The sequence below is a fragment of the Nicotiana tomentosiformis genome, chromosome 3, assembly GCF_000390325.3.
Source record: "Nicotiana tomentosiformis chromosome 3, ASM39032v3, whole genome shotgun sequence".
NCBI lineage: Eukaryota > Viridiplantae > Streptophyta > Magnoliopsida > Solanales > Solanaceae > Nicotiana > Nicotiana tomentosiformis.
Window position 1 is genome coordinate 182,421 of NC_090814.1, and position 72,089 is coordinate 254,509.

At 38.0% G+C, this 72,089-nt stretch overlaps 2 protein-coding genes across 4 annotated transcripts; one reads left to right on the forward strand and one right to left on the reverse strand.

Moving 5' to 3' along the window:
* The first annotated feature begins 19,014 nt into the window (after positions 1–19,014).
* Positions 19,015–20,423, forward strand: LOC104111835 (peroxidase 40-like). Its single transcript, XM_009621624.4, has 4 exons — positions 19,015–19,374; positions 19,462–19,653; positions 19,744–19,909; positions 19,989–20,423. The coding sequence occupies exons 1-4, from the start codon at positions 19,114–19,116 to the stop codon at positions 20,393–20,395; spliced, it is 1,026 nt and encodes a 341-aa protein (XP_009619919.1). The 5' UTR covers positions 19,015–19,113; the 3' UTR covers positions 20,396–20,423.
* A 2,795-nt stretch (positions 20,424–23,218) lies between these two features.
* Positions 23,219–28,468, reverse strand: LOC138891362 (peptidyl-prolyl cis-trans isomerase FKBP43-like). Of its 3 annotated transcripts, XM_070196620.1 has the most exons (11): positions 28,298–28,468; positions 27,925–27,998; positions 27,581–27,831; positions 27,093–27,235; positions 25,817–25,970; positions 24,985–25,209; positions 24,171–24,447; positions 23,997–24,084; positions 23,795–23,836; positions 23,654–23,702; positions 23,491–23,574 (listed from the first exon to the last, which is right to left on the reverse strand). In XM_070196620.1, the coding sequence occupies exons 1-11, from the start codon at positions 28,317–28,319 to the stop codon at positions 23,493–23,495; spliced, it is 1,407 nt and encodes a 468-aa protein (XP_070052721.1). In that variant the 5' UTR covers positions 28,320–28,468; the 3' UTR covers positions 23,491–23,492. The 3 variants fall into 3 exon arrangements, with proteins under 3 accessions (XP_070052719.1, XP_070052721.1, XP_070052720.1); XM_070196618.1 differs by lacking the exon at positions 23,654–23,702 and having other exon boundaries at positions 23,219–23,574; XM_070196619.1 differs by having other exon boundaries at positions 23,491–23,702.
* Positions 28,469–72,089: the final 43,621 nt, after the last annotated feature.

Below are 72,089 nucleotides of genomic sequence, written 5' to 3' on the forward strand. Positions count from 1 at the left end.
AATCTTTTGAGAACGCTATCCACATATGAAGCTACACTTTACTAGCATTACTTTTGGTATATTTAAAAGCAACACCGTCCAAGCGTGGTCTAAAATATTTACGAAATTCATACAAAACTTTCCCACTTAAACTATTCCCTCTAAAATTTCTAACTTAAACTATTCCCTCTAAAATTTTCCATAGCTTCCCCCTCACTCTAGGTCTAGGGCTTGAAACCCACGAAGAAAACTTTTTCTTCACTCGATTTTTCAAAAGATGGGATTGTCGATGGCACCCAGTCGGCGACGATCTTCAGAAGAAGATCTGTGTATGGATATATTTGTTGTGGGTTTCACATAAGAGGTTTGAAATCGTTCTATATACTGCTTTATTGTCTAACATATTCACCTACATTTTAATATATTTATATTTTTGACAATGCATTTGTTTATATTTCTTTAATTTTCTTTTGCTTGATCTAGATAATGAAGGAAGAGTTGGTGATTGCCGAGGATATTTGAAATGTCCACTTAAATGATAAAATGTTGTGAAACTCACGAATTTAGCTAAACCACATTTCTTTAGTGGAACTCAACTTGATTGACTTGAGTAGAACTAAAAGCTTCTGTTTTTCATTGAAGAACTCGAATATTTCAAGACTACACAAGTCCGTTTAGAATTTATGTTAGAGATGAGTTTACAAATCTAATGGAGAAACAATTCTGGTGGCATGAACCTGAAGCTTTAAACCAGTTTTGATTGTTTTATTTTTTTATAACAGGTATACATCATTGGCCGTGGTCTGACCAAGGAGTACAGAGATCTTCAGACACATAAACATACCATCCAGGTATAAAAATTAAACATACTTTTTGGGTTGATTTGATAACTGATCAATTAACTACTTTGTGTTTTTACAATTCTCAAAAAAAGAAAGAGAAACTACATTATGTTAGTATTATAGATGATTAATCTCTTTGTCTTGTTGTTCTCATATAAGTTATCTTAGTTCCTTTGTTTGCACTATTTCCTTTGTCTTTAGTATAGTCTTGCTTTGCTTTGTTGAGTCACGCTCTGGCTAGTTCAGTATCTCGTAATAATTTTTATTATTTTGTCCCTATTTAATAGCATTGTAAGAGAAGGTAAAACATACATTTAACTTTGTGGTCTAAGAGTTGTGTGTTTCTTCCACTCCACTATGTCATTAATTGTTATCTTAATTTGTCAGGGACATGATGAAAAATAGTTTTGTCACTCTTTGGGTTCTTTTTCCATTTATCATTTTCTGTTTATTTCAATCATGTTAAGGTCTTTATAACTCTTTATTTATCATGTTCTGTTTATCTTTGTGGTCTAAGAGTAGTGTATTTCAATATGCTTGATGCTTTTTGAGGAAGTTTTCTCAATTAAATATCCCTTTGACTGTTAAGGTCATGGCAATAGACTCTGTCTGCTGATAATAAATGTGCAGAACTACTTAAAACACAGAACGGTTGATGCCATTGACACTCGATCCTGGGAGCTTCAATGTAACGACCCGACTTGTCGATTTAAGAATTTACGTCCCGTTCAGTGACTTAAGGTCTCGAGAAGTTTCGTAATATGTATTATGACCCGGGGTGTGGTCGAGTTTGATTTTCGGAAGATTTAGAATTAAACTGAAAGAACAATTCCTATTTAGAAGCTTAAATAGAAAGAGTTGACCGGAGAGTTCACTTTTGAACAAACGACCCTGGAATAGAATTTTTATGATGTCAATAGTATCGTATAGTGATTTCGGACTTAGGCGTATGTTCGGATTTGGATTTGGAAGTCCGTAGGACAATTCGACGCATTTTGGCGAAAGTTGGAAAATGGAAGATTTTTGGAAAGTCCGACTGAAGGTTAAATTTTTGATAACGAGGTCAGATTTCAATTTTGGAAATTTGAATATCTCTATTTTGTCATTTATGACTTGTGTGCAAAACTTGAAGTCATTCCGGGTTGATTTGATACGTTTCGGTGCAAAATATAGAAGTTGGAAGATTTGAAAACTCATAATTCGATTCGATGCGCGATTCGTAATTTCGGCGATGGTTGACATGGTTTGAAGCCTCGACTAAGCTTGTATTGTATTTTTGGACGTGTCGGTATATTTGGTTGAGGTTTCGAGGTCCTCGGGTGGATTTCAGAAGGTTAACGGATCAATTCGGACTTGAAGAAAAGCTCCTGAAATTTCTGGGCAGCTTGCTGTTTTTTTTACATAAGCATGAATAGTGATTGCAGAAGCGTGAACGGTGCCCGCAGAAGCGTGAATAGTGCCCGCAGGTGCGAAACTGGGCAGCAACATAAGGACCAAAAATCAGTCACTTTGTCATTTTCGATTGAGATTTTGGAGCTCGATTTTTGGGCAATTTTGGAGGAGTTCTTCACGACTTTGACTTGGATAAGTGTCCTATATCCTAAAGTGTTTATATTTCATGAATTCATGATTGTAACGGATTTTAATGGAAGAAATCAACATTTTGGCAAAATCGTCCAAAAACAAAAATTTAAGATTTGGAGGTCGAGTTGTTATCGGAATTGTATAAAATTGGTATGGTTGAACTCGTATCGGAATGGGTGTTCGTATTTCATGAAAATTATGTCGGGTTCCGAGGGGGGCCCGCGTTGATTTTGGGAATAAATTTTTAAGTCGACGTATTATTATCCGGAATAGTTTTCGATGAATTTTAATGAAGTTATACAATTAATTTGGATAGATTTGAGCGGTACGGAGGTCAATTCAAACAAGAAGGCGATTTTGGAATATCGGCATAACTTCAAACAGGTAAGTATCTTGCCTAACCTCGAGTGGGGGAATTACCCCTTAGGCATCGAGTCTTATGTGCCATTTGTAAAATGTGAAAAGCCGTGTACGCGACGTGACGAGTACGTATTCGGGCTTATATGTGCAAAATATAGTGGGTTAAAGTCTTAAATATATTGTGTAGTAAATTGGATAATTATTGACATTTATTAAATCATCTATTTGCCATGCCTCAATTCATGTTTGTTGAATTTGTTTTTAAATGATAGTTTAATGTGATTTTTACTTGTATATTAATGTGAATTCCGTGAGTTTGAAGATTTGATATTTCTTGGAATTTAATTTCATTATGGATTTTTTCTCTGCAAATAATTAATCAAATAAACTTAAGAAAGGTATTAGTATATTTACCAAAAAATTGTATAAAAAAAAAGGGTGGTGTCCTGTGTTGAGTTATTTTTTCATCTCTATTGTTGATTCGAGATTTTATACGTATTGTGTGGAGCCTTGGGCTATTTGTTGTGAAATTAATTGATTATCTTATATCTTTGGCATTTAGTTGTTGTCGTTGGGCAATTTGTGATGTTAATTGGTTTTTTTTTGTTATGTTGCCGTGATAATATTCCATGTAAATTATTGTTTTATTTGAGTTATTATTTTGAGGATATAAGGGTGGCATTCCACTGTTGATATTATGTGGTTATAAGGGTGACATTTTACCGTTGTTATGTGTGTTGGGATATTGTCTGGGCGGAGTGATAAGGGTGGCTATAGGAGCGATAAAGGTGGCTATTGATATTGTCAGGGCAGAGGGATAAGGGAGGCTATTATAGGAGTGATAAGGGTGGTTATTGTCAGGGATGATATGTGATGATTGGAATTGTTGCGTTGGTGATTTTATGTGATGTTGTGATTTTTCTTGTGTTTATTTTAATATCTTGTGCAATTGGTCTAGTTGTTGGTAAATTGCTAATAGTCTGATTTATGTTAAAATTCGGGGTCTGTGGCTATTGTCAGGCAGATTATGAGATGAAATGTGGGCACGAGGTGCCGTGAGTAAATAATGATAATATTACGTGAATTGTCCGTGCAGTTGTGATATGAAATGAGGGCACGAGTTGTCGTGGCTAAATGATGATGATATTGGCACGTGAGTTGTCCGTGCGGTTGTGATAGAGAAATTTAGCACGAGTTATCGTGGAAATATGAAAGTGGGCTGAGACCCGTATTTTATGATTTTGAAATGAGGTGTCACATGGTGACTTCGAATTAAAGAATTATATTCAAAATATTTATTTGGAAGGATTATTATTCAAAAGGATCTATTTGAAAGACTCAAATTCGAAAGATATTTATTTGAAGAATTATATTTGAAAGAGATTTATTTGAAATAATTATATTTGAAAGATATTTCTTTGAAAGGAGTATATTCGAAATATATTTATTGGATAGTATTATATCCTAAAGATTACTATTTGAGAAGTATATAGGCGAAAGATTTATATTTGAAAGACTTGAATTAATTGGGTATACTTGTATTTATTATTTGTTGAGCAATATTAACGGTGTTCTTGTTGCCCTGTTGTTGTTATTTGTTTTCTATTATTTTATATACTATATTGCACAGATTAATAGACTAGTGAGTGTCTTGACTGTACCTCGTCACTACTCCACTGAGATTAGTCTTGATACTTATTGGGTACCGACTGTGGTGTACTCATACTACACTTTTGCTCATTTTTTAGCAAAGCCAGGTATTGGAGATATCGGACTTGGACAGAGTTAAAGCGGGATCGTAAGGATTCAAGGTAGAGCTTCTTGGTCGTCGCAGTCCTTTGGAGTCTTTCCATTTTATTGTACTGTTAATTTTTAATCAAATAGTATTGAGTATTCGATCCTTGATATCATTCTATGTATTCAGTTAGTGTTCGTGACTCTGTATTACCAGTCTTGGGAAGGTTGTTATATTTGTAATTATTTCCTCTGTTAGTTTTGATTTAAAAAAATGGCTTGAAATGTAATTGAAATCGGCTTACCTAGTCTTAGAGACTAGGTGCCATCATGACGCCTGAGATGGAATTTTGGGTCGTGACAAGTTGGTATCAGAGCTCTAGGTTCATAAGTTCTACGAGTTATGAACGAGTCTAGTAGAATTTTGCGGATCGGTACGGAGACGTCTGTACTTATCTCCGAGAGGCTACATAATTGTTAGGAAATTTTCACTTCTTTCATTCTTATCGTGCGGATTTGTTGATTGTGGAATTTGAGCCTTTGTATTTCTATTCTCTCACAAATGGTGAGGACACGTGTTACCGCGTTAGCTGAGCAGGCATCCGCACATACTGTTAGGGCTGCAAGAGGTCGGGGTCGAGGTAGAGCTCGAGGAAGGGCACGTGCCGCGACTGGAGCACCTGTCAGAGTAGCAGTTGAGGAGCCGCCAGTTGCTCCAATTGGGGGACAGGAACCAGAGACACCTGTTGTTACCCCTGGACTTCAGAAGACTTTAGTACAGTTCCTAAACATGTTGGGTACATTGACTCAGTCGGGTTTGATCTCCGTTTCACCAAATATTTCACAGGTTGGGGGAGGAGTTCAGACTCCTACCGCCCGTATTCTAGAGCAGCGAGTTTACATTGGTCAGGTTCCGGGTGTAGTACCGGTACAATCTGTTATTCCGGTTCAGCCTCAGGTCAGGTCAGGGGCATCAAAAGTAGAACAAAAGAGACTTGAGAGGTTTAAGAGGTATAGTCCACCTACTTTCAGTGGCACAGCTATAGAGGATGCCCAAGGATTTCTAGAAAATTGTCACTGTATTCTCCGCACCATGGGTATTGTGGAAGTGAGCGGAGTTTCCTTTACTACATTTCAGTTGTCAGGCGCAACGTATCAGTGGTGGCAAGTTTATGAAGAAGATAGACCAGCCGATACAACACCACCAACTTGGGCTCAATTTTCAGAAATATTTTTGAAAGAGTTTGTTCCCCAGACTCTCCGAGATGCATGGCGCACAGAGTTTGAACAGTTGCATCAGGGCACTATGACAGTGTCAGAATATGCTATCAGGTTCAGTGAGTTAGCCCGTCATGCACCTATCTTGGTTCCTACAGTCATAGAATGGGTTCGCAGATTCATTGAGGGGCTCGATTATGATCTTAAAATATGCATGGCTCGAGAGTTGCAAACTGATATTCTATTTCAGCAAGTAGTGGAGATTGCGAGGAGGATTTGGGGTGTTCTAGGTGAGGAAATGGAGTATAAAGAGGCCAAAAGGTCTCGAAGCTATGGAGGGTTTAGTTAATTTTACTCATCGGCTATGACCCATTATGGCGGAAGCTCGAGCAGTCGGCCAGCTCATTCCGCACATAAGATTACTCAGGGTGCTCCAGTAAGTTCTTATAGTACACCACCGATACGAGATTCTTACAGTGGTTATTCCAGTTATCTGGCACAGACTCAGTACGAGCAGCAGCAACCTCAGAGGGGTTGTTATGAGTATGGTGATACTAGGTACATTATGAGAGATTGTCCCAGACTTGGGAGAGATGGATTTCATCAGAACACCCAGGCTATGGGCCCCAATGCAATTACTACCCCACGTGCACAACCAGTTAGGGGTGGAGGACAGGCGGGTAGAGGGCGCCCTAGAGGGGGAGGCCCAGCCCGTTGATATATTTGTTATGGTGTGGCGGGGGCCACTACACCAGATGGTGTCATTACAGGTATGATCCTGATTTGTTATAAAAGGATATTTTCCCTTAATTTGATTCGGTTCTGAATATTGAGGTGAGTCCTCCTATTATGCTCCGCTTATGGGTGAGCTTCGTAACTTTGTGACCCACTTATATGTTATCCATGTTGGGAAATTTCATTATGATAGCCTGAGTCTATCATTTTTATTTTTGTACACCATTGAGGGCTATAAGTCCAAAAGTAATTTTTATTATTCACTACAGTGGGGTTTGATGTGATTTCGGAATAATTGATTTTAATTTCATGAATTTTATGTCCTACCGGGATGAGGGTTCATTATGTGTTGAGAAAATTATTTACGACATTTATTGAAAATAAGAAAGAAAGGAAATTGAAAATTTCAGTTGGCACAATGTGCAATACTTGTGATTCGGAGTTGAGGACAAGATTCTCGCATTTTTATATATGATGTGAAATATTTAAACCTGGCTACAAGCCACAGTGGAAGTTATATAAGGACGAGGTCCTTGTGGTGAAAATTTTTATGAGTTTAAAATTCTCCCTTTGTGAAATTTAATTTTTACTATAGTATAAATAGGGAGTCATGCATGTTAGACTTATTTGATAATTCTTGTATATTTTCTGTGCATATTTAGCCATAATTGTGCTGTAAATATTGAGTTTTAGCCTATAAGGTGGGTGCCCAGGTGGCGTTAAATATGACTCATTAATTCGGGTAAATAATTATGAGGTATTCATGCCCCGCGTGTTGCTGTCAGTGTTACGAAAAGTTGAAATGAGATTTTGGTGAATACGAATTAATTGAAGATGTTGGAAATTAATTATAATCAGTTATCACGACCAGAGAGGTGGTTATGGACATACGTATGTCGTGTTCGTAGACACGAATTGCTACAGCCGGTTGAGACTAATACCGTGTGTTGATGTTAGGAATTCAAAATTTATTGGGAGCGTTAAGGAAGTGGTTTAAAGGCTTATAAGTGTGAATAAAAGAAATAATCTCCATTGAGATGATGTTGTCGGACACCTGTTAAATTTTCGGTGACGTAGAATCACCCGTGAGTATGTGTGAAATAATGCACTCAGTAATTTAATGTCATCAGAAAGATTCTTGGCACGTTCGAGGACGAACGTATATTTAAGAGGGGGAGAATGTAACGACCCGACTTGTCGATTTAAGAATTTGTGCCCCGTTCAGTGACATAAGGTCTCGAGCAATTTCGTAATATGTATTATGACCCGTGGGTGTGGTCGAGTTTGATTTTCGAAAGATTTAGAATTAAATTGAAAGAACAATTCCTATTTAAAAGCTTAAATGGAAATAGTTAACCAGAGAGTTGACTTTTGAACAAACGACTCTGGAATGGAATTTTTATGATGTCAATAGTTTCGTATGGTGATTTTGGACTTAGGCGTATGTTCAGATTTGGATTTGGAAGTCCGTAGGACAATTCGACGCATTTTGGCGAAAGTTGGAAAATGAAAGATTTTTGGAAAGTCCGACTGAAGGTTAAATTTTTTATAACGAGGTCGGATTTTGATTCCAGAAATTTGAATAGCCCAATTTCGTCATTTATGACTTGTGTGCAAAATTTGAAGTCATTCCGGATTGATTTGATACGTTTCGGCGCAAAATATAGAAGTTGGAAGATTTGAAAACTCATAATTCAATTCGATGCGCGATTCATAATTTCGGCGTTGTTTGACATGGTTTGAAGCCTTGACTAAGTTCGTATTGTATTTTGGGACGTGTTGGTATATTTGGTTGAGGTTCCAAGGGTCTCGGGTGGATTTCAGAAGGTTAACGGATCAATTCGGACTTGAAGAAAAGCTACTGAAATTTCTGGGCAGCTTGCTATTTTTTTTACAGAAGCATGAATAGTGATCGCAGAAGCGTGAACGGTGCCCGCAGAAGCGTGAACAGTGCCCGCAAGTGCGAAACTGGGCAGCAACTAAAGGACCAAAAATCAGTCATTTTGTCATTTTCGATTGAGATTTTGGAGCTCGGTTTTGGGGCGATTTTGGAGGAGTTCTTCACGACTTTGACTTGGGTAAGTGTCCTATATCCTAAAGTATTTATATTTCATGAATCTATGATTATATTCATCGTTTAATTCGGATTTTAATGGAAGAAATCAAGATTTTGGCAAAATCTTCCAAAAACAAAAATTTAAGATTTGGAGATCGAGTTGTTATCGGAATTGGATAAAATTGGTATGGTTGAACTCGTATCGGAATGGGTATTCGGATTTCATGAAAATTATATCGGGTTCCGAGGGGGGCCACGCGTTGACTTTTGTTGACTTTTTGGAATAAATTTTTAAGTCGACGTATTATTATCCGAAATTATTTTCGATAAATTTTAATAAAGTTATACAATTAATTTTGATAGATTTGAGCGGTCCGGAGGTCAATTCAAGCAAGAAGGTGATTTTAGAATATCGACATAACTTCAAAAAGGTAAGTATCTTGCCTAACCTCGAGTGGGGAAATTACCCCTCAGGCATCGAGTTTTATGTGTCATTTGTGAAATTTGAAAAACTGTGTACGCGAGGTGATGAGTACGTACTCGGAATTATATGTGCAAAATATAGTGGGTCAAAGTCTTAGACATATTGTGTAGTAAATTGGATAATTATTGATATTTATTAAATCATCTATTTGCCATGCCTCAATTCGTGTTTGTTGAATTTGTTTTTAAATGACAGTTTGATGTGATTTTTACTTGTATATTAATGTGAATTCCGTGAGTTTGATGATTTGATATTTCTTGAAATTTAATTTCATTATGGATTTTTCATCTGCAAATAATTAATTAAATAAGCTTAAGAAAGGTATTAGTATATTTACCAAAAAATTGTATTAAAAAAAGGGTGTTGTCCTATGTTGAGTTATTTTTCCATCTCTGTTGTTCATTCGAGAGTTTATACGTATTGTGTGGAGCCTTGGGCTATTTGTTGTGAAATTAATTGATTCTGTTATATCTTTGGAATTTGGTTGTGGCCGTTGGGTAGTTTGTGATGTTAATTGGTTTTTTTTGTTATGTTGCCGTGATAATATTCCATGTAAATTATTGTTTTATTTGAGTTATTATTTTGAGGATATAAGTGTGGCATTCCACTATTGATATTATGTGGGTATAAGGGTGGCATTTCACCGTTGTTATGTGTGTTGGGATATTGTCTGGACGGAGTGATAAGGGTGATTATAGGAGAGATAAGGGTGGCTATAGGAGCGATAATGGTGGCTATTGATATTGTCAGGGCGGAGGGATAAAGGAGGCTATTATAGGAGTGATAAGGGTGGCTATAGGAGAGATAAAGGTGGCTATTGTCAGGGATGATATGTGAAGATGTGGAGTTGTTGCGTTGGTGATTTTTATGTGATGTTGTGATTTTCCTTGTGTTTATTTTTATATCTCGTGCAATTGGTCTTGTTGTTGGTAAATTGGTAATAGTCTGATTTATGTTGAAATTGGGGGTCTGTGGCCATTGCCAGGCAGATTATGATATGAAATGTGGGCACGAGGTGCCGTGAGTAAATAATGATAATATTGGCATGTGAATTGTCCATGCAGTTGTGATATAAAATTAGGGAACAAGGTGTCGTGGCTAAATAATGATGATATTGGCACATGTGTTGTCCATGCGGTTGTGATAGAGAAATTTGGTACGAGGTGCCGTGGAAATATGAAAGTGGGCTGAGATCCGTATTTTATGATTTTGAAATGAGGTGTCAGATGGTGACTTCGAATTGAAAGAATTATATTCAAAATATTTCTTTGGAAGGATTATTATTCAAAAGGATCTATTTGAAAGAATTAAATTCGAAAGATATTTATTTGAAGAATTATATTTGAAAGAGATTTATTTGAAAAATTATATTTGAAATATATTTATTTGAAGGGAGTATATTCGAAATATATTTATTGGATAGTATTATATTCTAAAGATTATTATTTGAGAAGTATATAGGCGTAAGATTTATATTTAAAAGACTTGAATTAATTGGGTGTACTTATATTTATTATTTGTTGAGCAATATTAATGGTGTTCTTGTTGCCCTGTTGTGCAGATTACTGGTTGATTAGTGTTGCCATTATTGTTATTTGTTTCCTATTATTTTATATACTATATTGCATAGGTTAGTAGACTAGTGAGTGTCTTGACTGTATCTCGTCACTACTTCACTGAGGTTAGTCTTGATACTTACTGGGTACCGACTGTGGTGTACTCATACTACACTTCTGCACATTTTTGTGCAGAGCCAGGTATTGGAGATATCGGACTTGGACAGAGTTAAAGCGGGATCGTAAGGATTCAAGGTAGAGCTGCTTGGTCGTCGCAGTCCCTTGGAGTCTTTTCATTTTATTGTACGGTTAATTTTTAATCAAACAATATTGAGTATTAGATCCTTGAGATCATTCTATGTATTCAGTTAGTGTTCGTGACTCTGTATTACCAGTCTTGGGAAGGTTGTTATATTTGTAATTATTTCCGTTGTTAGTTTTGATTTAAAAAAAGATGGCTTGAAATGTAATTGAAATCGGCTTACCTAGTCTTAGAGATTAGGTGTCATCACGACGCCTGAGGTGAGATTTTGGATCGTGACATTCAATTTAATGATCATATTGTCTCTTTTGTTGACCAAATTTTCGATCTTTTAGTAAACCTCTTCAGTTGAAATGCAGTCATCGTTCAGTATGCTACTTGTTTCATTTAAAAATTTTAGATCTTGTTTCAGAGAAACGTTGACAGCATGCACAAGACATTCACCGTGCTGGTGTAATTTGTGGACTGATCTGGTGCAATATAGCTCCTTATCCTGGTGCATAAAAGGGATTGATCTGGTGCAATTTAGCTTGCTATTTTGGTGCGAAAATAGATCTTCAAACTGTTATATCTTGTCGAGTAAGTGTGGTGCACGTAGAGATGCACAGCTGGTGTAAAGTTCAGTCTACAAACTGGATCATTTGGGCTTCTATGGGTACATTTAATATTTCTCTCTTTTCTCTATTTCTCCATAAATAAAGGAATGCATCCAATAATGTTTCTAACTAAACATTTGACATTATTTCTTTCTTTTATAAGTTTTTTGTTGTGTGAAGAATGGTGACCTCGACATCAAAGGTGCAAAATAGATTTTTCCGACCAATATACAGTCGTTGTTTAGGATCATCTTTTACTGCTTTGGAAACACTTAACCGTATCATTTTCGTACTTTTCCAAGGTGCAATGAATTTCCTCCCTTAGGTATATGCCCCAAAAATTAGTGCTTTCATGTATTTGAATCCCTCCAACTTCATAGTATTCATCTGACATTATATATTTGGAGCTGACATAGAGATATAAATTTTTTACATTATTAGTAGGCTAAAACAAATGATGCATCTTTGTTTGTCTCAATTGTAAGTATGGAAAGTCAAAGCTACTGATGAGAACAAATAAAATACAAATGAGAAACTTAAGGTCCAGAAACATTCAGAAGTTTCTGCTGGTTTGAACAAGGAAAGCTTACATGCGGCTTAATTAATGTTGAGGTCAAGCTTACAAAAACGTATCACTTACAAAATCAGGAGATGATGCGAATGGACATAAACCGGCCATGTATCAGAAAAGTTACATGTAGCTAAGGGGATAACAAATGAGGTTTCTAATAGATGCTAGCTTTAGCTGATTGATGTGTTTAAAATATTATCATGATACATATATTCATTTTTTATAAGTTCATTGTTAGGACGCACCTTTGAACAATTTGTTGTATTTTAGAAATATGGTACACGATATATATATATATATATATGGGAAGTTCATAGCAAGTGTACGCATGAATATTTTTTGGTTATTTGTTATTTGTTATTTGATGCGGTGTTTGTGTGATGACCCAAAATGTCATCTTTAAATTTAATAATTAATTATGTATTCTAAGACCTCAAAAAGTACTATTTATCATTCCTCGACTTGCGTGCGCAGTCCGTAAAATTTTTTGGAAAGTTTTAATGTGAAAAATGGATTAAAATGTGGATTAGAGCTTTAAAACTCAAATGAGTTGACTTTGGTCAACATTTTGAGCAAACAGACTCGGATCAGTGTTTTGATAGTTTCGGTAGGTCCGTATCGTGATTTGGGACTTGGGCGTATGCCCGAAATCAAATTCCAAGGTCCCTAGCTCGAGATATGGAATTTTGATAAAAAATTAAAAGTTTAAGTTCAAAATAGTGACCGGATGTCTAATTATGTGCAAACGACCCCAGAATAGAATTTTAATGATTTCAACAGCTCCGTATGATGATTTTGGACTTAGGAGCGTGTTCAGAATTTTATTTGGAAGTCCGTAGTTAAATTAAGGTTGAAATGGCTAAAAACAAGAATTTAAGTTTGGAAGTTTGACCGAGGAGTTGACTTTTTTATACCGGAGTCGGAATCTAGTTTCAAAAATTTTTATAGCTCCGTTATGTCATTTATGACTTGTGTGTAAAATTTGAGGTCAATCGGACTTGATTTGATAGGTTCCGGCATTGAATGTAGAAGTTGAAAATTCTTAGTTTCATTAAGCTTGAATTGGGGTATGATTCGTGGTTTTAGCGTTGTTTGATGTGATTTAGAGGTTCGACTAGGTTCGTATGATATTTTAGGACTTGTTGGTATATTTGATTGAGGTCCCGAGGGCCTCGGGTGAGTTTCGGATGGTTAACGGATCAAAAATTGGACTTAAACAGCTGCTGCAATTTTTCTCTTCTGCTGGAAATTCTGGGCTGTGATCGAGGCCCAAGATTGAGCTCCCAAGATCGAGCTCCCGAGATCGAACTCCCGAGATCGAACTGGACAGATCGAGCTCCCAAGATCGAACTGGACAGATCTGTAAGTTATAAAAATAGAGGCATTCAACCCATTTGCCATTTTTGACAAACTTGAGCTTGAACAGAGGCGACTTTTGACAGATTTTCAAGGAAAGACATTTGGGGTAAGTGATTCCAACTCGGATTTGGTCTATATATACAAATATATCATTGTTTTCACCATTTAATTAGTATTTTGAGATTAAAATTTGGAAAAATTTAGAAATCTCATAGAAAAGAATTTTTGAGATTTCGGCATCGATTCGGAGTCGGATTTGAGTGAAACTGGTATGGTTGGACTCGTAATTGAATGAGTTATCGGATTTCATAACTTTTGCCGGATTCCAAGATGTGGACCCCACGGACGAATTTTTAATTAATTTCAAAATTTTTATTAAAAATGTAGTATTTTCTTATAGAATTAATTCCTATAATTTTTAGTGATTGTATCGAAATATTTTGGCTAGATTTGAGCCAGACAGAGTTGGATAATCGTGGAAAAGGCCTTATAGTGGATTAAATTGGAGCAAGACGAGGTAAATCTCTTGTCTAATCTTGTGAGGGGAAAATTTACCCCATAGGTGATTACATTAAATAATTATTGCTAATTGCGGGGGCTACGTATGCACCAGTATTTTAAAAGGCGTGGGCGTAAGGCGGGGCATTTTACATATGCCTCAGCGGGGCGTAAGCCCCATAAGTATTTAATTTTTAATATTTTATAAAATAATATAATGACAGTTAATATTTATAAACAGGTAAAATTGCATAAAAATTGAAGAAAACTATATATATGTGTGCTCCATCCCCACACAAAACTAATCAAAACAATCTATTATACGTTACTTACAAGCACAAGTAATTTGAGTCTAAAAGAATAAAGTTTTTTATATGGAGAAACAAAAAGGATGATTAACCTGCAATTTGAACTTTAAATTTGCTGCTATGAAGAAAAATGTAGTTCTCTTTCTATTTTAAAAAAAAATTAAATATTCGTTGCTTTTGGGAGATATTAGCAGACTAGTGGACAAGATAAAAAATTGAGAAAATTATGAATTAGGGCTTAAATCAATAAAAAAAGGTCTTTACTTTTAAATTTAATACTTTTGAGTTCCTTTTTAAACCTTTTGAGTAATTACCAAACTGACTTTTGAGAATTTGGGTATTATATGAAGGACTAATTCAACAAATTTTGTTTTAATTTGAAAAAGTCTCTAGGGCTTACTCCTTACTAAAAAAAATGCGCCCTGAACGCCCGGGCGTACGCCCCAAATTACGGGGCGTACGCCTCTTGAGACTTTCGCCCCACACCATCGCCCCGGGGCGTTTTTGGTATGCCTCGCCCCGGGGCTCGCCCCAGAAACACCTTTTAAAACAGATGTACGCACGAGGTGACGAGAGTCCGTGCGTAGCTACTATTAATGCTAAAATCCGGGTAGTTTAGGACTCAAAGCATGAATTACTTGTGTAAATTATATTCTTTATTAATTAAAATATTTGATGTATATATTGTGAATTGTTATGAAAGGTAAAAAAATATAAAATTTTCATATGCTTAATTTTTGTTTAGATTAATTAATTGTTGAAATAAAATTGCTATCCTCTCGAATAAATTTTATAATAAATATACTCTCCTTCTGGAGGCACATAAGAAAATGTCCTCCTTTCTTGTGGAGCGGGCCGAACGCCTCGGCAAGATAGATGCATCTATGGATCGTGCCGCACGTCTCTCGGCAGTGTACACGAAACTCTGGATCGGGCCGTACGTCCTCGAAAGAAATCGTGCTTAGCAATAATAATAATTACACGATACTTTGACGGTTTATTGCAGCTTGTAAAGCTATTTGATAAATTGGAAATTCATTGAAATTGAATTGCACCTTGTAAAGCTATTTGATAAATTGGAATTTTTATTGAAATTGAAGGATTTAATATATATATTGAGAATTGTTACATTTTGAAGGAATTTAATTATTTCTGCTGGTTAAATAAATTATTGTTATATTCTATGAATCATGCTGATTTAAATATTCTAGTTTTATTTCAATTATTATTATTGACCCATAGTGAGTGTCAAAGTCGGCCATCTCATCTCTACCACTTCGAGATTAGGCTTAATACTTATTGGGTACACGTTGTTTACGTACTCATACTATACTTGCTGCACTTTTTGTGCAGGATCTGAGACATGTACTAGTGGATGACATATCATCACATATCCACGTCATCCCGAGGCATAGTGGTGAGCTGCCTTTCTGAGCCGTTCTGCAACTACTAGTGTCTCTTCTTATATTTACATTTTGTCTATTTCATTTCAGACAGTATTTGGAGTTTTGTATAATCTACTAGATGCTCATGTACTTGTGACACCAGGTCTTGGCACGCAAATATTGGTAGAATTTAGTATTTTATTATTTTTTTGGATTAAAAGTTTAATCAATATATGCTTAATTTATTAGTTGGTTTGCCTAACTGTAGTGTTGGGCGCCATCACGACCTATAGATGAAATTGGGTCGTGACAGTTTGAGATCTTTATACTTTAAAAATGATCACAAAATATATGATAATATTATATATTTTTGGTAATAAATATGATTACCGAATATATTATAAAAATTATTTTTATAAGAAAGGAAACACTTACAAGGGTTCTTGCAGAAGCTACGCATGAAACGTGTGGCCTATAAGGTACCAAAGGTCACACTTTGAAAGTGTTTTTGTAGGAGTTAAAAAGCGTTGCTATAAGCGTATGTACAAGCGTGGCTTATGTACCGTATAGGCCACACTTTTGAAGCGTAGTTTCTAAAGCAACACTCGTAAAGCGTGGCCTTAGGGAAAATATTACGCTCATTTAGGTCACCCCTGAAAAGCGTTGCTTAAAGTTGAAAAGTGTGGCCTTTGATTAAATGCTACACTTTTTGATAGTTTAGGCCACACTTTTTAAGGGTGGTTAAAGATCTAAAATGTTGTAGTGCGAGAAAATAGAAAATTCCTAAACAACTGTAATCCTGAATCCGTTGGACAAGTAAGACTCATTGTCGAGCTCTTCAAGCCAGCAACCACTTTTTAAAAAAACATCATATCATATTATACTAAAAGTAGAAAGATCTTACCTTCAAAGTTTATTTACAAAAATATCTTTTAAATTTTGAGTGACCACTTTATCCTTAAAAAAAATACCTTCCATTAAATGATTTCTATCTTTTTACCCTTCAAGCAATTAATATACATGTAACATTTTTGTACAATATATATATATATCTTCAATTAATATAGTTATTGACTGTTTTATGTATAGTGGATTTTTACAATTTCAATTAATCAAAATCTGAAAGCAAATGAGAAGACAACTATGAATTTATTAATCATCTTATGAAGAAACTGTTGTCTCTTGCATTCCCCAATGATCCATGTTTTTTCGACTCCTTACATATACATCTCCTCTTTTACTATCTATTTGAATTTGGTTTAGAGAGCACAGATGAGGTATTTCTTCGTGGATGTTCTTTTTTTTTTTTGGTTGTCAATTAGCTTCTTGCATCTTACTTATCATATAAATTATATTGTTTAATGGATGTTTACGAGTTTGATCCCTTATATGAAAGTAAAGAGCTGAAATTTTGTTTCAACATGTTATGAGATGTTTTTATTTTTTCAGGAAAAACCAATTGACGTGATGCTTTTATAGATAATTGGATAGAAATCTGCTTGGAATTGCGCCGATACAAATGAGATGGGCGGCATTACTTTCTTTCTAACATGATCGTTTTTCTTTGACACATTTTTTCCAATTTCTTTTTCCTTGAGTAATTTTCTATTTGATTGTGCAGTCCGCACAGCATGAGAGTTTCCTTACGTACATTTAATTATCACATGGTTAATTTTTTTTTTCCATATTTTCACAGTTTTCATATTTTGTCTTTTCGTTTCTTTGTTTTCTCAAACCTGGCATTTCAATTAATAAAAGAATTTTGATGCAATTGTTGTCTTATAAATATTTTGTTTTAGAGTCATTTTGATAAATAGGCATACTTCTTGTTGTATACCGTAAAAATCGGTTAGCCCTTCGTACGAACTGGTCGAGATGATAATGCATTAGATCGGAGAAGCATCTTCATAATCAGGGTGAGATCCGAAGTCATGTCATCAAGCTTCGAGCCTTAAGGACCGATCAATGTCGAGCTCGATATCATTATCGAGCCCGAGTCCAAATCGAACTATGATGCAAAGTGAAGTTATCGAGCTTACGAGACAGAGACCGACCAACACAGACCCCGAATCAATACGAGGATCCTGGCCAGAATCGAGCTCGAGTCAAGATCGAGAGCTCGGGTTAAGATCGAGAGCTCGAGTCAAGATCGAGCTTATAGACAAGAGTCGTTGCAATCCCATTAAAGAAGAGAATCCTGACAGAAATTACGAAAAAATTGATTTATCATGGGTCTCCCACTATGTATTTTAAATTATATCTAAAGTAGGATCATCCACTATAAAGAGGATGGCTACATTTATGTAAAGACCAAGTTTTTGCATACTTTGTAACTAGATATCACACATTTCATATTGAAGAACTATCCTTTCTAGCTTCATATCTTTCATCCTCACAGTCAAATATTAGATATTCTTATTTACCCATACAATTTGTGTTGAGTTATACCACATATCCTTAGAACTACATACAAATTTAACTCTATCCGTTTTTCGGGTAAATACTTATCTTAAACTTGGACAAGAAATATTTTAAAGATGTTGACTAATTTTGGTGCTACTCGGTCTAACTGTATGGATATCCATCTTGTCAAAATCCTTCACCTATGAATTGGTGATAATAATGATTTTCATGAATTCAGGGAGCAAGAGAATTGTTTATCGATTAAACTGCAGAAATATTTTGCAAAAAATAGTAGCTAAGTAGGAAAACAATAATTTCAAGATTTGGGTTTTACTTTGAATGGTTTAAAATTCATACTGTTGACAGTGATTTGGATCAATTACGACATATGTATTAACTTTACTTTTGCGTATATATTGGGACCACATTTGGGGAAAGTTAACTAATAAAATATCAATTCAATATGTTTAAAATATTAATAACATAATACGAGTAAGTCATTCTTATACGTACACTCTAATATTAACATAGTATAGATTGTTACAAAAAGATTAAAGAACCTTCAAACTAATTAAATCATATAAAATTGCACATGATTGTTGCAAAAGATTAACAAATTAAAAGAAATTTCCAACTAAATATGTAAAACAATTTTAGCTAAACGCATCACCAAATGATAAGCTTATATCACAATAAATTATTTTCTCTAGTCGTCAAATGTTCAATGTCTTCAAACTGGTACGGAGATTTGCTCTGGAGCAAAGGAACCAATATTGCGTCAAGGAAATCGACTGTGTTAGTTTTAAGGGTGGATATTAATTTCCCTATGCATTAGGGCCCTATGAGTCAATCTTTTGCTGTTCTTTTGTGATAAAACCTTCGATTCTGCAAATTTTCAGACTGCAAAATTGGATCTGCAAAAGATAGACTAGACCAAACAAGGATTTTGCATACCTCACGTAAATCGGTTGGTATTAGGTGGGTTGTTATAAACCATGGGACCTCTCATGTAATGTTCATTTTTCTTTTTGACTCATTACACTTGAGACTATGTCTTTTTCTCAACTGCTCTCTCTTTTTCCCTCTGACTAGCAGTGAGCAATTTCTCTATTTAAGGCCTCAACTTTCACTATCATCTTATTAACTTAACAACCATAACTTGCCATAAAATAGAAGGAATAAAATGGCTTCCTTCTACTTAGCTTCTTTCTGCATAATGGTACTGAGTTTTTCGGTAACATTTGCTAGTGGAAATAGTGTTCCCAACAAGTCCAAGGAAACATGCATTAATGATGCAACCATCGTGTTAAGTTTTGGTTTGTACCAAAACAGCTGCCCAGAAGCTGAACCTATCATATATTCATGGGTGGAAAGAACAGTGTCTCAAGACCCCAGAATGGCTGCTTCTTTGCTTCGTCTTCATTTCCACGACTGCTTCGTTAATGCAAGTACAATTTTTCTTTTTCCTTTTTATTTGAATACAGTAGTATATTTTATGTTAAATAATACTCCATATGTAAAAGCATTTCAGGGATGTGATGCATCAGTATTGCTGGACGATACCCCTAATTTTACTGGAGAGAAAACAGCTGCCCCAAACTTGAACTCATTGAGGGGTTTTGAAGTGATTGATTCCATCAAAGCTGATTTAGAACTGGCTTGTCCCCAGACTGTATCTTGTGCTGATATTCTTGCTATTGCTGCTAGAGATTCTGTTGTTCTGGTATTATATTATTCCTTATACTACTAACAAATAAGTAATTCAGAACTTTTTCAATAATTAATGCATGCAACTCCAATATAATTATTGCAGTCAGGAGGTTGGGGATGGGAAGTGCAAATGGGAAGAAAGGATAGTTTAACAGCTAGCAGAAAAGCAGCAAATAACAACATTCCTGGACCAAACTCTAATGTTGCCACCCTTGTTTCCAACTTTCAAAACCTTGGTTTTTCTCTTCAAGATATGGTCACTCTCTCTGGTAAACTTAATTTGAAGGGCTAGATGATATTATATTGATTTAACATATATAAGACTAATTAATGTTTATTATACTGAAGGTGCACATACAATTGGAAGGGCTAGATGTTCAACATTTAGTTCCAGGCTAAATGGGGGTAGCAATTCAGACATGAACTTGGATTTCTTGCAGTCACTGCAACAACTGTGCTCAGTTTCTGATACAAACACAACACTAGCAAATCTTGATGACATGACACCATCAACGTTCGACAATCAGTACTACGTTAACCTTCTATCGGGAAAAGGGTTGCTTGTTTCAGACCAGGTCTTAGCAACTGGGGATGACAATACTAGAGAAATAGTGCAAACTTATGTGGATGATCCATCTGCTTTTTTTGAGGATTTTAAAAACTCCATGCTCAAAATGGGAAGCTTGGCACCACCAACTGGAACAACCGGTGAAATCCGTGTTAACTGTAGGGTTGTTAATCAATTTAATTCTTAAGACTCCATGAAAATCATTACTATAAAAATTTCTGCGTGCTTCGTGGATGGCTCCATACATCAGTTTATTGTACAAAGCCATACCGGCTCATCCTCCAAGATAGGATTCGGATATTTTCTCAATGCAATGATTTAACATAGCCCAAAGAGGAAAGCAATCTTCACAGCCCATTCACAGCATTCTTTTATTTATTTTTTTTAATCAAAGGAGAAACCACGAGCATAACAGAGAGGGCAACGTCCACCCTTCACAAAATCCGAATTTCCCCGATGCATCATTCTTTTTTACTTTGTAGGCTAAGCTCAGCTGATACTGAACAAAAAATGGTGAGCAATATGATTTATAACTTGTAGCTGAAAGTCGCAATCGGTGAATGCGAACTCAGTGAATGATGACTTATACATCGCAAGCAGCGAATACGACTTCTAAATCACAATCACAAATGAGACTTATAAACTTATATCTCCAAAGTTGGAAAAAAAAAAAAAATTAACTGTCGGAATTTTGTGGAATTTGTTTCCTTCGGGCGAGAGATTTGTATTTTCCTTGGTTAAAAACGATGAATTTTTTTTTTCCTGATATTTTTTGTGCTCTCAATTTGGTGTCAGGTTTGGCATTTCTTCTTGATTTTATTTTTGGGATTCTAAATAACTCTACTCATATGTCGGGTTGGTTTGAATTTTTCAATAACCAAACCAATAGTGTCGGGTTTTTAAATCTATAAACCATACCAAACCAATAAAGTCAGGTTTTTCAATCTCGGGTTTTTTCGGTTTTCGGATTTTTTTCCCGGTAAACTCTTCATAGCGCAAAATATGTAACTTGTGCTCCAATTATTTTTTTAGTCCTAGTAGAATACAACTATGTAATGTATTCTTCAAGAAAATAACACAATAATATGAGATTAGTCATAGCATTGTACTAAATAATATTCAATAACAAAGATAATAAAATCACATAAATAAAATATTACTAATTAATATGCCATAATAAAAATTAAGATAATCTAAAAATATTATATAGGTAATGTTAAAATAAGTACATCTAATAAGTACTAATTAATTACACAACTAAGCACTAAAGAAAAAAATAAGTTAGGTTATACACTTTTCATTATAAACTAATGGAAAACTAAAAAATGGATATCCAACATTATTATCATTCTTAGTGTTGAATTGAATTTCCTTTATTAGGATTAGTATTGATTTGAACTTTATTTGACTTACTACTTTTATGGGTAAAATTTATTGGACCATTCAAGAATATTAAGTCTAAACTTTAAATAATACGTTTAAAGATAAAATTGTGAACAAGTTTAAGAAATATTTATAAATTATATTACAATAAATATTTATATGTATAAAATATTTTAAAAAATTGTACAAATGTAATGTCGGGTTGGTTTGGTTTCGGTTTGACTTTTTTTAGTTAAAACCAAACCAAACCAATTATGGTCGGCTTTTTTTTTGCCAACACCAAACCAAATCAAACCAACCCACAATCGATTTTTTTTTCCTGTTTAACTCAAATTATCGGTTTAGTGCGGTTTATAGGTTTTATTTGTACACCCCTACTCAAGAATGTTAAAAGAGGAGGAATTTTAGTTTTACTCAAGTGACGGAGTAATACATCATCTGACTATTATTAGGTATGTCGACACTAATAAAATTCCATGGATGCAATCGCAATCCGCAACCGCATATGCGACTTAAAATGCACCCCGTATATGCGACATAAATTGCAATCTGCATGTGCGAGTAAGTCACAATCAGCAAACACAACTTATTATCGCAATCATTGAATGCGACTTATAAATCGCATTTAGTGAATGGCGACTTATAAATCGCAAGCAGCGAATGCGACTTATAAATTACAATCATTAATTGAGACTTATAAACTTATATCTCTAAAGTTGGAAAAAATATTAACGTGGGATTTTTGCTGAATTTTTTCTTCGGGTGATAGATTTGTATTTTCCTTTGTTAAAAACGATGAAGTCTATTTATTTCTAATTTCTTTTGGTATTTTCTGTGCTCTTAATTTGGTGTCAAGTTTTGCATTTCTTCTTGATTTTGTTTCCGGAATTCTGAATAACTCTACTGAAGAATGTTAAAAGAGGAGGAACTTTGGTTTTACTCAAGAAAGATTCTACTGAGTAGTATATCACCTGAATATTATTAGGTATGTCGTCACTTATAAAATTCTACGAATGCAATCGCAATCCGCATATGCGACTTGTAAATCGCAATCCGCGTATGCGACTTAAGCGACATAAATTGCAATCTGCATGTGCGAGTGAGTTGCAATCAGCAAAGGCAACTTATAAATCGCAAGCGCTGAATGCGACTTATAAATCGCATTTAGTTAATCGACTTAGAAATCGCAAGCAGTGAATGCGACTTATACATCACAATCATTAAATGAAACTTATATCTCTAAAGTTGGAAAAAAACTTAAGTGAAGCTCCATTATGTTTACCAACAAAAAAGGCCTAATATATAATGAAGTTCTAAACATGTTTGTTTTTTGACAAATTTGGCTAGAAAAGATTTTTTTAAAAGATTAATGAATTTAGAAAGATAATAATATATTTTTTTTATTATCAAACATGCCATGTGGACAAAAAGTATCCATGTGGCAGTAAGTTGAAGGGGGTAATTAAGACCATAACTAGTTTAGGTATGTACGTTAGGGGTCCGATATATTATGCTTTTTTTAATTGTTAATTTGCATTAGTTGGTGATATGTGCACACAGTAAATATCCTATGACTGTCCAAAACAAAAGTTGTTTCACACATGTTAAATAAAATTAAACTAAGAAAACTGATACATCACGATTGATGTCGCGGCAAAGTTCATCCGGGCCACTATGCAAACTTAGCAATCAGGTATAAACATTTCCCGGAAGCAAAAAACAAAACCTTCAGCTAATATCATCACATGAGATGAGAACTGTTTTGCTTACAGTCTAAAATGCAGTTTTCAGGGAGGAAAAACATAGTAAGACAACTCTTCACATAACTACCTCAGCAAGAGGGTTGGCAACATTGCTTTTGTTGAATGGATTCTGAATGGAGTAACTGTATATTATCTCTTTTATTCACATATATCAACCAATTCAATTTCATACTGGATCCATGAGTTTGGCGGTACTGGAGGCCTACCGTTTTTCCCAAAGCTGCATCAACAAAAGGCATGAACGTAGAAACTTTTTATCACAACGAACAAGTTTAAAAGATGCAATAATTTGTATATACCCCAAAGATGGTGGAACAATGAATCTTCTCTTTTCACCAACATGCATACCTGTACAGCTTAAGCTTAGGCACGCATAAGAGACAGTATAATAGAACGCTTAAGATATAAAGGATACAGTTTCAGTCCATAAAAATGATTACCTTCAATGCCAATGTTCAATCCCTTTACCATGTTCTTGTCACCTGATCAAAGACAGCAAATAAATATGAAGTGAAGAGAACTCTCTTGAAAATCACAGGAAGAACTGAAAAGTTCCACCTAAACTATATATACTCCTCATCCGTTTGTCCAACCAACTAAAAGATCAGTGTGTGTGTGCGAGAGAGAGAGAGAGAGAGAGACCTAAACGGAATTTATGGGGAGCTTCACCAATGTTAGAGTCAACGACGCATCCTGTACCTCTTAATTTGGCAATGAAATAAATTTTGACCTGGACAAAAGAAAGGATAACTCAGTAGTTATTACTAGCATTGTGTTTGCACCACCTCTATCTAAATTATCAATAGAGTCCGTCACCTGCTTTCCTATGGAAGCTGCTTTTCCATCTTGTTTTCCCTTCACCAGCACCTCAAAAGTCACTCCATCTGATAATGTAAGTACCTGTGGTGATGTGGCATTCTCAGTGATCTCCTTAGGAGTTGCAAGTGAGCTTTGATTTTCCATCTCCAATTGAGATGATGATATATTTGAGTCACAACGATTTTCTTGGTTTTCAATCTTCCTTTTCTTTTCTTTCGTTCTATCCTGAGAATGGCACATTTCAGTTACTGGTTCGGGACTTTTGTTTGGAGCTCTGCATATTCAAAGTGCAAGTCAGACCTTAAGCATGCCTCAGAAGAGTCTTTTAACAACAAAAGTACAATCGTACAATAAACTTAAATACTCAAAATATTTTTCAAATATTTATAGCCTAATTTAAATTTTCAACTATGAAAAATGAAACATATTCACTTATGTATTTTAGGTCTGCAGTTTGTTGCTTCACACATAGGCGTAATTCTTTTCTCAGCACCAGATACACAAAGTATTTTATTTTATTGATGCATACAAGATATTTTACTAACAAGTAGTTATGAGACTGAAAACAAAAATAAATTGAGTAAACCATCTAATCTAAAGATAGACCTCGTTTATTTATTTGTTTAGTCCAACTCTACAACAGACACCAATAAAGCTTATAGCAACCATGTCATCAGGCCTACATAAAGCAGCCATTTTTAGCAGCCAGGCTATTACATTATCAAATTCTATAATAGCTACAATGTATACAAGTATTTTAAATTAGGACAAAAGGAGTAGTGTAACACAAAGATTATTGTGCAAAGCAAACCTTGGCAACGTCATTCCATCTGATAATGTAAGTATCTGATGACATGGCACTCTAATTGATCTCCTTAAGAGTTGCAAGTGAGCTTCGATTTTCCATCTCCAACTGAATGACGAAATATTTGAGTCACAACGGTTTTCTTGGTTTTCAATCTTCCTTTTCTTTTCGTTCTTTCTCTCCTGAGAATGGCACATTTCAGTTACTGGTTGGGGACTTTTGTTTGAATCTCTGCATATTCAAAGCGCAAGTCATCAAGCGAAACCAATTAGTTAGACAAGAACCTAAATGTAAAAACTAGCAGAAGTCATCCATAAAGGTTTAACAGTGAACCAAAGGAGATAAGATGCTAATCCGAATAGCCAATCTGCTGACAGCATTTTTTCCCATTCTTAAAGCATCACTGGCACCTTCTTGCAAATAAAGGACTAAATGCAACTTAGTGAATGAAAATAACTCAAATGGGGTTGATCAGGTTTTTAGCTTCCTTTTTCTCTTAAAATTCTTTTTTTGCTCTTTTATTATGTGAACCAGATATTCCGGTCATTTCTTCTCCCATTTACATTTCAATTTATGGATAACTCGTCCTCAAATTAGAGGGAGTCAAACAAGACTACCTTAATAGAGTTCTAAATTATACTTGATCCTAGTATTTCTTACTCCGGGAGTACATTTTCTAGACGTAAACTAAATTCTATTTGATCCTTGTACATCTTGCTCAGGATCAGAAATGCATTTCCTTGAAGCAAAGTTAACAATTGCAGGGATGAGGATATGAGCAAATCATATACTACTGTCAAAAAGGAAAAACTTGAAAGGAAAAGATAAAAAAGCTTACTTTCCAGTGATTGATTTCTGACATCGAATTATAGTTGGTGGACAGCTGCCGTTATTCATAGCCATTGGTGTATCTTCTTTGAGTCCGCAATCAGTTGCTGTATTATTAAAGCTTGTACCTCTCCCCTCAACCGGAAGCAAAAGCCCTATTTTGCCTAAGAAAAAATCATCTTTTGAAAATTTAGGACTGACTAATGAAGCTAGACCTATATGATCGAAGCAGAGGAAATTGAAAAATGATATGTCAGGCTTCATGAATTTTAGATCTGAAATTTTATACTTATGCATCAAACCCCAAGAAGATGAAACTTAAAGTGAGTTTGCTGAGGATACAACAACAACATACCCAGTTTGCTGAGGATATGATGTAATATTAACCTTTCAAACTTCATAGCATTACTTCGTCTCTCACTGTGTAAATAAAATAGCATTTATATCTTAAGTAGTATACTGTCAGAGGCGGAGCTAGGATTTGAAGTGTGTGGGTTCTAAATTTTAAAATAAAACACTGCCTTCAGCGAAAATCGAACCCCCATCTTTCCCAGCGAACCCACAGCCCTTACCGTTGATCCAAGACCTCTTTTGTTACTGGGTTCGGCAGTGTATACTTACATAGATTTAGTAAATATTTCAATACAAATACAGGATTCCGGAAAAAGTCACTGGGTTCGCCCGAACCCGCACCCACTACTGTAGCTCCGCCCCTGGTTCTGGAGGTATAAATTATGTAACCTTGTTCATAAGAATTTTCATAGATAACTAGTTTGGGCTTTTCTTTTATAAGGTCGAGTTTACTAGCTTGGGATTGATGCATAGTTATTGTACAATTATTTAAGCCAGAAGACTAGTTGATTTGTTCATCGAATATAATCCGCACACATATTATACTGAAGAAAGATGAGTTCATCATATTAGCTATATTGGATCAGCCTTCCCTATAAGGTTCCTATAGTAAATATGTGATGAGACTACTATCATTAAAATAACACACTGGATCAGCTCACTCTACTACAGGTTCCTATAGTAGATATGTGATCAGCTCTTTCACATGGAGACTACAAAGACATATGTCTTGTAAAGACTATATCCATTTTCTGCCATCTAAAGACTACAACATCATTTTTAGCCTTCCCAGCCAACTTGTAAGATTTACAAATTTACACAACTATTAATTTCCAATAAAGGCCAACTAGTAATTCCAGACCAAACAGGTCATGCATGCTGCAGCATAACTTATAAAACAGACAGCAAATATGATATGGCAGCATGTCGCGCACCTGCATCATCATCGAAGCTGTTGATCCATTGGCGCCTATTATCATCAGCAACGGTTTGGATTTCCAGCAATGCTGGTTTGCTAGCTGTCAACTCTGTATTTTTCTCACATACTGCATTGCTAATATCTTCTCCATACAAGTCACTTGACCAAAATGAAATAGTAAAGGAAAAGTGACAGAATATGATTAAGCATCAAAATAAACTTTTAAAACAAAAGTAAAAGCAAAATAAATTCTGAATTTTCTCTTCAGATAGTGTTGTGAATTTCTGCAAGTTCGACACAAAGAGGGAGAGAGAGAGAGGGGAGTGGGGTTTTTTTTTTCAAATCGACCAGTTGTATCTCCTAATCCAATAGTATGTATACTGTTTTAGTGCTGGTACAGGTTTAGTTCATCTTAGAGAAGTAAAAAGAGTAGTGAATTTTCTTATGCTATGCTAATGCTGCCAAAGTATACAACCGAAAACTACACTCAAGAATGAAGGATACACTCCAAGTTCATCAGTTCCAGTACTTTTACTGCTGGTTCCGTTGGAAGGGAGGTAATAACCGGCAAGGTGGATGCCACGTGGACCGACAACTGAGAAAACAACATCATCAAACTCCTCGAACTCAAGATCCAACTGACAGCAATGAAATTCCTTGCACAATGAGCAGATCGAAATTGGAGGTTGACTGCCAATGGCACATCGAACTATAGATCTTGATTTCCACAATCCACTACGCTCCCCCAGTGTTGCCTGCAATCACCATCTAAATTCATTCCATTACATTTTTTTAAATTTAACATTTACCCAGTAAAGGAGATAACTCATTTGATAAATTAAATAAACCTGTGAAATCCGAACACGCCTTTTATTATTATGCAACCGTAGTGTGTAAGGTTTCCCTGGTTCTATAAAAGCCCCTGAGGAAGGAGAAGACACAAACTCTTGGAATCAAATTGATCATAAAAATTGGACCTTTCTGCTAGTGCTACATACAGAGAAATTAAGTTTGAGCCAATCATTTTTTCACATAATTCAAAAATAAAAGAACAAATCACATAATTTGACAACACATGGTCAAACATTACCATTATGAACTGAATGCATTTACATAAAAAGAAATTTTCCATATAGTTCTCTTTGATCAAACAAATGGGAGGAAAATAGACAAAGCACAAAATGGGAAAAATAAAAGGGGAAAATGGGTTCAGAATCAAACCCCAAAATGCCATATTTGGCATTGAGAAACTTTGCGCAAAGATGCAGAGCAGAGCGGAGCGTGAATCAGTTGTTTTCTACAGGAAGGTGAAGTGCGACGTTTCCTATTCTCCATTTTTAAAAGGGTTTTGGGGTTTATGTATACTACTCTTCATTGTCAGTGGTTTTCTTTCCCGCGCTTTTTTCTTTTTCTTTTTTCTGATTTGTTGCCAAAATGTTGTTTATTTAGATTGCAACAGAGATTAAGCTACTTCATATTCACGTAGTATCACTTGAAAATAACAAAGATTTTACTTTTTTACCAACTTAATAATCTTATATAATAGTATGATATAACATGTGTTTTTTGAATTTTATTTTTTGAGTGATTTAGAAAATAAATTTTTTTAACTGATGTCATGTGGATATTATATAAAATGAGTTGCTTAAATGACAGATTACTTGTGCTTTCAAGACTTGATTTAGCATTTGACGTTTTTTATTTTATGTGATATATAATTATTATTGTGTTATTTTCTGTTATTAATTTTTAACTTTAATGTAATAAACAATAAGTGAAGGAACCATTCGTAAAATTAACCCCAAAAATAATAGGAAAAAATAAGTTTTCTAAGAAATGGAGAGAATCCAAATGACGCACCTATTTGACTCTTTTCTTTTCACCTTTTTTCTCTTATCCTTTATGAATATAATGAAAACAATTATGAAACCAGACATTGCGTGCCTTTTGTTTATTTTCTTTCTAATAAAATTTACGAATAATGCACCTATTTGACTCTTTTCTTTTCACCTTTTACTTTATGTTTTTCACGAAAGTTTTTGGAAGGCATGATAAGTACCCCCCCCCCCCCCCCCCATTTTTAATTGTGCACTTTTGATTTTGCACTCCTTATCACGACCCAAAATCTCACATCATGCGCTGTGATGGCACTTAATCTCTAAGACTAGGTAAGCCGATTTCAATTTCATTTCAAGCCATTTTTTTAAACATATAATTTAATACAAGTGTCGAAACCAAAAGCGAAAACAAATATAACAACCTCTCAAGACTGGTAATACTGAGTCACGAACTCTAACTGGATATATGTAATGATCTCAAGGATCGAATATACGATATTGTTCGAATAAGAGTTGACAATACAATAAAATAGAAAGACTCCAAGGGACTGTGACGACTAAGCAGTTCTACCTTGAATCCTTGCGATCAACACACTAACTCTGCCCGAGTCTGATATCTCCAATACCTGACTCTGCACAAAAATGTACAGAAGTGTAGTATGAGTTATGGCTGTCCAACGGGACGGGCCGTCCCGTCCCGTCCCACTTAATTCTAAACGGGATGGGCCCATGTTAAACGGGACACGGGATGGCCATTTCGTCCCGTTTGTCCCGTCCCGTCCCGCCTGTCCCGCGTCCTATTTTTTTTGTGCATTATATACAAAAAACTTGTAATCCTGCTTTTCAAGATTTTCCTAAGACCACGGTTAGAAATGATGTTTTTAAATTTCAAACCGAATATTTTCAATATATTCGTTGTGTATTGTTTCACTTAGATTGTAAAGTGTCTATCACATCTGATATAGGTCGTAGTCCTAATGGTTGTGATTATTTAACTGTTACATGTCATTGGGTTGATTATCACTGGAACATGCAAAAACGTATTATTGGTTATAAATTTGTTGATTCAAAACACAGTGGAGCATATATTACAACTATTGTTCTATAAATTGTTGATTTTTATGGACTCATTGATAAAGTTTTAACTATCACCTTAGATAATGCTTCTGCTAAGTGCTAACACAACTGCAGCAACTAGCTTAATGAAATGATTACAAAATTAATCCAACTTATGCACCGGCCATTAATGAAATGATTACAAAATTTAAAAAATATTTTTTTCCTATTCCCCAAATTTATTTAATTTCTACTATACTTAACCCATCTTTAAAATTAAGAGGTGCAAATGGACTTGTTCGTAAAATTTATGAGAATTTAGCAATTCAAGAAAATGAACAACCATCTCTCGAAGACTGCCAAGCTAACATATATTCTTATGTTAGATCAATGTTTGATAAATATAAATCTATGGAAACAACAAGTGGTGAAACTAGGGAAGAAGAAGAATACAATGAGATACTTAGCATCGGGAGCTATGACGGCATGGAACTCATGGAACATCAATCAACATTGTCAATTCCAGAACAATGTCCGAGAGAAATTATAGATAAGTTACAACGAAGTTATATAAGAGCTTACATATATTAGTATGATAATTTGTAATTGGCTACTAAGAGGGCTAGTTTAAACAGAACCTTTCCTAGAAGGTGGCTGCGTAGATTAGGTGCTCTTCAAAAGAATTTTATTTGTATGTGAGATTTGAGAGTTCTATTAATAAAATAAAAGGTTTTAAGCGTTGAATTATTTTTATGAATTGTCTTACACTCTTACTTAGTTACTTAATGGCTTGAAATTATATTAAATAAATTATAACTCTATTATAAATTTATAATTACTAGAATATTTCATTACAAGTCTTTTGTTTTAATATTTTATAATTCTTTACTTAGTTTCCTTATTTTTATTTAATTTTTAAGTTTATTAAATAACTCAAAAAACTAGTTGTTGCAAACTTTAAAAGCTTAGTCATTGTCAAAAGAATAGCGGTTTTCAAACTCAATGCTTAAATAATTTTTTTTTTAAAACGGCACTTAAGGCCCGCGAACCCGTCCCGTCCCGTCCCGTTTGTTAGCGGGACGGGATGGGCCTACTGTTTCGTCCCGTTTGTCCCGTCCCGTCCCGCCACCGTCTCGGTTAAATGTCGTCCCGTCCCATCCCGTTAATTCTGTCCCGTCCCGTCCCGTCCCATCCCGTCCCGTTGGACAGCCATAGTATGAGTACACCATAGTCGGTACCCAGTAAGTATCAAGACTAACCTCGGTGGAGTAGTGACGAGGTACAGTCAAGACACTCACTAGTCTATTAACCTGTGCAATATAGTATACAAAAATAATAGAGAATAAATGGCAGCGATAGCAACAACAATCAGCTAATGATGTAAACAGCAAGGAAGCAAGAACATCATAATTATTACTCAAACGAATAAGAAACACAAGTACAACCAATTAAACAAGTCCTTCAAATATAAATCTTTCACATATAATTCTTTCGAATAAATACTTTCCGGATATATTTCTTTCGAATAAATATCCTTTGAATATAAAACTCTTTCAAATAAAAATCTTGCAAATATACTCCTTTTAAATAAATATCTTTTGAGTATAAATCTCTTTCAAATAAATATCTTTCGAATATACTTCTTTCAAATAAATATCTTTTGAATATAATTTTTTGTCAAATAAAAGTCACTCTGTGACACACCTCGTTTCATAATTATAAACTACGAGTCTCAGTCCACTTTCATATTTTCACTGCACCTTGTGCCCATATTTCTGCCAACACTGCACTAACAACTCACTGTCAATAGTAAAAAAATATTATATTTTTCCGGCACCTCGTGCCCACATTTCATATCACAAATGTGGGCACGAGGTGCCAAGGAAATATAATGATTATGTTATTGGCATGCGAACCGTCCGTGCCAATAACAAAATTATTATATCATATCTGCATGGACAGTTCACGTGCCAATGACATAATCATTATATTTTCCTGGTACCTCGTGCACACATTTCATATCACATCTGCACGGACAGTTCACGTGCCAATAACATAATCCGCCCGGCAATAGCCACAAGCTCACAATTTTAACATGAATCAGACTATTATCAAGTTACCAACAACAAGACAAGTTGCACAAGAGATAAAAATAAACACCAGAAAAATTCACAACATCATATAAAAATCACCAACAAAATAATCCCACATCATCATGTATCATCCCTGACAATAGCTACCCTTATCTCTCCTATAGCCACCCGTATCACTCCATAATAATAGCAACCCTTATCCCTCCGCTCTAACAATATCAATAGTCACCCTTATCACTCATATAACCACCCTTATCGCTCCTATTAATAGCCACCCTTATCACTCCGCCCAGACAATATTCCAACACACATAACCACAGTGAAATGCCACCCTTATACCCACGTAATGTCAACAATGGAATGCCACCCTTATGTCCTCATAATAATAACTCAAATCACACAATAATTTACTCAGAATATTATCATGACAACACAATAAATCACTTCATATCACAATTTTCCCGTAGGCCACAACCAATTCTAAAGAGACAACAAATTCACAACAAGTAGCCCAAAGCTCCACACAAGGTACACAAAACCTCAAGAACAACAACAACAGAGATGGAAAAATAACTCAGTATAGGAAAACACCTTCATTAATCCAAATTCTTGATAATTATATTAACGCCTCAATTTAAACTTATTTAATTAATTATTTGTAGATGAAAAATTCATAATATAATTATTTCCAGGAAATATCAAATCAACAAACTCACGGCATTCACATAAAAATTCAAGTGACAATCACACCAAATTATCATATAAAACAAATTCGACAAACAAGATTGAGGCATGGCAAATAGAGGATTTAATAAATGCCAACAATTATCCAATTTACTACACAAAAATGCCTAAGACTTTAACCCAATAAATTTTGCACATATAAGCCCGAGTACGTACTCGTCACCTCGCATACACGGCTTTTCACATTTTACATTTTACAAATGGCACATAAGACTAGATGACTAAGGGGTAATTCACCCACTCAAGGTTGGGCAAGATAATTATCTTTTTGAAGTTAAGCCGATATTCCAAAATAGCTTTCTCACATGAATTGACCTCTAAGAGGCTCCAATCTTTCTTGAGCTTTCACTACATTACTACAAGGTTCCGGAAATCCTAGCAACTTCAATCTATTTAGAAACATAACAAAAGTGAACAATAATTAGGAAGATATTCATGGGTTCACCTTATTTAAGCATTTCATCAAACACTAAGTGTGCAAATTTGATTACAAGGTTCTTCCAAAAAAATTCCTTCATCCCACAACCCACTCTTTGCCCATTTGAGCTCAACAATCTTTTCACAAACCTTATTGGTACATGCATGAATAAATAATACTCTCATACCCAAGAATTATACTCCCAATCACCCATCTTCTACCCAAACTCGAAATTGAAGACTAGGGTTAGAACCTTACCTCTTGAGTGAAGATCTTGTGAGCTTTCTTGTTGAATTTCAAGGCTTGAGCAAGATTTTGATGAACAATTAGCTTAGGAATTTCTCCTCACTTTAGGGCACTTCCTCTCTCTAAAAATATCAGATATTCCCTTCAAAATTGGTCTCTTGCATCTATTTAACGAGATAGGGTCGGGTTACAAAGATAGAAGAATGGACCCTCCAAATTCCGGAATGTGCTACAGACCAGGCTTCGCGAGCTCTATAGCGAAATAAATACCAGGCTTCGCGAGGGATATAGCACGGTCTAGCGCGCTACAAACCTGGCTTCACGAGGGATATAGCACGGTCTAGCGCACTACAGACCTGGCTTCATGAGGGATATAGCACGGTCTAGCGCGCTACAAACCTGGCTTCGCGAGGTCGAAATGATTCAACTCCCCAATGCACTGTTCAACCCAAAAAGTCCGAAAATACAATACATTAGCCTACCTTGGCACCACGAAATCTTTAATTTCTTTGCAAAAATTTACGGGGCATTACATTCTCCCCATGTTAGGATCATTCGTCCTCGAATGAGAAGTAGAGTCCGCCCCAAACACCTAACATAACACATCTCTTCTCTCACACATCTCAGGCTCCCAAATTTGACTAACTCCCAAATTTTCCAGAAATTTCGGCAGAGTCTCCTCTGTATTTGGGCCTATCCACCTGCCAGAGAAATACCAAAACCACTTCTAATAATACATCCACAACTCGATAAAGCATCACAACATACCAATAACACAAATTTCAACATTATCGACATTACATTAACAAAAGTGGCATCTGGACATGAACTGTACTTATTTGTATCATAACACATAAAAGTACCTTTCGATCCACAATCATTTGACTATACAATCAAGCGTGAACATTTTCTTTCCTTAACACTTTCGGCCTTTGAGGTGGCCTCCTCGACTCACATACTTCTCCATAACACTCGACAGAGGCAAATCTCAACTTCCAGACTTATCTAATAAGGATGACAATTATGTACCTCTCATAGGGAAATTATCCATTTACTTCACCTCCACTAGCTTCCACCGGAATAATAGAGAAAGGATTTCCAACTACCTTCTTAGACATAGACACATGAAATACCGGGTACATGGAGGACAATGATGCGGGAAACATCATGCTCATAGTTTGGCCTATTTCCTTCAGATTTCAAAAGGCTTGATTTCCCATATTAACACACTATGTTAGTCTTAACCGCGGTAGCAATTTCGTGCATACACACACATTATATGTATGCCCATAATCACATCTCTGGTCATAATAATTGTTCTTAATTAATTCCAGCATCTTGAATTAATCTTATATTAACCAAAATCTCGTTTCAATTTTTTCACAATACTGACAGCAACAAGCGAGGCATGAAGACCTCATAATTATTTACCCGAATTGACGAGTCAGATTTAAATCCACCTGGGCATCCATCTCATATGCTAAAACTCAATATTTACAGCACGAATATGGCTAAATATGCATAGAAAATACATACAAAATTATCAAATAAGCCTATCAGGCATGACTCTTATTAATACTATAGTACAAATTTTAATTTCATAGAGGGAGAATTTAAACTCATAATTTTTTTTTTCACTACAAGGACCTCGTCCTTATATAACTTCCACCGTGGCTTGTAGCCCGGTTTAAATATTTCACACCATATAAAAATGCGAGGATCTCATCCTCAACTCTGAATCACAGGTATTTTGCACATTTTGCCAACTGAAATTTTCCATTCCCTTTCTTTCTTCTTTTTAATAAATTCCGTAAACAGTTTTCACAACACATAATGAACCCCCATACCGGTATGGCATATAATTCATAAAATTGTAATCAATTATCCCGAAATCACATCAAAACCCATTGTAGTGAGTAATAAGAAATCACCTTTTGGGACTCATAGCCCACAATAATGTACAGAACAAAAAATGATAGACACGGCTAACACCATCAAGTCTCCCAACAGGGATAAACACGGAAGTGGAGTACAAATTTATAAATCCACCATATAAGGAGCATGTAAGGAGTTCGCACCTCGATAATCGAATTAAAATAAGAATAATGCTCCTTTTATTATAAATTAATTCATACTTGTAATGACACCATCTGGTATATCGGCCTCAGTCAATTCATAACAATTATATCAACGGGCCGGGCCTCCCCCTCTTGGACGCCCTCTACTCGCCTATCCTCCACCCCTAACTGTTTGTGCACGTGGGGTATTAACCGGAATAAAGAATGTAGCCTAAGTGTTTTGATGAAATTCGCCTCTCCCAGGTATGGGACAATCTCTCATGATGTGCCTGGTATCACCACACTCATAACAACCCCTCTGAGGTCGCGGCTGCTCGTACCGAGTCTGTGCCTGATAACTAGAATAAACTCTGTAAGAACCTCGTGCTGGTGGTGCACTAAAAGTATTAACTGGAGCACTATGAGTACTCTGAATTGCGGACTGGGCTGAACGACTGCCCGAGCCTCTGCTATGATGAGTCATAACTGCAGAGTAGGATCCACTGAATCCTCCAGAGTTCCGAGACCTTTTGGTCTCTTTAAACTGATTTTCCTCACTTCGAAAACATTCTAACATCCTGGCAATCTCTACTACTTGCTGAAATTGAATATCAATCTTCAATTCTTGAGCCATGCTTATTTTAAAATCATAATCGAGCCCTTCAATGAATCTGCGAACTCACTCTCTAACTGTAGGAACCAAGATTGGTGCGTGTCGGGCTAACTCACTGAACCTGATAGCATATTCTGACACCGCCATGGTGCCCTGATGCAACTGTTCAAACTTTGTACGCCATGCATCCCGGAGAGTCTAGGGAACAAACTCTTTCAAAAACATTTATGAAAATTGAGCCCAAGTTGGTGGTGTTGCATCGGCTGGCCTGCCCTCTTCATAAGCTTGCCACCATCGATACGCTGCTCCTGACAACTGAAATGTAGTAAAGGTAACTCCGCTCACTTTTACAATACCCATGGTACGGAGAATACAGTGGAACTTTTCTAGAAATCCCTGGGCATCCTCGGTAGTTGTGCCACTAAAGGTAGGTGGACTATACCTCTTAAATCTCTCAAGTCTCTTTTGTTCTTCTTTTGATGCCTCAGGCCTGACCTCAGGCCAAACCGGAATAACAGGTTGTACCGATACTATACCTGGAACTTAACCAATGTGAACCTGCTGCTCTGGAGGATGGGCGGTAGTAGTCTTAACTCCTCCCCCAATCTGTGAAATATTTGGTGAAACGGAGATCAATCCCGCTTGAGTCAATGTACCAAACATGTTTAGGAACTGTGCTAAAGTCTCCTGAAGTCCGGGGGTAAGAACATGTGTCTCTGGTGCCTATCCACCGACTGGCGCAACTGGCATCTCCTCAATTGCCCCTCTAACCGATGTTCTAGCTGTGACATATGCCCTTCCTCGGCCTCTACCTCGACCTAAGGCTCTTGCAGCCCTAGCAATATGCGCGGGTGTCTGCTCAGCTGATCCGGTAGCACGTGTCCTCACCATCTGTGAGAGAATAGAGACACAAAGGCTCAGATTCCAAATTCAACATATTTCGCATGACCGGAATGAAAGAAGTGAAAATTTCCTAACAGTTCTGTAGCCTCTCGAAGATAAGTACAGACGTCTTCGTACTGATCCGCAAGACACTACTAGACTCATTCGCGACTCGTAGAACCTATGAACCTAGAGCTCTGATACCAACTTGTCATGACCCAAAATCCCACCTCAGGTGTCGTGATGGCACCTAGTCTCTAAGACTAGGTAAGTCGATTTCAATTTCATTTCAAGCCATTTTTTTTAAACATATAATTTAATACAAGTGTCGAAATCAAAAGCGGAAATAAATATAACAACCTCCCAAGATTGGTAACACTGAGTCACGGACTCTAACTGGATACATTTAATGATCTCAAGGATCGAATATATAATACTATATAAATAAGAGTTGACAGTACAATAAAATAGAAAGACTCCAAGGGACTGCGATGACCAAGCAGTTCTACCTTGAATCCTTGCGATCAACACACTAACTCTGCCCGAGTCTGATATCTCCAATACCTGACTCTGCACAAAAATGTACAGAAGTGTAGTATGAGTACACCATAGTCGGTACCCAGTAAGTATCAAGACTAACCTAGGTGGAGTAGTGACGAGGTACAGTCAAGACACTCACTAGTCTATTAACCTGTGCAATATAGTATACAAAAATAATGGAGAATAAATGGCAGTGATAGCAACAACAATCAACTAGTGATGTAAACAGCAAGGAAGCAAGAACATCATAATTATTACTCAAACGAATAAGAAACACAAGTACAACCAATTAAACAAGTCCTTAAAATATAAATCTTTTACATATAATTCTTTCGTATAAATACTTTTCGAATATATTTCTTTCGAATAAATATCCTTTGAATATAAAACTCTTTCAAATAAAAATCTTGCAAATATACTCATTTCAAATAAATATCTTTGGAGTATAAATCTCTTTCAAATAAATATCTTTCGAATATACTTCTTTCAAATAAATATCTTTTGAATATAATTCCTTCAAATAAAATTCACTCTATGACACATCTCGTTTCATAATCATAAAATACGGGCCTCAGCCCACTTTCATATTTTCACTGCACCTTGTGCCCATATTTCTGTCAACATCGCACTAACAACTCATATGTCAATAATAAAAATTATTATATTCCCCGGCACCTCGTGCCCATATTTCATATCACGTATGCACGGACGGTTATTGTGCCAATAATATAATCATTATATTTCCCTGGCACTTCGTGCCAACATTTCATATCACATTTGCACGGACAGTTCACGTTTTAATAATATAATCATTATATTTCTATGGCACCTCGTGCCCACATTTCATATCACATATGCACGGACAATTCACGTGCCAATAACATAATCCGCCCGGCAATAGCCACTGACTCACAATTTCAACATGAATCAGAGTATTATCAAGTTACCAACAACAAGACAAGTTGCACAAGAGATAAAAATAAACACCAGGAAAAATTACAACATTATATAAAAATCACCAACAAAATAATCCCACATCATCATGTATCATCCCTGACAATATCCACCCTTATCTCCCCTATAGCCACCCGTATCACTCCATAATAATAGCCGCCCTTATCCCTCCGCCCTGACAATATCAATATCCACCCTTATCACTCCTATATTCACCCTTATCACTCCTATTAATATTCACCCTTATCACTCCGCCCCAACAATATTCCAACACACATAACCACAGTGAAATGCAACCTTTATATCCACGTAATGTCAACAGTGGAATGCCACTCTTATGTCCTCATAATAATAACTCAAATCACACAACAATTTACTCGTAATATTATCACGACAACACAATACAACAATTCATATCATAATTTTCCCGTAGGCCATAACCAATTCTAAAGATACAACAAATTCACAGCAAGTAGCCCAAGGCTCCACACAAGGTACACAAAACCTCAAGAACAACAACAACAGAGATGGAAAAATAACTCAGTATAGGGCAACACCTTCATTAATCCAAATTCTTGATAATTATATTAACACCTCAATTTAAACTTATTTAATTAATTATTTGCAAATGAAAAATCCATAATATAATTATTTTTAGAAAATATGAAATCAACAAACTCACGACATTCACATAAAAATTCAAGTGACAATCACACCAAATTATCATATAAAAACAAATTTGATAAACAAGATTGAGGCATGGAAAATAGAGGATTTAATAAATGCCAATAATTATACAATTTACTACACAAAAATGCCTAAAACTTTAACCCAATAAATTTTGCACATATAAGCCCGAGTACGTACTCGTTACCTTGCGTGCACGGCTTTTCACATTTCACAAATGGCACATAAGACTCGATGCCTAAGGGCTAATTCCCCCACTCAAGGTTAGGCAAGATACTTATCTTTTTAAAGTTAGGCAGATATTCCAAAATAGCTTTCTCACGTGAGTTGACCTCCGGGCGGCTCCAATCCTTCTTGAGCTTTCCTTACATTACTACGAGGTTCTGGAAATCCTAGCAACTTCAATCTATTTAGAAACATAACAAAAGTGAACCATAATTAGGAAGATATTCGCGGGTTCACCTCATTTAAGCATTTCATCAAACACTAAATGTGCAAATTTGATTACAAGGTTCTTCCATAAAATTTCCTTCACTCCACAACCCACTCTTTGCCCATTTGAGCTCAACAATATTTTCACAAACCTTATTGGTACATGCATGTATAAATAATACTCTCATATCCAAGAATCATACTCCCAATCACCCATCTTCTACCCAAACTCGAAATTGAAGACTAGGGTTAGAACATTACCTCTTAGGTGAAGATCTTGTGAGCTTTCTTGTTGAATTTCAAGGCTTGGGCAAGATTTTGATAAACAATTAGCTTAGGAATTTCTCCTCACTTTAGGGAACTTCCTCTCTAAAAAAATATCAGATATTCCCTTCAAAAATGGTCTCTTGCATCTATTTAACGAGATAGGGTCAGGTTACAAAGATAGAAGAATGGACCCTCCAAATTTCGGACCGGGCTACTGACCAGGCTAGACACGCTCTGTAGCGAGCTACAGACCAGGCTTCGCGAGCTCAGTAGCGAGCTAAATACCAGGCTTTGCGAGCTCTATAGCGAATTAAATACCAGGCTTCGCGAGATCTATAGCGAGATAAATACAGGCTTCGCGAGGGATATAGCACGGTCTAGCGCGCTACACACCTGACTTCGCGAGGGATATAACACGGTCTAGCGCGCTACAGACTTGGCCTCGCGAGGGATATAGCACGGTCTAGCGCGCTACAGACCTGGCTTCGTGAGGTCGAAATGAATCTACTCCCCAACGCACTGTTCAACCCAAAAAAGTCCGAAAATACAATACATTAGCCTACCTTGGCACCACGAACCTTAAATTTCTTGGAGAAAATTTACGGGGCATTACATTCTCCCCCGCTTAGGATCATTCATCCTCGAATGAGAAGTAGAGTCCGCCCCAAACACCTAACATAACACATCTCTTCTCTCACACATCTCAGGCTCCCAAATTTGACTAACTCCCAAATGTTTCAGAAATTTTGGCATAGTCTCTGCTGTATTTGGGCCTATCCACCTGCTAGAGAAATACCAAAACCACTTCTAACAACACATCCATAGCTCGATAAAACATCACTACATACCAATAACATAAATTTCAGCATTATTGACATTACATTAACAAAAGTGGCATCTGGACATGAACTGTACTTATTTGAATCATAACACATAGAAGTACCTTTCGATCCACAATCATTTGACTATACAATCAAGCGTGAACATTTTCTTTCCTTAACACTTTCAACCTTCGTGGTGCCCTCCTCGATGCACATACTTCTCCATAACACTTGACAGAGGAAAATCTCAACTTCTAGACTTATCTAACAAGGATGACAATTAAGTACCTCGCATAGGCCAATTATCCATTTACTTCATCTCCACTAGCTTCCACCGAAATAATAGAGAAAGGATTTCCAACTACCTTCTTAGACATAGACACATGAAACACCGGGTACATGGAGGATAATGATGGGGGAAACAGCATGCTCATAGTTTGGCCTATTTCCTTCAGATTTCAAAAGGCTTGATTTCCCATATTAACACACTGTGTTAGTCTCAACCGGCGGTAGCAATTTCGTGCCTACACACACATTATATGTATGCCCATAATCACATCTCTGGTTATAATAATTATTCTTAATTAATTCCAGCATCTTCAATTAATCTTATATTAACCAAAATTTCATTTCAAATTTTTCACAACACTGACAGCAACACGCGAGGCATGAAGACCTCATAATTATTTACCCGAATTAACGAGTCACATTTAATGCCACCTGGGCACTCATTTCATAGGCTAAAAATTAATATTTACAGCACGAATATGGCTAAATATGCATAGAAAATACATACAAAATTATCAAATAAGCCTAACATGCATGACTCTCTATTAATACTATAGTATAAATTTTAATTTCATAGAGGGAGAATTTAAACTCATAATTGTTTTTCACCACAAGGACCTCGTCCTTATATAACTTCCACCGCGGCTTGTAGCCCGATTTAAATATTTCACACCATATAAAAATGCGAAGATCTCGTCCTCAGCTCTGAATCACAGGTATTTTGCATATTGTGCCAACTGAAATTTTCCATTCCCTTTCTATCTTCTTTTTAATAAATTTCGTAAACAGTTTTCACAACACATAATGAACCCCCATACCGGTATGGCACATAATTCATAAAATTGTAATCAATTATCCCGAAATCACATCAAAACCCATTGTAGTGAGTAATAAGAAGTCACCTTTTGGGACTCATAACCCACAATAATGTACAAAACAAAAAATGATAGACACGGCTAACACCATCAAGTCTCCCAACACGGATAAACACGCAAGTGGAGTACAAATTCACAAATCCACCATATAAGGAGCATGAAAGGAGTTCCCTCCTCGATAATCAAATCAAAATAAGAATAGTGCTCCTTTTATAATAAATTAATTCATACTTGTAATGACACCATCTGGTGAATCGGCCTCGGCCAATTCATAGCAATTATATCAACATGTCGGGCCTCCCCCTCTTGGGCTCCCTCTTCCCGCCTGTCCTCCATCCCTAACCGTTTGTGCACGTGGGGTATTAACTGGAATAAAGCATGTAGCCTGAGTGTTTTGATTAAATTCGCCTCTCCCAAGTCTGGGACAATCTCTCATGATGTGCCTCGTATCACCACACTCATAACAATCCCTATGAGGTTGCGGCTGCTCGTACCGAGTCTGTGCCGGATAACTGAAATAACCACTGTAAGAACCTTATACTGGTGATGCACTAAAAGTATTAACTGGAGCACTATGAGTACTCTAAATTACGGACTGGGCTGAATGACTACCCGAGCCTCCGCTATGATGAGTCATAGCTACAGAGTAGAATCCACGGAATCCTCCTGAGTTCCGAGACCTTTTGGTCTCTTTAGACTCATTTTCCTCACTTCGAAAACGTTCTAACATCATGGCAATCTCTATTACTTGCTGAAATGGAATGTCAGTCTACAATTCTTGAGCCATGCTTATTTTAAAATCATAATCGAGCCTTTCAATGAATTTGCGAACTCGCTCTCTAACTGTAGGAACCAAGATTGGTGAGTGTCGGGCTAACTCATTGAACCTGATAGCATATTCTGACACCGTCATGGTGCCCTGACGCAACCGTTCAAACTCTGTGTGCCATGCATCCCGGAGAGTCTGGGGAACAAACTCTTTCAAAAATATTTCTGAAAATTGATCCTAAGTTGGTGGTGTTGCATCGGCTGGTCTGCCCTTTTCATAAGCTTGCCACTATCGATACGCTGCTCCTGAAAACTGAAATGTAGTAAAGGCAACTCCGCTCACTTCTACAATACCCATGGTGTGGAGAATACAGTGGCACTTTTCTAGAAATCCCCGGACATCCTCGGTAGTTGTGCCACTAAAGGTAGGTGGACTATACCTCTTAAATCTCTCAAGTCTCTTTTGTTCTTCTTCTGATGCCTCTGGCCTGACCTCAGGCCGAACCGGAATAACAGGTTTTACCGATACTATACCCGAAACCTGACCAATGTGAACCTACTGCTCCGAAGGACGGGCGATAGTAGTTTGAACTCCTTCCCCAATCTATGAAATATTTGGTGAAACGGAGATCAATCCCGCATGGGTCAATGTACTAAACGTGTTTAGGAATTGTGCTAACGTTTCCTAAAGTGAGGGGGTAACAACAGGTGTCTCTGGTGCCTGTCCCCCAACTGGAGCAATTGGCGGCTCCTTAACTGACCCTCTAACAGATGTTCTAGCTGTGACACGTGCTCTTCCTCGACCTCTACCTTGACCCCGGGCTCTTGCGGCCCTAGCAGTATGCGCGGGTGTCTGCTCAGCTGATCCGGTAGTATGTGTCCTCACCATCTATGAGAGAATAGAGATAAAAAGACTCAAATTCCAAATTCAACAAATTTCGCACGACCGGAATAAAAGAAGTAAAAATTTCCTAACAGTTCTGTAGCCTCTCGAAGATAAGTACAGACGTCTCCGTACTGATCCACAAGACTCTACTAGACTCATTCGTGACTCGTAGAACCTATGAACCTAGAGCTCTGATACCAACTTGTCATGACCCACAATCCCACCTCAGGCGTCATGATGGCACCTAGTATCTAAGACTAGGTAAGTCGATTTCAATTTCATTTCAAGCCATTTTTTTTTAAACACATAATTTAATACAAGTGTCGAAATCAAAAGCGGAAACAAATATAAACACCTCCCAAGACTAGTAATACTGAGTCACGAACTCTAACTGGATACATGTAATGATCTCAAGGATCGAATATACAATATTGTTCAAATAAGAGTTGACAGTACAATAAAATAGAAAGACTCCAAGGGACTGCGACGACCAAGCTGCTCTACCTTGAATCCTTGCGATCAACACACTAACTCTGCCCGAGTCTGATATCTCCAATACCTAACTCTGCCCAAAAATATGCAAAAGTGTAGTATGAGTACACCACAGTCGGTACCCAGTAAGTATCAAGACTAACCTCGGTGGAGTAGTGACGAGGTACAGTCAAGACACTCAATATTCTAATAACCTCTGCAATATAGTATACAAAAATAATGTAAAATAAATGGTAGTGATAGAACCAACAATCAACTAGTGATGTAAATAACAAGGAAGCAAGAACATCATAATTATTACTCAAACGAATAAGAAACACAAGTACAACCAATTAAACAAGTCCTTCAAATATAAATCTTTCACATATAATTCTTTCGAATAAATACTTTCCGAATATATTTCTTTTGAATAAATATCCTTTGAATATAAAACTCTTTCAAATAAAAATCTTGCAAATATCTTCTTTTCAAATAAATATCTTTTGAGTATAAATCTCTTTCAAATAAATATCTTTCGAATATACTTCTTTCAAATAAATATCTTTTGAATATAATTCCTTCAAATAAAAGTTACTCCGTGGCACACCTCGTTTCATAATCATAAAATACGGCCCACGGCCCACTTTCATATTTTCGTTGCACCTTGTACCCATATTTCTGTAAATACCGCACTGACAACTCACGTGTCAATAATAAAAATCATTATATTCCTCGGCACCTCGTGCCCACTTTTCATATCACATCTGCACGGACGGTTCGTGTGCCAATAACATAATCATTATATTTTCTGGCACCTCGTGCCCACATTTCATATCACATTTGCACGGACAGTTCACGTGCCAATTACATAATCCGCCCGGCAATAGCCACAGGCTCACAATTTCAACATGAATCAGAATATTATCAAGTTACCAACAACAAAAAAAGTTGCACAAGAGATAAAAATAAACACCAGGAATAATCACATCATATAAAAATCTCCAACAAAATAATCCCACATCATCATGTATCATCCCTGACATTATCCACCCTTATCTCTCCTATAGCCACCCGTATCACTCCATTATAATAGCCACCCTTATCCCTCCGCCCTAACAATATCAATAGCCACCCTTATCACTCCTATAGCCACCCTTATCGCTCCTATTAATAGCCACACTTATCACTATGCCCAGACAATATCCCAACACACATAACCACAATGAAATACCAACCTTATACCCACATAATGTCAACAATGGAATGCCACCCTTATGTCCTCATAATAATAACTCAAATCACACAACAATTTACTCGAAATATTATCACGACAACACAATGCAGCAATTCATATCACAATTTTCCTGTAAGCCACAACCAACTCTAAAGATACAACAAATTCATAGCAAGTAACCCAAGGCTCCGCACAAGGTACACAAAACCTCAAGAACAACAACAGAGATGAAAAATAACTCAGTATAGGGCAACACCTTCATTAATCCAAATTCTTGATAATTATATTAATGCCTCAATTTAAACTTATTTAATTAATTATTTGTAGATGGAAAATCCATAATATAATTATTTCCAGGAAATATCAAATCAACAAACTCACGACATTCACATAAAAATTCAAGTGACAATCACACCAAATTATCATATAAAAACAAATTTGACAAACAAGATTGAGGCATGGAAAATATAGGATTTAATAAATGCCAATAATTATACAATTTACTACACAAAAATGCCTAAAACTTTAACCCAATAAATTTTGCACATATAAGCCCGAGTACGTACTCGTCACCTGTACACGGCTTTTCACATTTCACAAATGGCACATAAGACTCGATGCCTAAGGGGTAATTCTCTCACTCAAGGTTAGGCAAGATACTTACCTTTTTGAAGTTATGCCGATATTCCAAAATAGCTTTCTCACATGAATTGACCTCCGGGCGGCTCCAATCTTTCTTGAGCTTTCATTACATTACTACGAGGTTCCGAAAATCCTAGAAACTTCAATCTATTTAGAAACATAACAAAAATGCACCATAACTAGGAGGATATTCGTGGGTTCACCTCATTTAAACATTTCATCAAACACGTGTGCAAATTGATTACAAGGTTCTTCCATAAGATTTCCTTCACTCCACAACCCACTCTTTGCCCATTTGAGCTCAACAATCTTCTCACAAACCTTATTTGTACATGTATGTATAATAATACTCCCATACCCAAGAATCATACTTTCAATCATCCATCTTCTACCCAAACTCGATATTGAAGACTAGGATTAGAACCTTACCTCTTGGGTGAAGATCTTGTGAGCTTTCTTGTTGAATTTCAAGGCTTGAGCAAGATTTTGATGAACAATTAGCTTAGTAATTTCTCCTCTCACTTTAGGGCACTTCCTCTGTAGCGAGATAAATACCAGGCTTCGCGAGCTCTGTAGCGAGCTAAATACCAGGTTTCGCGAGATCTATAGCGAGATAAATACCAGGCTTCGCGAGGGATATAGCACAGTCTAGCGCGCTACAGACCTGGCTTCGTGAGGGATATAGCATGGTCTAGCGCGCTACAGACCTGGCTTCACGAGGGATATAGCACGGTCTAGCGCGCTGCAGACCTGGCTTCGCTAGGTCGAAATGATTCAACTCTCCAACGCACTGTTCAATCCAAAAAGTCCGAAAATACAATACATTTGCCTACCTTAGCACCACGAAACCTTAAATTTCTTGGCGAAAATTTACGGGGCATTACATTTTATGAAAAAATAAATGAAGTATATATTTTACAAGTAGTTAATGATATGGGTAAAACAGAAAAAAAAATTATCTTTCTCTTGATTTAGTATGGTGGACAAGTAAAAGTGAAAATATATTTTTAGTATAGTGAACAAGTAAAAGTGAACGGATGAAGTATATAAACATCAGAAATATATCTCGGGATCCTTTGAAATTGAATTCATTTATTCCGTGTACCTTAAATTATTACTAATCTTAATTATTTCCTTGAACTTGACATTAGATGTACTAATGAAGGTGAGAGACACACGTTGCTATGTGAATTATTTGTTCACTTGGAATTTGTTTTTTACCTTTTTAGAATTCGATTTGCTTGGATCATCCTTTTCAGGCTAGATTTGAAAAGAAAAAAATCTAGATTGAACTCCAGTATTTTTATTAAATCCTTTATTTGGCTAAAATAACAGAATTCTAATGAAGCCGCTTACAGATTTGTAACGAACCGACAGATTATTTTGAGTATTACAGTCCCATTTCCCCATTTACTGCTCTATTTGTGCTTTCTGGGTTAGTTGGTTCGGGTCCGAAAGAATTTCAGAGTGAAATGAGACACTTAGTCTCATAATGGAAAGCTTAAGTTGGAAAAGTCGATCGGATATTGACTTATATGTAAAAAAAACCTCGGATTTGAATTCTGATGATTCCAATAGCTCCGTATGGTGATTTTGGACTTAGGAGCATGTCCAAAAAATTATTTGGAAGTCCGTAGTAGAATTTGGCTTGAAATGGTGAAAGTTGAATTTTTGGAAAGTTTGACAGGGGGGGGAGGGGAGGGGAGGGTTGACTTTTTGATATCGGGGTCAGAATCATATTATGGAAATTGAAATAGGTTCGTAATGTGAAATGTGACTTGTGTGCAAAATTTGAGGCCAATCGGACGTGATTTGATAGGTTTCGGCATCGGTTGTGAAAGTTTGAAGTTTCGAAGTTCATTGATTTTTAATTAAGGTATGATTCTTCGTTTCAATGTTTTTAGGTGTGATTTGAGGCATCGAGTAGGTCCGTGTTATGTTACGGTACTTTTTGATATGTTCGGACGAGGTCCCGAGGGGCTCGGGCGTGTTTCAGATTGATTTCGGATCATTTTTCTTCATGTTGTTATTATTGGTTGCTGCAAGTTCTGGTGTGACCGCACCTGCAGTTGAATTTGCACATGTGCGATGGTAGCAGGTGCAACAAGGCAGTCGCAGAAGCGGCCCAATGCACGCAGAAGCGACCTTCACAGGTGCGAGTTTCATCCGCATAAGCGGATATCGCAGGTGCGACTATTCCACCACAGATGCGGAAGTCGCTGGGCAGAAGCCTTAAATTCGGGGTTTCGATATTTTTAGCCATTTTCAACATTTTGGAGCTCGGGTTGGGAGATTTTCGAGAGGAAATTTTCTACACAACTTGAGGTAAGTGTTCTTGACTCCCTTGTGATTATATTCCATGAATTAATCTTCGTTTTCGGCGTTTGATTATTAATTTTTCAAGAGAAATCGGAGGAATGTTTTACAATTTCATAAAAAGAATTTCCAATATTTGAACATCGATTCAGAGTCGGATTTGAGTGAAATTAGTATGGTTGAACTTGTAATTTTATGGGTTATCAGATTTTGTAAGTTTCGTTGGCTTTCGAGACGTGGGCCCCACGGGCGAATTATGGAGTGTAATTTCAGATTTTGTGGGAAAATATTAGTATTTTGATATGGAATTAATTCTTATAATTTGTGTGGACTGAATCAAATTAATTATAACTAGATTCGAGCCGTTCAGGAGTTGTTACGCGTAAAATGGAATTTCTGGAGCATTGTTTAGCTTGCTTGACATTGGATTCGTCTTCTTTGAGGTAAGTAACTCTTCTAATCTTGAAGCTGAGGATATGGACCCTGAATATATGTGTTATGTGTTTGGTGTTGAGGTGACGTACATGCTAGGTGACGGGTGTGTAGGTGTGCACCGTGTGAGCTGTGACTCCGTCATTTTTGTGGTACTGTGTAGTTACATGAACTTGTCTGAAATCATGAAATCTCTACGTACTAGAGTTATCGAGCTGTGATTCATGCTATAAATTATGTTTAGGCTACATGCTTTTCTTGTTGGGACCCACCGAGGTCATTTATGCTATTGAGTTATCTGCTTTCATTGCATTACATACTCAGTCATACACATTCATATGCATCTCGTATCTCAATCTCTATTATTATTTATTGATACATCATGTCATCATTTTCGGGCTAGTTTCATGACATTGTGAGCCCGTGAGAGAGAGAGAGAGAGAGAGAGACTAGAGAGATTGATGACTAAGTGAGGTCAAGGGCCTGATTGATTCTGATATTGATACTATAGCACGTGAGTTGTTCGTGCGGATTATAGCATTTGGGCTAAAGGAGCCCCTTCGGAGTTTGCACACACCCTAGTGAGCGCGGTTTATATTATTGAGGGATGGATCTTCCCTGGACACGGATCTTGTCTGAAGCGTTATATACCTGGAGATGGATCTTCTCCACGGGCTGGATTGGCCCTACTCGGTACTGAGTGACTGATGATCAGTTGATGTGTATATTCCGGGATGGATCTTCCCTGGGCCGAATTAGCTATATACAATACCGAGTGATTGAGCATGATGAGTGGAATGTGTGAGAAGGTGAGATTGAGTACTCAGAGAGTGTGAGTACATGAGTTCATCTATGAGATACATTGCATTGACATGCACACATGACATACATGCACAGAGATGTATTTTCCTCATGCTTTACGGTATCACGTCACTCATGACTTCTCACACATGTTGACATATGGGCATAGTGATGCATTGGTTTTACACTGGCTATCTAGAAAGAAAATGAAATATCTTAATTATTATTGAAATTGATTTTTGAGAAAATTATTGTTTTCAAACTTATTCATATTTTTGGCAACTTCAGTAAACGATTTGGGTTTTCGCTGATGTACTTGGAAGACAGAACTATTTTCAGAAATCATGATTAAGCTGAGCATTTTATCTCTGAGTTACTTCTTTTGTTACTTGCTTTATGTTGTTATGAACTATTGTTAGTTATTGGTTGTGGACCCGACCTTGGTTAAAGCTCGTCACTACTTTCAAATTAAGGTTAGGTTTGTTACTTATTGAGTACATGGGGTCGGTTGTACTCATACTATACTTCTGTACCTTACGTGTAGATATTGGATGTTGATATTATTGTACACGACGGGAGATGGAATTGAAGACGTACCTGCGTTTCGGTTGTAGCTGTCTCTTGTTCTTGGTAGCCTTAGATTAATAAAAGTCCGTTCATGTACATTTCGAACAAATGATGTATTTATTTCATACCAGCTTTGTAAACTCTATTCTTAGAAGCTCATGATTTGTACTACCAGTCCTTGGGGAATGTATCGAATTCAGATATTTCTTTACTTAAATTGCTTTATTAATTGTTATTGGAATTGGTTAGTGGTTATTTGGCTTACCTAGCGGGTTGGGTTAGGTTCCATCACGACTAGATAGATTTTGGGTCGTGACAAGGTGGTATCATAGCTCTAGGTTCATAGGTTCTACAAGTGATGAGCAAGTGTCTAGTAGAGTCTTGCAGATCGGTATGATGACGTCCATACCTATCTTCGAGAGGCTACAAGGCATTTAGGATATATACTTCCCATCTTTCTTTCCTTATCGTGCGAAATTGATTAAGCTTGAAACATAACTCTTTGAATTCCTTCCATGCATTCGTATGCTCACATAAGCGCTCGGTATCAGTTGTGCATCGCTAACTTGTGATTCTATGAATAAGGTTCGAGATGTGTATTCTACGTTTTGGTGATGGGCCAGTCTGGAGGACTTGAGGCCATGGTTAGACTGCAGCTTAAGCTCGGTAGTTTCAGTTATAACTTGTACATTTGGAATCATATGTCTGGTAATGTCCCTACGAGTGGAATTTGTGGCTCGATGAGTGGTGGAATGGCTTTATAATGAGTATGATGTAACTGCGGAATGTGTTAAGATGATTTGCATGTAACGAGAAGTGTTTCCTTGAAATGTAAAGAAAGGGCCGTTGGGTGGTTGATTTTCATTTTATGTGGCGTTTAGTCTCAAGTATGAATATTTTGAAGGATCTTTCACTTTGTTAAATTTTGGGACAAATTAAATTTTCATGTCTGGTTAATGAGTTTGGACTCAGATAGACTAAGTGATTGCATAGTAGTTGTGACTGCGAAAGGGTATAACAATATACCAATTTGAGGCTAAGCAGGTGGGTTATCCCATGATGAGTAATCTACGTAGGTGTGTTCCTTATAATATGAGTGGAGAGTTTCTTTTCTGCCAGCGAGGTGTATGTGTTGAGATTTGAATTTGAATCTGGTTGAGAAAGTTGACTTGAGTGTCAAGAGAATGAATGCGAGTTTAGCAGATGATTGGGGTATTTTATGGTTGGTGTTGCATGATCTTGAGAATATTTTTGTTGAACTGACTGCGGTATTATGGCAGTAATAGAGTATGAGTATTGTGAGTTATCGAGTGTTTTAATCTATGGCTTTGAGCCAAGTGGGGGAGCCTGCTATTGACGATTTGATTTCATGGTTATGTGTTAAATTTTAGTTTTGGTCTGAGGCATACTTGTGGATTAGTTATGACTTGCAGAGGTTGAGATCGAGGATGACTCAAGTACTGAAATTCCTATATACGTGTTATATTGCGCTTTATGAGTATATGAAAATCATGGGATGAGTGAATTGTTATTTTGAATGATGTAGTGCGCACGGAGTATGAATTTGATTAGTGGTGTTAAGGCAGGATTACCTCTTTGAGTGTTACTGTGCTAATGGGGCACGTGTCTTTCAGCCCGTTTGGGCGGTGCAATTTTTAGATTTGAGTAAATTGGGTGACTCTCGAGAAGGTGCTAATGGATTCAAAAATGTATAAGTGGAAATTGAAAAAAACAATTCAGATTCGTATATCACTAGAATCGGTTATTTACATTGGATGGTGTCGAGACTTGCGGTAATTTTATATGACTATGGATTCTACATTTCAGTATAAGAAAGGAAAGAGGAAAAATTTTATATTCACATAAGGTATTTTCAGAGTGGGTGTTACGGTTATGGTATTTATGGAGGTTCTTAAGAAGAATACAGAGACTTATGGGCCTTAAGGCGGTGAGGTTTTATATTAGGATGTCTTGTAGTGAGCTTTGAGTAAGAATCGTAGTGTTCTGACAAGGAAAAGCATCAACTTGAGGGTAATTCAGTATGCTAGACCAGTATGGTAATATGACAACTGGGTAGTAGGCTAGACCAGTATGGTAATGGTATGTTCGGTTCTTTTGGGGTAATTATGATGTGGTGAGACTCTACAGATGTTTTGGTGACAATATTCTTGGGTCTGGTAACCTACATGGCTTGGTCGAGTGAGAGGAATTCAGTCTTGATAGATTGGTTATGTGCAAACAGATTTCAAAGTATTCTTAATGGTTTCTACCATGGTTGGAACCGGATATTCTTTATCAGTGTGGAGAAACGTGTTTTATATTGTGATATCCTCCTGGAAGGAAGCAAGAGGAAGGATTCTAACTGATCGGGTTTGTAATTTGCTGGCGACTCAGAGTGTTAATAAGGTTCTTGTGTTTTCATGTAATGGCCTAATAGAGGCGGCGCGTGGAGTGAGACTGAGATTTGCAGGTTCAAGTATACGGTTCGGTTTTGAAGGAGAGGTCATAAATTCTTAGAGGGAATGGACGATTTTCGATGTTTAGATGAATGGTATAACTATTTGGTATTGCGTGAGTAGAGTGTACTTTTTAGAAGGCGCATTATGTTTGAATTATGGATATTTCATAAGTATTGCGGCACTCTCCTGGTTGATCAACTGCTGGTTTTAAGACGTTGCTATGTGGCACGGAAGAATTATGAAAGTATTCCTTGTGGGATGATCGTACATGAAAGATACGTTAGTCATTCGAGTGCTGGAGTCGGGATAAGTTACGGTGATTCATATGTTCTATGAATTTGGAGGCTGGGAGTTTTCAGGAGCAGATTGTTTCATGGTTGCGGACTATGAAGTCGTGGCCGAAACTAGCCAGATGATAGTATGTATTATAATTCAGTATTTGTGGATTTTCGGAGGGTTATGTATCTATTTGCGGGTGACCAGAGTTGATTTGGGGGTCCATTGGTAGGCCCAATTAGGATATGTAGTATATTATGTTATTGTATCCGTGCTTATGGTTATGGCTCGATGCAGCTTGTTCAGACTTATACAGTGTGTAAATGTGAGATTCGGGTCTTGTAAGAAATTCAGAATGTTGGGAATTGAACTCCAAGATTTTTGGGCTAAGGTTAAATTAATGATTTTCAGTTGTGCTGTGTTGTCAGGCCTATATAAAATAGGGTGACATGGGATCACCCCCATATATGTGCGTGGTAAGGTGGAATAGAGATTTGAAGGTTAGGAATAACTCTTGGCACGTTCGAGGACGAACGTATGTTTAAGTGGGGGAGAATGTAACGACCCGGCCGGTCATTTTGAGTATTACATCCCCGTTCCCCCATTTACTGCTCTATTTGTGCTTTGTAGCTGTATTATGAATAACCGGGTTAGTTGGTTCGGGTCCGAATAAATTTCGGAGTGAAATGAGACACTTAGTCTCATAATGGAAAGCTTAAATTGGAAAAGTCGACCGGATGTTGACTTATGTGTAAACGACATCAGATTTGAATTTTGATGATTTCAATAGCTCCGTATGGTGATTTTGGACTTAGGAGCGTGTCCAGAAAATTATTTGGAGGTACGTAGTGGAATTTGGCTTGAAATGACGAAAGTTGAATTTATGGGAAGTTTGACCCGGGGGTGGGGGTGTTTGACCGGGGGGTAACTTTTTGATATCGGGGTCGGAATCCAATTCTGGAAATTGGAATATGTCCGTAATGTGAAATGTGACTTGTGTGCAAAATTTGAGGTCAATCGAACGTGATTTGATAGGTTTCGACATCGGTTGTGGAAGTTTGAAGTTTCGAAGTTCATTGATTTTGAATTGAGGTGTGATTCGTCATTTCGATGTTGTTAGGTGTGATTTGAGGCCTCGAGTAGGTCCGTGTTATGTTATGGGACTTGTTGGTATGTTTGAACGGGGTCCCGAGGGGCTCGGGCGTGTTTCAGATTGATTTCGGATTATTTTCTTTATGTTGTTATTGCTGGTTGCTGCTAGTTCTGGTGTGACAGCACCTTCGGTTGAATTTGCGCAGGTACGATGGTCGCAGGTGCGACAAGGAAATCGTAGAAGCGAAGGGCGCAAAAGCGGCCCAACGCGCGCAGAAATGACCTTCGCAGGTGCGAGCTTCATCCGCATAAGCGGATGTCGCAGGTACGACTATTCCACCGCAGATGCGGAAGTCGCTGGGCAGAAGCCTTAAATTCGGGGTTTCGATATTTTTAGCCATTACATTTTGTAGCTCGGTTTGGTCAATTTTGGAGATGAATTTTTCCACACAACATGAGGTAAGTGTTCTTAACTCCCTTGTAATTATATTCCATGAATTAATCTTCGTTTTCGGCATTAGATTATTAATTTTTCAAGAGAAATCGGAGGAATTTTATACAATTTCATAAAATGAATTTCCAAGATTTGAACATCGATTCAGAGTCGGATTTGAGTGAAATTAGTATGGTTGAACTTGTAATTGTATGGGTTGTCGGATTCCGAGATGTGGGCCCTACGGGTGATTTTTGGAGTGTAATTTCGGATTTTGTGGGAAAATATTAGTATTTTGATATGGAATTAATTTCTATAATTTGTGTGGACTGAATCAAATTAATTGTGACTAGATTCGAGCCTTTCATGAGTTGTACGCGCAAAATAGAATTTCTGGAGCATTATTTAGCTTGCTCGACATTGGATTCGTCTTGTTTGAGGTAAGTAACTCTTCTAATCTTGGAGCTGAGGGTATGAACCCTGAATATACGTGTTATGTGTTTGGTATTGAGGTGATGCAAATGCTAGGTGACGGGCGTGCACCGTGTGAGCTGTGACTCCATCATTTCTGTGGTACTGTGTAGTTACCTGAACTTGTCTAAAATCATGAAATTTCTATGTACTAGAGTTATCGAGCTGTGATTCATGCTATAAACTATGTTTAGGCTACATGATTTTATTATTGGGACCCACCGAGGTCATTTATGTTGTTGAGTTATCTGCTTTCATTGCATTACATACTCAGTCATACACATTCATATGCATCTCATATCTCAGTCTCTATTGTTATTTATTGATACATCATATCATCATTCTCGGGCTAGTTTCATGACATTGTGAGCCCGTGAGAGAGAGACTGGAGAGATTTATGACTGAGTGAGGCCGAGGGCCTGATTGATTCTGATATTGATACTATGGCACGTGAGTTGCCCGTGCGGATTATAGCGCTCGGGCTGAAGGAGCCCCTCCGGAGTCTGCACACACCCCTAGTGAGCGTGGTTGATATTATTTAGGGATGGATCTTCCCTGGACATGGATCTTGTCCGAAACATTATATACCTAGAGATGGATCTTCTATACGGGCTGGATTGGCCCTACTCGGTACTGAGTGACTGATGATCAGTTGATGTGTATATTCCGGGATGGATCTTCCCTGGGCCAGATTGGCCATATACAGTACCGAGTGATTGAGCATGATGAGTGAAATGTGTGAGAAGGTGAGATTGAGTACTCAGAGAGTGTGAGTACATGAGTTCATCTATGAGATACATTGCATTCACATGAACACATGACATACAGGCATAAAGACGTATTTACCTCATGTTGTACGGTATCACGTCATTCATGACTTCTCACACATGTTGACATATGGGCATAGTGATGCATTGGTTTTACACTGGCTATCTAGAAAGAAAATGAAACATCTTAATTATTATTGAAAGGATTTTTCGGAAAATTATTATTTTAAAACTTATTCATATTTTTGGCAACTTCGGTAAACGATTTGAGTTTTTACTAATGTACTTGGAAGGTAGAACTATTTTCAGAAATCATGATTAAGCTGAGCATTTTATCTTTGAGTTACTTCCTTTATTACTTGCTTTATGTTGTTATGAACTGTTGTTGGTTATTGGTGGTGGACCCGACCTTGGTACAAGCTCATCACTACTTTCAATCTAAGGTTATGTTTGTTACTTATTGAGTACATGGGGTCGGTTGTACTCATACTACAATTCTGCACCTTGCGTGCAGATATTGGATGTTGATGTTGCTGTACTCGACGGGCGGTGGAATTGAAGACGTACCTGCGTTCCGGTTGTAGCTGTCTTTTGTTCTTGGTAGCCTTAGATTTATAAAAGTATGTTCATGTATATTTCGAACAGATGATGTATTTATTTCATACCAGCTTTGTAAACTCTATTCTTAGAAGCTCATGATTTGTACTACCAGTCCTTGGGGAATGTATCAGATTCAGATATTTCTTTACTTAAATTTCTTTATTAATTGTTATTGAAATTGGTTAGTGGTTAATTGGATTACCTAGTGGGTTGGGTTAAGTGTCATCACGACTAGAGGATTTTGGATCATGACAAGATTTGGCCCAAAAATTTTTTAAAAAATTGAGCAAATGTCTATTGCATCTAAAGAAGAAACAAAAATTAATATGCAATTGAACTTCATTGTTTAGGCTAAAAAAATTATTTTGTTAAAATAATAAAATTTCAATTTTTTTTATTTACATATTTGGTCCAAAAAAGAATAATATACAAATGAAACAAAGTGACATTGCATCTAAGAAAGTAACTATAAAAGAATTACATGGTTTGGAACTATATTATTTGACTAAAGTTTCTTATTCAGGTAAAACTAATGGACTGCAAGCTAAGATAGTTTACAGGCTTGGACCCAAAAAGAATAAATGCACAATTGGAACAAGTGATCATTGCATCCAACAACAACAACAACAATAACAACAAATCCAGCTTAATCCCATACATGGGGTCTGGGGAGAGTAGTGTGTACGCAACCTTACTGTCACGCCCCTAAACTGGGTGGGATGTGATGGCGCTCAACCTACCTTACCAGTCAAGCAAGCCTTATTCTAACTAACTGAAACTCGATGTACATAATATCTAAGAAATTCATAAATAAGTCTTAAAATAATAGTTATCTTAAAACTAAAATCTAATATTAATATCAACATGTCTAACAACTAAACCCACTAGCAAAGTCATGAGCCTCTAACTATAAGTCTGAATACATACGTCTACGGGGCATTCCCCTAGAATAATATGAAGGTCAAACAATAATTAAAGACTTAAAAAGAACACCAACACCGCTGGGAGGAAACAACGGGCTTGCCAATTGAGTCTACGGAGTATGTCTCTAGCCACGTATCTCGTCACCTACAATCTCAACACCTGCCACATGACATGGCATGCCCAAAAAGGCTAAGTACCACCAAAGGATACCCAGTAAGTCTCATAGGCTACCTCCTAAAAAGGCAGAACGAGACCTTATGGAAAAAAAATCATAATGTGAAAGGAAGTGATTTCACAAAATATCATATCAACAAAATCTATAAACAGGAAATGAGCTGAAAACTGAAACTATAAGTTGATAACTCCAATTTCATATCAACAAAATCTATAAACAAAAAATGAGCTGAAAACTGAAATTATAAGCTAATAACTGAAAACATGAAAACTGAGTCTATAATTGATAACTGAAACTTAAGGTAAAAACTAAGTATTTTTAATGAAATAACATTTCTGAAAAATGGTTACACATAGTGGCCCTACGTATGTGAGATCTAGCAACACGCACGGAGGAGTGTCGGTCAATTTCCTCAGCAAAGAATAGCCCCTACGAGCGTGGGGTAGCTAACTCTGGCCTTATGACACTCACGCAAGGGGAGGTCAACTAGCTCTCTCTTTCTGAATGTGATCACATTAATGCATGAATGAATGCTAAACTACATGGAAATATCATAACAAAGTCAACTAATAATTGATAATATATGTAAACATATAAGACTGTCACAATTTTATACTATCGAATAAGAATAGAGTAAACTGAATACTGGAGCACAAGGAGACATAACTTAGGAATTTTATCAAATATATATAGCACGTGAATTCTAATAGAATTTCCTATTAGGAGAGAAAGCTTTAATGTCACAACCCAAAACTCTAACCTGTCGGTTATGGCGGTTATCGATGGTACTAGGCAAGCCGACCTTTCAAAATACTTCAATATTTCATAAAAAGGATAACTCAAAGCTTTTTCATACCAGAAATTTTTACCAAAACCGGAGTTGAATTCAAAATAAAATGCGAAAATATAACCCCAAACATAGGTACTCAATCGCGCACGAACTCAACAACCTCCGTGATCAAACACACCTGGATCTGCACATGAAGTGCATGGTGTAGCATGAGTACAACCAACTCAGCAAGTAACAGAAATACATAAGGAACTGAGAAGCAGTAACGAGCTATACAATTACAGTTCATTTTCAATAATTCCAGCAAAGAATAGACACGCTTTCACATCCGGTAGTTTAAGTCCAATCAGTTTTATACAGTTAAAGTTCAGGTAATCCAGATATAGGATCTTTTAGGAATTTTCACAACAATGACAAATAGCAACTAAGTGCATCAACAAATGAAAAAGCAAGTACAGCCTCTCAGGGCAACAATCACTCAACTCGTCACTACAGCTCAAATCACTTGCCTCTCAGCCCTCAGTACTCACACTCAATAGGTACTTGCGCTCACTGGGGGTGTGCAGACTCCGGAGGGGATCCTTTCAGCCCAAGCGCTATATCCGCATGGATAACTCACGTGCTGCACGGACAACTCACGTGCTATATTATCAATATGTGAATCCGCACGGACAACTCACGTTCCATAGTAACAATACCTCACAGACAGGCCCTCGGCCTCACTCAGTCATCAACCTCTCTAGTCTCTCGGGTTCTCGGAAATCACAAGTATCGGCCCAAACAAAGATAACATAGTGTATCAACAAGAATCAAGAAGAGGCTGAGATATGATACGCGAGTAAAACCATGACTGAGTACAAGACAACAATTAGCAAATGATGCAACAAGTACGCGACCTCTACGAGTCCCAATAGTACCATCACATAGCCTAAGCATGATTTCTAACATGATTTGCAGTCAAATTTCTATAACACAGGGAGAGCATCTATCTAGCAACAAGTTATTCAACTTTACAGTTTCACGAAATGGACCAAGTCCCAATTCCTACGGTGCACGCCCCCACGCCTGTCACCTAGCATGTGTGTCACTCCAAAATACTCACATAATTTGATAATCCGGGGTTTCATACCCTCATGACCAGATTTAAAACTGTTACTTACCTCAAACCGCGCAAAATCCTACGCCGCAATGCCTTTTCCCCTTGAATCAATCTCCAAACGCCCTGAATTTAGCCACAAGCACCACGATATAATTAATATAGGCAAAAAAAATCAATTCCACAAGAAAAACACAAAATTATAAGCCAAAATCCGAAATAGACTCAAACCGGCCCTTGGGCCCACGTCTCGAAATCTGACAAAAGTCGCAAAACCCGAAAGCCCATTCACTCCCGAGTCTAACCATATAAAATACTCAAATCCGCTAACAAAATCCCATTAAAAACCTCAAAAATCTAACTCAAGAATTCTTTCTCTTTTTCTCAAAATTTTCACCCCAAATCACAAATTAGATGGTGGAATTAAAGGCATAATCATGAGATTTGATCAAAATTGGATAGGAATCACTTACCCCAAACATCCACGCAAGAATCTCTCCAAAAATCGCCTTTTACCGAGCTCCCACTTCAATTTTATGATATGAACTCGAAACCCTTCTTTCTAATCTTTTAAATCTGCCTAGATGCACCTTCATCATGAATGCGACCATCCTCTCGCGTTCGATTGGACCAATCTGCCTGCCCCTCAACTTAACTCTTCGCGAACATGACCATAAGTTTGCGAACGTGAAGCTTTACCAACATCACCCTTCGCGAACGTGACCCCTGCCCCGCGAACACGTAGACCAAGGGCCTGGGGTCCAAAATGATCCGTTAACCACCCGAAATCAACCCAAGGCCCCCGGGAGCTCAACCAAACATACCTACAAGTCCTAAAACATTATACGAACTTAGTCCAGCCTTCAAATCATATCAAACAACAACAAAAACACGAATCACCCTCCAATCCAAACTTAATGAACTTGAAACTTTAAATTTCTACAACCGATGCCGAAACCTATCAAACCACGTCCGATTGACCTCAAATTTTGCACAAAGTCATGTTCAACATTACGAACCTACTCCAACTTCCGAAAATCAGAATACGACCCCGATATAAAAAAGTCAACCCCCCGGTCAAACTTTTCAAAAATTCAACTTTCGCCATTTCAAGCCTAAATTAGCTACAAACCTCAAATTCACAGTCCGGACACGCTCCAAAGTCCAAAATCATCCAACGGAGCTAACGGAACCGACGAAACTCCATTTCGGAGTCGTCTTCACACAATTCCTACTACAGTCAAAATCCTAAGACTTAAGCTTCCATTTTAGGGACTACGTGTCCCAAAATACTCCGAAACAAAAAACAAGACCTCTCGGCAAGTCACATAAGTAGAAACAGATACAGGGAAAGCAGTAAATAGGGTATCGGGACTAATACACTCAAAATGACCGGCTGGGTCGTTATATCCTCCCCCTCTTAAAACAATCGTTCGTCCTCGAACGAGCATAGAGACATACCTGAAGTGGTAAAAAGATGAGGATAACGGCTGCGCATATCATGCTCAATCTCCCAAGTCGCCTCCTTCACCGGCTGACCCCTCCACTGAACCTTCACGAAAGCAATGTTCTTTGACCTTAGCTTTCGAACCTACCTATCCAAGATCGCCACCAGCTCCTCATCATAAGATAAATCCTTGTCCAACTAGACTGAGCTGAAATCCAACACGTGAGACGGATCGCTGTGATACTTCCGGAGCATAGAAACATGGAATACTGGATGAACTTCTGCTAGACTGAGAGGCAAGGCAAGCTCATAATCAACCCCCCCAACACGTCGCAATACCTCAAATGGGCCGATAAACCTCGTGCCTAGCTTTCCCTTCTTCCCGAACCTCATAACACCCTTTATGGGTGACACCCGGAGCAAAACCTGCTCCCCAACCATGAATGCAACATCACAAACCTTCCGGTCCGCATAACTCTTTTGTCTGGACTGGGCTATGCGTAGTCTATCTTGAATCACCTTAACCTTCTCCAGAGCATCCTGAACCAAGTCTGTACCCAATAATCTAGCCTCGCTCGGCTCGAACCAACCCACCGAAAACCTACACTGCCTACCATACAGAGCCTCATACGGTGCCATCTGGATGCTCGACTGATAATTGTTGTTGTAGGCAAACTCCGCTAGTGGCAAGAACTAATCCCACGAGCCCCCAAACTCCATTACACACACAGAGCATATCCTCTATTATCTGAATAGTGTGCTCGGACTATCCGTCTGTCTGAGGGTGAAATATTGTGCTCAACTCCACTCGAGTACCCAACTCATGTTGTACGGCCCTCCAGAACCATGATGTAAACTGCGTACCCTGGTCAGAGATGATAGATACTGGTACGCCATGAAGCCTGACAATCTCGCGGATATACATTCGAGCTAGTTGCTCGGAAGAATAGGTAGTCATCACAGGAATGAAATGAGCTGACTTGGTCAGCCTATCCACAATCACCCAAACTGCATCAAACCTCCGCTGAGTCCATGAAAGCCCAACAACGAAATCCATAGTGATCCGCTCCCATTTCCACTCCAGAATCTCTAACTTCTGAAGCAACCCACCTGGTCGTTGATACTCATACTTCACCTACTGGCAATATAAGTACTGAGCTACATACTCCACTATGTCCTTCTTCATTCTCCTCCACAAGTAATGCTGTCTCAAGTCCTGATACATATTAGCAGCACCCAGATGAATAGAATACCGTGAACTGTGAGCCTCCTAGAGAATCAGCTCATGCAAACCATCTACATTGGGCACACATAGCCTGCCCTACATCCTCAATGCACCATCATCCCCAATAGTGACCTTCTTAGAACCACCGTGCTGGACTGTGTCCTTAAGGACAAGCAGATGGGGGTCATCACACTGACGCTCCCTGATATGATCATAAAGAGAAGACGGAGAGACCACACAAGCCAATACTCGACTCGGTTCAGAAATATCCAATCTAACAAACTGGCTAGCTAAGGCCTGAACATCCAATGTCAATGGCCTCTCTACTACTGGAAGATATGCTAAGCTCCCTAAATTCCCTGCCCCGCGACTCAAGGCATCGGCCACTACATTGGCCTTCCCCGGATGGTACGAAATGGTGATATCACAGTCCTTAAGAAGCTCCAATCACCTCCGCTGACGCAAGTTAAGATCCTTCTGTATGAACAGATGCTGTAAACTCCGATGATTAGTGTAAATCTCACAATGGACCCCGTACAAATAGTGCCGCCAAATCTTCAAGGCGTGAACAATAGCTGCTAACTCAAGGCCATGGACAAGATAGTTCTTCTCATGGGACTTCAACTGGTGTGAAGCATAAGCAATCACTCTACCCTCCTGCATTAGAACACACCCAATATCGATCAATGAGGCATCACAATACAATGTGTAAGAACCAGAAGCTGATGGTAGAACTAGAACTGGAGCCGTGGTCAAAGCAATCTTGAGCTTCTGAAAGTTATCCTCGCACTCATCCGACCACTTGAAAGGGGCATCCTTTTGGGTCAATTTGGTCAAGGGCGTTGCAATAGATGAGAAACCCTCCATAAAACGACGGTAATAGCCCGCCAACCCAAGAAAGCTCCGAATCTTCATGGCTGAGGACAGTCTGGGCCAACTCTGAACCGTCTCTATCTTCTTCGGATCTACCTGAATACCTTCACTCGACACCACGTGCCCCAAGAACGCCACTGAACTGAGCCAAAACTCACACTTGGAGAACTTTGCATAAAGCTTCTCTTCCTTCAAACGCTGTAACATAATCCTCAGATATTGGGCATGCTCCTCCTGGCTAAGAAAGTACACCAGGATATCATCAATGAATACAATAATGAACGAGTCAAGATAAGGCTTAAACACACTGTTCATCAAATGCATGAACACTGTTGGGGCGTTGGTCATCCCAAAAGACATCACAAGGAACTCATAATGGCCATATCGGGTCCTGAAAGCTGCCTTAAGAATATCCAAATTCTGAATCTCCAGTTGGTGATACCCTGACCTCAAATCAATCTTGAAGAACACCCTCACTCCCTGAAGCTGGTCAAATAGATCATCAATACGTGGCAAAGGATAGTTGTTCTTGACTGTGACCTTGTTCAACTGTATGTAATCAATGCACATCCTCATAGTACCATCCTTCTTTACAAAAAAAACTGGTGCACCCCAAGGTGATACGCTAGGCCGAATAAACCCTTTATCAAGGAGTTCTTGAAGCTGTTCCTTCAACTCCTTCAACTCCGCCGGTGCCATACGATACGGTGGAATAGAAATGGGCTGAGTGCCCGGCACCAAATCAATACCGAAGTCAATGTCCCTATCAGGCGGCATGCCCGGCAGGTCTGCAGGAAACACATCCGGGAAATCACACACCATAGGAACAAAATCAATAGGAGGGACCTCTGTACTAACATCCCTCACAAAAGCCAAATAGGATAGACAACCCTTCTCAACCATCCGCTGAGCCTTCAAGTATGAAATCACTCTACTAGGAACATAGTCTATAGAACTGCTCTACTCAACTCTCGGCAACCCCGGCATCGCTAACGTCACGGTCTTAGCGTGACAATCTAAAACAGCATGACATGGAGACAACCAATCCATACCCAATATCACATCAAAATCGACCATACTATGCAGCAAAAGATCTACTCTAGTCTCCAGAGCCTCAATAGTCACCACACATGATCGATATACACAGTTCACAATAATAGTATCGCCCACCGGTGTAAACACATGAACAGATGAAACTAGAGACTCACGGGGCATATCCAGATTATGAGGAAAATACGAGGACGCATATGAATAAGTGGAACCAGGGTCAAATAATACAGAAGCATCTCTGTGGCAAACTGAGACAATACATGTAATCATAGCATCTGAAGCAATGGCATCTGGTCTGGCAGGGAGAGCATAGAAACGGGCTTGGCCACCCCCTGATCGACTTCCCCCTCTCGGGCGACCCTTAGCTGATTGAGCCCTACCTCAAGATGGCTGGACGGGTGGTGGAGTTACTGTTGCTGGTGTTGGTGCCATTGGCAGAGTACTCTGCTGTGGAGCCCCACTCAACAACCTAGGGCAATCTCTCTTAATGTGACCAAAATCTCTGCACTTGAAACAACCCCTCCTCTGACGGAATTGCTACTCCTGATGCCCAGAGGAACTACCCGTGGAAACCTGAGCTGACGAGGCATGGTGAGAACTCTGCTCCAGTAGTGCACTGAACGACGACTGGCCCTGCTGATAACTATGTGACCCGTGGCTAGATGATGCACCATGGTGAACTGGGTGATCCATCTGAGCATGTTTGAAAGGACGACCCCTACCGTGGTAGAACTATCCCCCAGCGGAACACCGTTGAATCCACCCTGGCCACGAGGCCTCTTGGCCTCCCTCTCAACCCGCTGCTGGCTGCGAACCATCTCAATCTGACGAGCAATTCGACAACCTCATCGAAAGTAGCACCAGACACACTCTCTCTCTAGTCATAAGCAATCGCAGCTAAAAAGTGAGGCCATTTATAAACCTCATGATCCTCTCCCAACCAGATATCATGACAGGCCAACTCTGAAAATCTCACCTCATACAGCGTCACGGACATATCACCCTAACAAAGATGCTCGAACTACCTGCGTAGTTCCTCTCTACGGGACTGAGGCACGAACTTCTCCAGGAATAGACCGGAGAACTGTTGCCAGGTAAGGGGTGCTGTGTCGACCGGCCTACGCCTCTCATAAGCCTCCAACCAACTGAAGCCATCCCGAGGGAGCTGAAAAGTAGTGAACGAGACCCCACTGGTCTCTAGAATACCTGCTATACGGAGTATCCTCTGACACCTGTCCAAGAAGCCCTGTGCATTCTCTCCCTCGGTACCACTAAAAGATAGAGGCTGGAGTCTCCCAAACCTCTCTAATCTATGCTGCTCATCATCAGGCATGACAGGAACTACATAGTTCTGAGAAGCTGCAACCGGCTGGGCTAGTGGTGCCCCCGGTGTCTGGAGTCCCTGTACCACCTGCTTTGGTGTGCAGTCGGCGGGAGTCTAAGAACCTCACCTGGCCTGAGAAGTGGCTGCTGCAGTCGGAACAGAGACCGCTTGAGCAAGACTGGTACACGCGGTCAGAATCTGAGCTAAGGCCTCATGAAGGCCTGGAATCACAATGGGCACGGATAGTGCCTGAGCTGGTCCCACAGGCTCATCCACAACTGGAGTTTGCTCTTGAACTGGGGCAACTGGTGGATCTGCAGGTGTTTCCCTAGCTACGGTGCGAGCTATACCTATGCCCCTACCGCGACCTCAGCCTCTCACGACCCTGACTAGTGGTACCGGTGGCTGTCCATCCTGCCCCGTAGTACGCGTCCTCACCATCTCTGAGAGAATTAGAACAATAAAAATTTAGTTACTAGAATCATAAGATTCGCACGACAAGAACTCAGGAATGTGAAATTTCCTAAGGGTTCGATAGCCTATCGATGGTACTAGGCAAGTCGGCCTTTCAAAATACTTCAATATTTCATAAAAAGGATAATTCAAAGCTTTTTCATACAAGAAATGTTTACAAAAACTGGAGTTGAATTCAAAATAAAATGCGGAAAGATAGCCCCAAAAATTGGGGTGTCACCAAGTCATGAGCATCTAGATATCCAGTCTAATAAAAATAGCGTCTAAGTATCAATAAAGGAAAGAAATAAAGAAAGAAAGAAAGAAAGAATAGAAGGAGAGACAAGGTCCGCGGACGCTGGCAGCTACCTCGTAGTCTCTGATACTTGATCGCGCACGAACTCAACGACCTTCGTGATCAAACACACCTGGATCTGCACATGAAGTGCAGGGTGTAGCATGAGTACAACCAACTCAGCAAGTAACAGAAATAAATAAGGAACTGAGAAGCAGTGACGAGCTATACAATTACAATTCATTTTCAATAATTCCAGCAAAGAATAGACATGCTTTCACATCCGGCAGTTTAAGTCCAATCAGTTTTATACAGTTAAAGTTCAGGTAATCCAGATATAGGATCTTTTAGGAAATTTCACAACAATGACAAATAGCAACTAAGTTCATCAACAAATGAAAAACCAAGTACAGCCTCTCAGGGCAACAGTCACTCAACTCGTCACAACAGCTCAAATCACTCAGCTCTCAGCCCTCAGTACTCACACTCAATAGGTACATGCGCTCACTGGGAGTGTGCAGACTCCAGAGGGGCTCCTTTCAGCCCAAGCGCTATATCCGCACGGACATATCATGTGCTGCACGGACAACTCACGTGCTATAGTATCAATATGTAGATCCGCACGGATAACTCACGTGCCATAGTAACAATACCTCACAGACAAGCCCTCGGCCTCACTCAGTCATCAACCTCTCTAGTCTCTCGGGATCTCGGATATCACAAGGATCGACACAAACAAAGGTAACATAGTGTATCAACAAGAATCAAGAAGAGGCTAAGATATGATACACGAGTAAAACCATGACTGAGTACAAGACAACAATTAGCAAGTAATTCAACAAGTACGCGACCTCTGCAAGTCCCAATAGTACCATCAAATAGCCTAAGCATGATTTCTAACATGATTTGCAGTCAAATTTCTGTAACACAGGGAGAGCATATAGCTAGCTACAAGTTATTCAACTTTACAGTTTCACGGAATGGACCGAGTCCCAATTCCTACGGTGCAAGCCCCCACGCCCATCACCTAGAATGTGCGTCTCCTCCAAAATACTCACTTAATCCGATAATCCGAGGTTTCATACCCTCAGGACCAAATTTAAAACTGTTACTTACCTCAAACCGCGCAAAATCCTACTCCGCAGTGCCTTTTCCCCTCGAATCAATCTCCAAACACCCTAAATCTAGACACAAGCAGTACGATATAATTAATATAGTCTAAAAGAATCAATTCTACAAGAAAAACAAGAAATTATAAGCCAAAATCCGAAATAGACTCAAACCGGCCCCCGGGCCCACGTCTCAAAATCTGACAAAAGTCGCAAAACCCGAAAGCCCATTCTCTCCCGAGTCTAGCCATATCAAATACCCAAATCCTCTAACAAAATCCTATTCAAAACCTCAAAAATCTAAATCAAGAATGCTTCCTCTTTTTCCCAAATTTTCACCCCAAATCACAAATTAGATGGTGGAATTAAAGGCATAATCATGGGATTTGACCAAAATTGGATAGGAAAACTTACCCCAAACACCCACGCAAAAATATCTCCAAACATTGCCTTCTACCGAGCTCCCACTTCAATTTTATGATGTGAACTCGAAAACCTCGTTTCTAATCTTTTAAATCTGCCCAGATGCACCTTCATCGCGAACGCGACCACCCTCTCAGGTTCGCGTGGACCAATCTGCCTGCCCCTCAACTTAACTCTTCGCGAACGCGACCCCTGCCCCGCGAACGCGTAGACCAAGGGCTTGGGGTCTCCAACTACCTCACTCCTCTTCGCAAATGTGACACCACTCCCGCGTTCGCGATGCACACATAGACCACACCTTTGTGAATGCGTCCCCATCTTCGTGAACGCGAAGAACAACTCTAGTGTAACGACCCGACAGGCCAATTTGAGCTCTAGCGCATCGTTCGGTGGTTTGAGAATCTGAGCAGCTTCACTTCAGGTATTATGACTTGTACGCGTGGTTAAAATTTAATTTCAGGAAGTTCGTAGTGGATTTAGAAGAAAATTCTAATTTCGGAAGGTTTAAGTTGGAGGAATTGACTAAAGGGTGATTTTGAGTAAACAATCTAGGAATCAGGATTTGAAGGTTCCAACAGGTTTGAATGATAATTTTGGGCTTGGGCGTATGTCCGAATCGGGTTGTGGATGACCCGGGTATGTTTCGGCACCTATTGTAGAAGTTGGCATTTTGAAATAATTTCGTAAATTTGGGTTGAAGTGCATTTCAACTGGGAATAGCTTCGTATGGCAATTTTGATGTTGGGAGTGCGTCCGAAAGTGGATTCAGAGGTCCGTAGGTCATTTTGGGGCCATTTGGCGAATGTTAGAAATTTGAAGGTTTTTGAGAAGTTTGACCGAAAGTGGAATTTTTAGTATCAGGGTCGATTTCTAATTCTAGAAGTTGGAATAGGTCTGTAATGTCGAATGTGACTTGTGTGTACAATTTGAGGTCAATCGGACGTGATTTGATAGGTTTAGTCATCGATTGTAGAAGTTAAAGTTTCAAAGTTCACTAAGTTTGAATTGGAGGGTGATTCTTGTTTTAGCATTGTTTGATGTGATTTAAAGGCTCGACTAAGTTCGTGATGTGTTTTGGGACGTGTTGGTATATTTGGTTGAGGTCCCGAGGGCCTCGGGTGGTTTCCGTATAGTTAACGGATCGAGTTTAACCTTGGATGAAATGCTGAGGAAGCTGATACCTAGTGCAATCGCACCTACATGAAAAAGGCCGTAGGTGCGAAGGAGAGGAGCCTGGTCAGAAATCGCAGGTGCGGAACATTTGGGCGCACCTGCGAAGGCGCAGGTGCGAAATTGGCAACACAGGAGCAGTCGATGGGCGCAGGTGCGGCGCATGCACCGCAGAAGCGGTCTCGCAGAAGCGAGTCGCTGATCACAGAAGCGGAGGAGCCGGCTAAGGGGGAAAAAGCATCTGCGAGGTTATTTCCGCAGATGCGGAGCTGCAGGAGCGGCTGTTGGACTGCAAAAGCGAGAAGTCGGGTTGGGCAGTGTCATTTTAAGACGAGATTTGGTTATTTTCCTCCATTTTTCTTTTGGATGGGCGATTTTTGGAGCTTTTGGAAAGGGGATTTTCATCATCTATGTCAAGGTAAGTGATTCCCACATATTGAGACTTAAATATATGGTTTATATAAGGATTTAAACTTGAAAATTTGTAGAAATTTGGGATTTTGGTAGAAAACCTAGAAATAGATATTTTTGGATTTTGACCACGAAATTGGACATGGAATTTGGAATAAATTATATATTTGAGTTCGTGGTGTCATGGGTAAAGTTTATCTTCAAAAACTTTCAAAATCCGGGCCCGTGGGTGATTTTTATCGACTTTTTAAGTGGAGTTAGGAATTGTTGTAAATTGAATTATAATGAGTATTAGAGTATATATTTATGGGTTTACACATTTATTCACTAGTTTTGGAGCGTTGGGCATCAGTTTGAATTGTTGGAAGGGCTTGGGAGCCGGTTATAGAATTTCGGAGCGAGGTAAGTCTCTTTTCTAATATTGTAAGTGGGAATTTACCCCATATGTGAAATTAATTAATATATGTTGTTATTTGTGGGGGCTACGTACGCACGAAGTGACGAGAGTCCGTACGTAGCTACTATTCCTGTTTGTGTTCGGGTAGTTTTAGGTTTACACTATGCTTGTGGACACCGTTATCTGATTATAGTTGTTAACTATATCAATTGGAACTAAGTTGAGGATTTTTAAGGATTTAAAAGTTTCGAGTCGAATTGTCTTTATTTTGAAAAGAATCAAGAAAGGTTTATGATTTATTGATAAATTTATATTTGACCGCATCGCATGTATGATTCGTGAGCGGGGTAATAGATGCATCTATGGTTCGCGTTGTTCGACCCTCGACGGTGCACAGTTTACATTTATGTTGGATCGGGCCGAACGTCTTCGGTGGTATTCGTGTGTGATAATAGAACTGGAAGTTCCCTTTATAATTTGTATAAATTCATTATTTGAAAGATTATATGTTTTAAATGAAGGGAATGATTTGGGTCCTTAAATAGGGAGATGAATTGTTCAGTTATTTCTTGTTCTGAGTTTTATTGTTATATATATCATGCTTAATTAGAATTTCATATGATCATATTGTTAGCCCTTAGTAAGTGTCGAAATCGACCCCTCGTCACTACTTCTTCGGGGTTAGGCGGGATACTTACTGGGTATGCATTGATTTATGTACTCATGCTACACTGCTGCACATTTTGTGCAGGTGCATATATGTTTAGTGGCCTCGTGGGCGCAGAGGCACGATTATTGCGGGGATTTAGGTGAGCTGCATTCCACGTTATGAGTCCGCATCCAGCAGAGTCTCTTTCAGAGTATTTATATTTTCCTGTCCAATTTGTATTCCGGACAGAATGTTGTATTTTATTTTATATTCCTAGTTGATGCTCATGCACTTGTGACACCGGATTTTGGGCAATTATGGGTTGCACTGTGTTGGAATTAATAGAGATATTATTATTTATTTTGTAAACTCCATCTTTTACTATTTAATTGAAGGAAATATGATTACAGAAATATTAAAAATGAGAACTAAATTAAGTATTTATTTTTGGCTTGTCTGACCGCGGTGTCCGGCGGCATCACGACCTTAATAGATTTTGGGTCATGACATCAAGCTGGCCTCTCCAAGGCCTTACGCGATCGCGGGACATCTCTCGCGAACGCGATGAAGAAAAGTCTGCAACAAAAATACCAGAAAATCTAATATCTCTCCTAAGTCCAAAATGATCTGTTATCCACCCGAAATCAACCCGAGGCCCCCGAGACCTCAACCAAACATACCTACAAGTCCTAAAATACCATACGAACTTAGTCCAACCTTCAAATCACATCAAACAACAACCAAAAATTGACCTCAAATTTTGCACTTAATGAACTTGATGAACTTGAAACTTCAAATTTTTACAACCGATGCCGAAATCTATCAAACAACGTCCGATTGACCTCAAATTTTGCACACAAGTCATGTTCAACATCACGGACCTACTCCAACTTCCAAAAATCAGAATCCGACCCTGATATCAAAAAGTCAACCCCTGGTCAAACTTCCCAAAAATTCGATTTTCGCCATTTCAAGCCTGAATTAGCTACAGACCTCAAATTCACAGTCCGGACATGCTCCAAAGTCCAAAATCACCCAACGGAGCTAACTGAACCGGCGAAACTCCATTTCAGAATCGTCTTTACACAATTCCGACTACGGTCAAAATCCTAAGACTTAAACTTTTATTTTAGGGACTACGTGTCCCAAAACACTCCGAATCCAAAAACAAGACCTCCCGACAAGTCACATAAGCAGAAATAGATACGGAAAAAGAAGTAAATAGGGGATCGGGGCTAATACACTCAAAACGACCGGCCAGGTCGTTACACTTAAAACTTACCTTGAATCCAAACTTAAAGATCTGATGCAAGAATTTCACTACTATACCATTGTAGTCCACCACCTACATTTGATTGTTAATATGCCCCAACCTCGCGATTTGTTTCTACCTAATCCTTCAAGGATTGCTGGGATTTTCGTTGTTGACTTGTAAGCTATCCAAATCACTTTGTTCCCTTTGAAAAGTGGTCGTGATGGAATTTAAATGACAAACATTAGCTATTCTTCAAATCCCAATATTTTTTCATCTCATTGCTACCAAAAGTTAAAGACAATGATGTATATGTATTCCCCTATGCTTCATGTTATGAGTATAACTTACAGTGAAGCTATTTTACTGCCCTTATTTGATAATCCTTAAGTGGTTGCTAAAATCCTATTTCTTTTCATTTTAATTTTGTGGCCTGACTGCTGCATTTTCCTTCTTTTAAAATTGACAAATAAAGAAGCATAAGAATGACCCTGGTGTACAACATCATCTTTGTGCTGGGCTTGTAATTCACGTGTAACCTCAATTGTAAGCCCACTTTGTGATGATCCTTTACACCCTTGTTTTTCATAGAAAATAATAAATTAAAGAGAAATTTTAGAAACCACTATTATTTAGTGGCTATTAACTTCCTATAACTACCATATACATAATTACTTCCGATAGCTACTATTCAGTTGTTACAGTAGTGTATTCGCTATATTCACGTTGTTGTATTCATGAATACAACAGTAAAAAGCCCGTATAAATCAGGGTCGTCAGCTGTACGCGCATGTATTCGCGCCATGTATTGTAACGACCCGACTTGTTATTTTGTGAATTAGCATCTCGTTCAACAACTTAAGGTCCCAAGAAGCTTTGTGATGTGTATTATGACTTGTGTGTGTGGTCGAGTTTGATTTTGGG

Bases quoted from the DNA above. Each gene is read 5' to 3' on its own strand.
- LOC104111835 (XM_009621624.4), top strand. From the start codon at position 19,114: ATGGCTTCCTTCTACTTAGCTTCTTTCTGCATAATGGTACTGAGTTTT. The intron at 19,375-19,461 runs GCAAGTACAATT...AAAGCATTTCAG, and splicing joins TCCACGACTGCTTCGTTAAT to GGATGTGATGCATCAGTATT. The intron at 19,654-19,743 runs GTATTATATTAT...TAATTATTGCAG, and splicing joins CTAGAGATTCTGTTGTTCTG to TCAGGAGGTTGGGGATGGGA.
- LOC138891362 (XM_070196618.1), bottom strand. From the start codon at position 28,319: ATGCCAAATATGGCATTTTGGG. The intron at 27,999-28,297 runs GTTTGATTCTGA...CTCCTTCCTCAG, and splicing joins GCCAAATATGGCATTTTGGG to GGGCTTTTATAGAACCAGGG. The intron at 24,085-24,170 runs GTGACGGACTCT...TCTTTTGTCCAG, and splicing joins CAGCTTCCATAGGAAAGCAG to GTCAAAATTTATTTCATTGC.